The sequence below is a fragment of the Sebastes fasciatus genome, chromosome 9, assembly GCF_043250625.1.
Source record: "Sebastes fasciatus isolate fSebFas1 chromosome 9, fSebFas1.pri, whole genome shotgun sequence".
Taxonomy (NCBI): Eukaryota; Metazoa; Chordata; class Actinopteri; order Perciformes; family Sebastidae; genus Sebastes; species Sebastes fasciatus.
Window position 1 is genome coordinate 29,510,000 of NC_133803.1, and position 53,035 is coordinate 29,563,034.

The following is a 53,035-nucleotide window of genomic DNA, read 5'->3' on the forward strand; positions in this document are numbered from 1 at the left end:
ATAAATGTCCAAGCAGAGCCAACACCCCACTGTTTATAGTGTGTAATCTCATACAGCCCACAAGAGATGCAACATAGGACGACGCGCACGCTGTGGGGCATTTTTAGTGCTTTTCTTGCACGATTAATTTGCATTCAAAGCTGGAGAACATCACATTAAGGAATGGCAAGAAACACAAATAAAAATTGTGTCAATAAATTATTAAAAATATGCACTTTGGTTAAACTTTGCAGGTGTGTGATGTGATGGTTCAGAGTGTTTGGTTGCATATTTCCAAGTGTCACAACACAGCACAGCACTGAAACAGCAGCTGAGTCCTGCAAATGTAATTGGAAAGTGATAATGGCCATCATTTGGGTGGAAAGTGGCTAAATGGAGAGGAGATTTTGGAAGACCGTGTGTGCGCGTGTGTGTGTGTGTGTGTGTGTGTGTGTGCGTGTGTGTGTGTGTGTGTCCTGGCAGGCCGACTCGCTGCAGCAGGTGCCAGAGGAGTGTGTAATAAACACAACTGCTTTGGACAAGCTGGCCTCTCACATCAAATAATGTGTTTTGGCGATGTCCACCTCAGCTGTTCACACGATCAACACTCAGCGGCGAAGGCCCTCAAGAAAACACAACTAATTAATATCACAGTTCCTCACAGCGAGGCAGGGCCACGCGAGGAAATAAAAGTCTGGTTCTGGTTTAGTTGTGGTTCTGTAGAGCGCCTCTAGACAAGGACAATCAACTCAAAGTGAAGACTTTCATTTCAAAATAAAATCTCATTTGATCATCTGCATCTAATTATACAGAGTTCCTCGTGTGTGTTATAACATTTTAAAGTTAATAATGTTTATAAAGTATGGGGGTAAAAATCTTTATACATTAATGTAAATACAGTGTCTTGTCAGATTAATTACATTATTAAAGTTTATACCTGTTCTACATACAGTAACTCCAAATTGTGTTACCTCTGCATTATATGTTGGCTGATTAAACCTTTTTTTTTAAATCACAATGGATAAACACAAATGCACTCTTTAAGCCAGAGTGATTATACTACATCAGGAAGATGCAAATCATGCATTTTGCTTTTTAATACGGAGCAATCAATATAAATGTTGATTAAAAAAAATATACGCAGCATTTTAAAGCTGTATACCCTACATATCTTTCCCCTGCAAACATTAAAGAAAAGCCACAAGACACTGTTGACTAAGCTTTAAGCTTCCTGTTAGATTATGAATCACACCCCCCATCCACTCCTCCTCCTCCTCGCTCGCTCTCCCGCCACCTCCACCAAAAATAATCAGGATAATTTCTATTCATTATTACACCTCCATTTATCTGCGAGACGAGACGTAGGGAGGACGGGGTATAACTCTGAGGAATAACAATACCATTAAAAAGCCTGTGCGGCAAATATCAATCATTGTTGCCGTTAATGTCCCTCCAGCCTATTCAGATGGCCTCTCTCTTTTCCTAATGTCCACCCATCTGTGTGTGTGTGTGTGTGTGTGTGTGTGTGTAAGTGATGTGTGTAAGTGTGCAAGTGTGTGTGGCTGTTATATTCAAAGCCCTTTAATCAACAATCGCTGCATCTGGGCCAGATAATGAATGGCATTGTTTATAACCTCACTCCTGTAGCGGGGTGATAAATGCATTCGCGCCTAATGCCATCCTTTGAATAAGAAATGAGATTGTGCTTTATTTTAATATCGAGGAGAGATTATCTTAATATAAATTTCTTGGTAAAGTTGTGATGATGATAGCGATGATGATGGTGGTGGTGATGATGATGATGACGATGATGATGTTCCATTTTGTCAACCAGCCAAAAGGATTAAACCGTGGCAATAAAAAGGCGAAGATACAAAATGAAGTTATGAAGCAATTGTTTTTGATTCATGGCGTGTGACAATAAGATATAAACAGGAGTGGTTAAAAGCAAAAGGGAATTGCATTCAAGTGGAAAGTAGATTTATTGAGTCACAAATTTACAAAAACAACAAAATGCTCCGTGAGCATTACTCAAAGTGTGGAACAGGTTTCTCGAATTCCTCCATCACCCGAGCGCTGATGTATGTGTTAAAGCTCTCGTCGTGTTTATTTTCCATTCTGACACATTTAACAAAAACTGCCTCGCCGCGTAACACAATGTGATCCTCTGTGTGCTTTACGGTACAGATGTAAAGTGGTGGAGGAGGCAAAGCAAGTCCAGCTCAAACATCATCATCAAAATCATGATGTTATGAAAACAATATCACGCTCGGTTTAGATGAAATATTTCATGTGTTGATTGTTAAATGGACGACAAAAGGTCAATGTCACTCACCTTGAGCTCATTTAAATGAACACAAATAATTTTTTTTCTGTAGAAAACCTTCATAAGAATTGTTTTTCATATTCTGTTACTATTATTCTTAACAAAATGACAACACCAAACGTGTGTGAAGTGTTTGAGAAAATACTAAAATGTATATTTAGAGATGTAAAACAGTCTGGAAGGTAGTAATAGCTAAGGTAAAAACAGTGCAATATGCTTTTCACACTGCAGCAGTGTACTGTATGGTACCCACAAACTTTTCAGTCTATTCATTAGCTTTTGAAAAGTGACAAAAAATATTTTCTTTTGCATACAAAAATCCCCTAACCCTACACAACGGATCCCATACCACGAAGAAAAATAAAAACCCATTGCAGATAATTTCCTGGCACTATTTCCTCCGTGACATTATCCCACTGGAATAGCAGTGGCTCGGTGCTACAACCCTGCGTGTTGCCACGGTGGAATACAGATAGAGAACAGCTTGGCGTTCGCCTCCCGGGGACGTTAGCTGTCCAAATCTTTGACAGTTTCTTAGCAGCTCCCCGGCCCTTAAACTGTGAAAGATTCCAGCGACAGATAGGGAACCCCCACCCCCCCGCACCTCTCAACCCTCCACACCCCACCCTACTCCATATCAGGCAGAATCATTGATAAAGACAGCCATTCAGGGATGACACTGATAGCTGCTCCAAAACCATTCGAAAAGTGATTTGCCTTCCATTTTAGCCGCTGCTGCCCTCTTTATGATGCACACGTGTCCAGGAAGACAACGAGAGGAATTACACAGGAGGAATTAGGTGGGACCTTAGGGGGAGAACCCCCAGGTGAATAGGGTAAACATTTAGAACTGATAGATATCACCATGGAACTTCCACAGAAGATTACTAACATTAAGATGATTCTTTTTTGTATCACAAGTTGTCTAAAAATGTATCCTTAAATATGCAGAATGAGGCATTATCTTATTTAATATGTGCTAATTTGCATACATTTCCAGAATAGAAATCTGAACATTGGATAAAGCCAGGTTGCTTCATTTTGTTGACATGTTGGAGTCAAAGGTTTTTACAGAGGGGAATTTCAGACATCTCTTTTTACCACTCCATAAATCAGAAAATACTGTCAACAGCTATGAAAAAAAAATCAATTTTTGTCATGTTTTGAGGAATAAAATGTTGTATAAATCAGGCTATGAATGATATATGAACAAACCACTCCGTAAATACCATCAGAATATAGAGAGGAATGACACGGGAAAGTTTGGTGTACGTAAGTGTTACTGGAGTGGATATTTCTGGCTCAGAGTATAAATAAAAGTAAATCATTTTGAGAAAAAGCCCTTAAAAGATTATAAATGTCCAGACATTTAGAAGACACTACAAGTGAGTAGGGGCAAAAATAAAAAAAATAATAGCTTTCTCCATGAAACATCCCCAGTTGGTTATTGACATTAAGACAATTATTTTTTGTATCACAAGTTTTCTGAAATTTTTAATTTTGCAATTTAAATATGCAAATGAGGCATTATATAATGCTAACTTTTGGTGAATTTAGGAGAAATCTACAGACGCAAACAGACAAAGTAGTCAAATAAATACCTAAATCTGTATGTTGGATGTTTTATTTAGTCTGAAAGACGACATGTTATGGAAGCAAAATAGCACAAACTCTCGAAAAATTGCCAAGTGCATGAAAAACAATGTTTTTGCCCTGGGTGTTTCTCCCCTTAAATGGCCATAAATAGGTCTTCAAATTTTCCTCACTTGAAATATTAAATGCAATTAATGTTTACATTACTAAACTTTGAATTTGTTTGAGTGGAACAATTTAAAGTAATTGTATTTTCAAAAATCCACTCTGTTGCAATGTCATATCAATTCAGGATTGCATCTGCAATTCTTCTAGTTGGTCCTGTTTGCTGTAACATTTAGATCATTTGACATGGAGGAGCTGCTGCATATTGTTAACCAGTCAGAGCCCAATATTGTGAGGACTCAGTCTGCACATTAATACAATAAATACTCTTTCACTGAGCTTGAATTTATTTGTAAAACATAATGAAAACCATAACTCTCGTCATGTGAAGCACTGAACAACATGGGACCTTTAAAATCTCAGAGAGAGAGAGAGAGAGCTTGGAATTGAAATTGTTAACACACACGTCATGAAGTGATATATATACAATTTACACACATAATTTAAGTAGATGTTGAAGATACAGATACACACTCCGTGGCTATGAAATACCCACTATAGAGCGTCTGATGAAAAGTTGAATTAAAGCAGGAAGTGCATTTTAAGGCTTATAAAGGAAGACCTAAAATAGGAGCAAATCCTGATGGTTTCCTGTAACGTTGACACTCTAACAGGAGCAGTTTGTAGAGAAACTACAGAGCTTTTGAGAGATATTTCTCTTCTAAACTGCAAAGCGTTTCATGATGGCTTTAATTTGCCACATTTGAAGGCCAAGTCAGACATGAGATGGAGACACTGTCTCTACTCCTCTGTCTCCTTCTGCTGCTGCTGCATCCCTTCACCCCCTCCTCTCTCGCCTCCATCCCCACATCTTCGGTCCAAATGAATGACGCCAGCTGGGGTCGGCTGGCTGATGCTGGGCCCTGCTCGGTGGCAGTGACAGCTGAATTATCCCACAGGCCGCGGCGGCTGATTATCAGCGGAGAAGTCATCAGGGCGTCCCAGCCTCCCCCCCAACCCTCAACCCTCAACCCTCCAATCCCCAATCTCTCCACCCCCCCACTCTGTCCTCTTCTCCGTCCCCCTGTCACCCCTTGTCAAGAGAGGGACGCCTTCTCCAAGCTCGCCGCCCCGGCCCTCTTGACAGGTAATCTCAACAGTAACAATTACCGCCATTACTGGTGTCATAAACAAGTGGCCGACCCCAAGCCAGGGCAATAACAAAGGCTTTATAATTCACCATGCAAGGCCATATAAATACATGCCAACAGGTAACAAGTAATCTAGCAGCGAGAGGATGAGGGCTGAATGGGTGCAAGGCTGAGGATGCAGCAGCAGAAGCAGCAGATTGGAGTCGAGGCTGCAGACACACATTTGAATATAATCACAAAAGGGAAAAAGGATTTTAGTGTGTGGAGTCACATTTGCTTGGTGTTTGAATGCAGTGAAGCAGGTTTGTCAGGCTATTGATGACACCATTTTATCTGAGAATGTTATTGATTTTGAGCATGTTATTGATTTAGCAATAGAGGCCATACTTCACAGTAAATCTTTGATTATCAAAGAGATGATAAATATCAGGAGTCTTGAATATTGCAAACTCTCACATCTCTCAACATGTTCAAACAAAAGCTGCAACAAGTCATAGTTGACCAGCCTTCACTTCTCTCTCTTCCATTACAATTTTACAAAGAACATCCAGTAATCCACCTTTTTTTTGTTCATAGTGTTTATTAATTTCTGACCTATTTATTTACCTATGCTGTTTTTAGCCATTTTCTCATGTCTTGTCATGGCATACTGTATGTTTGTCATATCTGTACTGTATCTGTGCTGTTTGTGTCGCTTATGTGGACTGTGTTTTCATACTCTTGCTGCTGCCTCTTGGCCAGGTCATCATTGTAAATGAGAATTGGTTCTCAATTGATTTCACCTGGTTAAATAAAGATCAAATAAAAATAAAATTGAAAGCAAAAAAATCCTAATTTGGGAAAAAAACAGAGGCATTACAAATTATTATTATTATTAATAAAACACATTTATGAAAGAACTGATATATCCTGCAAGTTAATACAAATATGCATATTTTTTTATATCCACCATTGTCAGGCTATTGATGACACCATTTTATCTGAGAATGATATTGATTTTGAGTATGTTATTGATTTAGCAATAGAGGCCATACTTCACTGTAAATCTTTGATTATCAGAGAGAAAGAGAGGACAGTCAAATAAATATCAGGAGTTTTGAATATTGAAAGCAAAAAAATCCTAATTGGCAAAAAAACAGAGGCTTTATAAATTATTATTAATAAAACACATTTATGAAAGAACTAATAATATTTCCCAGCAAATTAATATTATAAATAGGCATATTTCTTATTTAAACCATTTATAAAAAATAAAATTGTGATCAATTTTTTATTGGTATTTAAGCATAAGTATATAGGGTGAGGTTACAAATTGATAGATCACCATTAGAATAAAAGAATATAATCACAAATGTCCATGTACTAATCAATACAAAATTGGCAAGTAGCTACAGAAAAAGAAAAGAAAAAAATAATTTTAATTATTGTTATTAATTTCAGTATATTTGTAATCATATTTATTAATTTTACGCATTTATTTATTTACGCATAAATAAATGTGGCCAAAGGTGTTGTTGAAGTTTGGTCCAGATTGCTTCTCTTCTTCTCCTCAGCAAAGCAAACAAGCGTTGTGGCCTGCAGCGCTAAAATAATTTGAGACTCCCTAATGAGGAGAGCTGAGCAGCAATTAACACGTGTCAAAGTCGACATCATCAGGTGCCACTCTCATTTTCTTCCCAAGACTCAATGGATGTTGTTGTTGTTTCTTCTTCTCCTCCCGTTTCCTCTTGTTTATTTCAACCCGAAGGCGACGGCTAGAAAAAAAAGAGGGTTTCTATTTCTGCTGCGGTTGGACTGAGGAGCGTTTAACGATCACTAGTTAACGCCATCGAAATTGTCACGCGGACGTCTCGCTTCATCCTTTATTCGTTTTTCTTTCTTCCCTTTTTTTTTTTTTGCATCAGACAGGCCGGTTAACGGGGCGTAATTCCTGCAGGAGCGATGTGATGCTCCGAGCAAATAAACAGCAGAGGAGAGGAGAGCTGCAGCCAATTGTGTATTATGCATGTGTGTTTAAAAAAATAAAACATTTTAGACGGATTTAAATTATTATTTCAGACTAGCAACACTAGATTATTTTAGATAAATAAGACAGAAAGATTTTTTTTCTCCCTTTTTTTAAATGTGTGCAACAGGAGTAATATTTATTTAATAATAAAAAAAAATGAGACGGATTAAATTATTATTTCAGACTAGCAACACTAGATTATTTTAGATGAATTAAGACAAAAAAATAGATTTTTTTAATTTTTCTTTTTTTAAATGTGTGCAACAGGAGTAATATTTATTTTCATTATCTAGACAAAGTAGTCAAATAAACACCTAAATGTGTATTTTGGATGTTTTCTTTAGTCTGAAAGAAGACATGTTATGGAAGCAAAATAGCCCAAACTCCCAAAATTGACCAGTGCATGAAAAAACAGTGTTTTTGTTAGGTGTCTCGACTTAAATGGTCACAAATAGGTCTTCACATTTTCCTCACTGGAAATATTAAATGCAATTAATGTTTACATTACTAAACTTTGAATTTGTTTGAGTGGAACAATTTATAGTAAATGTATTTTAAAAAATCCACTCTGTTGCAACTTCATATCAATTCAAGATTGCATCTGGTCCTGTCTGCAGAAATGCATAATTTTGTACAAAAACTGATTAGAAATAGCAAATATGTTTATTAAAAATAAAAGATAATAACTATAAAGTAAATATGAATTGGAAAAAAAATTTGAGTACAAATATTTTTTATTTAGATTACTTTTAAAAACAGGTTATTCTCGAAAAATAAATTATTGCATTTATTAAATTAAGAAATAACATAAGGATACATAAAATGAGAAGCATGTCACATACTTAAAAACAGGACAATATTAGAAGCACACTTGAAAATACTAAAATATAAAAAATAGGCTACATATAGTACTTATTCACAAAAAATAAGTATTGTATTTTATTTATTAAATTAAGAAATAACATAATAAAATGGGAAGCATGTCACATGCTTAAAAAAATAAGTATGTAGAGGACAATATTACAAGCACACTTGAAAATACTAAAATATAAAAAATAGGCTATATATAGCATCAAATGTGTAAATGACTTCCAATAAAAACTGTCTTTTATAATTATTAACAAATGCATTTTATTACAAGAGTAAAACAGGTCATGTCACTTCCATCTCGGCCTATTATATACACTACAACCTCATGATTAAATGGCCATGTTGTGAGTTTAAATTTCCAAATGGAGTGTCAAAAGAAGTTACTGTCAAATTACCAAAAAATGACTTCCATAAGCACAATTAAAGGGCACAATGTGAGTTCTCTGCTGAGCTCAATTTTTTATTTTTAGGGTAATCATTTATGACAATTAAAAGTCTGGAAAGTCAGGATGTAAAACACAGATGTGTTTAATCTCCAGATAATTTACCCCACAAATGTCAGTGAGCTTGCAAAGATGAATAACAGAAAAAAAAAAAAAATCTACCTAGCAACAGCAGTCCAGGAACTAAAAACAGCATCATGTAGCAGCACAACAAAGTCTCAGCTAATGTGTTCAGCAGTTTTCATCTTTCTCTGCTCTCCTAGATGCACGATGAAGGAAAAGAAAGAAGGAGAAAAGGAGGAGGAGGTGTTTTGTTGTCATTCTTCTGACCTGAGCCGCTCATCTTCCTCAGAGCTCAGCAGGAGCTCGGCCGGCGCTCGCCTCGCCTACCCAGGGTCCTTTTTGGTGTGTGCATATCATTTGCATACATTTCTCGCCGGCCGACAAGGCCTCGCACTCATTAAAGCCTCGTCTCACAAATTCCCCCCCAGAATCCTGCTGGTCCTCGCAGCCATGAATCCGTACCTGTGGTGGTGGCGGTGGCCGCTGATGATGGCATGCTGTTGTCCAAAAGCAACCAGACGAGGAGGGCGAGAAGATGGAGGGGGGAGGAAAGACGGAGAGAAAGAGAGGAGATGTATAGGAAGAAAAGGGCAACAGTTTCTGTGCAGTGAAAACAAAAGAGAGGAAGAAAAAAAAAAAAAAACTGCAGTCAAGAGAGAGAGAGGATAAATGAGTCCTCTGTGTGCGGTGGAGCACTGTCTCACTCTCTCTCTCCCCCACTCTGTGCATGTCTCGCTCTCTTTCTGACTCTTGAACCAGGCTCCATTTTGTGTTAAGCAGCTCCCTCTCATGACAGATCTCTGCCGGGGTCAGGGGTCAAAGTTGAGGATAGGGTCAGCTGTAACACAACATGCAGGAGAACTCTGCCAACTCTCTCTCTCCCAAATTTCTCTTCCATCAATCCGTCCCCGTCGGCCAAAAAGTGCTTCACCAGGTCCAGGGTGATGAACTATTGCATCCTTAAAGTATCAGGATAAGCTTCTTGTCAACAAATGCCATGAAAAGACCAGAACCAACAACGCGTTACTGGAAGTTCAGCCTGAAAAGAGGACAGTGTTAAAGATCGGTGAGGCATGTTGCTTCAGATACGATCCAGGAAGTCCTCTTTGATTAATAGATCCACAAGTCAGAATGCTTATCTGACGCCAAAGCACTTTCACAACGATTTATAATATGATTTTACAAGTGTGGAAAGTTATCACAGCGACAATCGCGTCAACGATCGCAAGGTAAACAGTAGAAACACAGCGGTCGCGTTACAAAGGAATACGCCAAGAACGTGTGCCTGCACTTATTTGACAGGCCAAGGCGCCACCTTGCCTGATGATGTTGCATTGCGTCGTGTAATATGTTGAGCCAAGATCTACTTTTTTTCTGCGTTGTCACCCCCGCTGCATCGACACGGTGATCTCATTGAAATGAACGAGCAGACTGCGATTTTCACGGTCTGAACGCAGCCTTATAGTGCAACTATCAATGCTTTCCAACTTCCCTACGCAATTCAGGCTCATGAGCCCATTTGTTCCAACTGAAGACGTACATCTTGATAAATATTTAGTTTCATGAAAGAAAAAAAAAGGCTAAATGATTTCTTAAAACAGCTGGGCACTTTGGCGAACATTACTCAAACAGGACCAAGTAGTACATTTGTTAGTAGGGCTGTCTTCGAACAAAGTAATTCTTAGTCGACTCACTCATGATTTTGTTGACTATTCTATTAGTTTATTTAATCGACAGATCTGTAAAACTGAGTTTCTCCACAAAGAATCACACAAAAATACCTCTTTAAATCTTGTGTTTACAAGAGATGTGCTCATAAGTTTCTTAAAAATAAGTTATTCAGCATGAAAAGAAGCATAAAAAAACTACTAATTAACTAAAGAAATCTTTGTCAACTAAGACCAAAACAAGTTTTCACGGCAGCAGGACCGTGTTTATGGAATTGACTCAAAATAAACTATGGTGGCTGTGTTCATGGTAATGAAGTAAAACATTGCTCAGTGCTTTGGTTTGGCTCATTGGTGTGCTTTCAATAGTTTTTGGACAACAATGGGGGTCTGAGGCACAGAGGAATAAGATATATCAGGCTTTGGCTACACAGACAACTAATAATAAAAAAAAATATCACAAGCTTTATCCTTCGACAGTCTGGTATGCATCCACGAAACAGAGGAGCAGAAGGAAGAGTTGTCAAAAACACGACACACCGAAGGAATTTACTGCACGTATGTAATGCTAGCGCAGGCATGGACTCACACACACCCGCAAAATGAGTCGACACACAGCACAAACATGCGGACAAACCACATCACTCAAGCCTCCACACCGCTGAACACAAGTGGAGGGCGAAAAACAGAGAGAGAGAGCGAGAGAGGGAAAAAATGATGAAGTCGGACTTGAACATCAAACAATAAACAGTCCATTAAGTCTGTGGGTGGAAGGGTTTGGGGGGTGCAGGAGGGGGGTGGGAGGGCAGATATTGGGGAGGAGGGGGTATGGGAGTGATGAGAGTTTATTTAAAGCATGGTGACCCCGTGGCCGAAGGCTGCCTCGGTGCAGGGATGAATAAAACTTTAATGGCTCATAAAACACAGCGACCCCTTCTCCGAGCCCAGCTACACAGCGTTTATTCCTGCTGGGACGACCAATCAGAATGCTTGAAGCTCCAAACATAGAGAGGAAGAGAGAGAGAGAGATGGGAATAAGAGGAGTGTTAAAGGAAGAGTTCTACATTTTAGAAATATATGTTTATTAGCTTTCTTTCCACGAGGGACAACAGAAGATCACAATCAATCTCATGTCTGTGCGTTAAGAACGGCGCTGGAGTCAGGACTAATTAACACATACCTCATTAAACTTAAAATCCACAATTTCGGATTCTTACTGCAGCGCAGTATCTCCGGCTGCAGAGTTAAGTTGCCAAAAATGGTCAGTGAGCACAACTCATGGTTTTGGTGTGTGTACAGGCTCGATGGCAGCAAACCTGGCAACCTCACCGTGAAGACAAGACTTCAGGATGCTGTCCGCTGATGTTCGCCAAGAAAGAGTTCCAGCACTTAACTCTCACCAAAACCACAAATTACTGTATTTTCATGTCTGTTCAGAAACAGCGTGTAAATTAGCGAGCTTATGTGAGCGTTGGTAGGCGTACTTTTTAAACTTTGGACGGAGCCAGGCTTGACGTTTCCCCCTATTTACAGTCTTTATGCTGAGCCAGGCTGCCCACGTCTGACTCCAGCGAGGTAATTACCACATAAACATGAGATTGATAACCTCTGATATCACTCTCGGAAAGCTAATAAGCATTTTTCCGAAAACTATTTAAACTATCAATTATTCTCCCGATTTGACTGTTCTCAGGCCATTAAATAGGCGTTATCAGTCGCTATAAGCACCATAGATGTGGGTCAGCAGGGGCCTACTACACCTACTACGTTGAAGTGAAAGTGAAAGCGAAACTTAAAAGCAACACATTCTAACCTGTAAAACTGAACATCACGTTTCAAACTTTAGGCTTAGGGAACAAAACTACAACTTCTTTAGGTTTAGGCAACAAAATAGTTAGGATTAAGCAATAAAACTACAACTTCTTTAGGTTAGCCAAAAAAACAACAACACTTTGTTAAGTTTAGGCAAAAACATTGTGTTTTGAGTTAAAATAACTACGAACAAAAAGACGACTTCACATTGTTGGTTTCACATAGGATGCGAACTCCGATCTTCTGGGTGAAAACCCTGTTTTGTGCTGCTAGAGGTCGCTGTCGTGTTGTTTTAGTCCTTCTTTCGGTGATCTACATGTGGATAGATGATGAAAACCTACTTGTGGGTGTAGTAGGCCCCTATTGACCCACATCTGTGGGGCTTATAGCGACTGATAACACCTATTTGATAGCCTTACATGATGTGTGAGAGAAAAGGGGTGAGTAAAACTCAGAGGCAGGACCGAAGTAGCGAGAGAAATGGAGGAAGCCAATGACAAACGTGGAGGATTTTTGTTGTGGCAGTGGAGGTAGAAACAGAGCAACAGTGAAAAGTGGAGAGCAGTGTGAGAAACGATAGAGGAGACCACAGATGAGACCGTGCTATTTATCCTGGTAGAGTTTCACACCGATATGTAAATCACACACACAGGTCCCCTCAGCCTTTTTAGCACAACCCTGCAAAGGTACAAACTATCACCAGCGGTTTAATCGAACCCATGTGAACTGTACTTTTTTGCCAAACACCATTTGCCTCTCTGGAAACGGGCCTGTGACAATCTGAAGCTGAGGTGTCAATCCACGCCGCCGTCACCCCGGGGTGCTGGGATCTGTAAACAAGCAGCTGTCACCTTGTTTAACGCTCAGCCATTTTCTAACCCACCCCTTCACTCAACCTGCGATGTTCGCCGAATTCCACCAGTCATTATGTTGATGTGTTGAAGTGTTGCAATTTGCATTTTTAGTAGCCACTCTTCCCAGGATTGCTTGATCTAATTCTACTTCTACAGAATACGCTTTGTCAAATCACAAGAAAGAGGTCCAACTTAATCACAGTAAACAATAATTGTGATCACTTTACATGCTTACCACAACACTAGATGCATTGTAATTTGCTCTAGTTTGAACATGTTACAGATTGTAACTTTAAAGCTGCAGTGGGAAGAAATGGAGCAAATGTGATTAAAAAAAATATTTTTATAAAACGGTCTAACTAGGTAGCGCTGATCAAATATGAATGAATATTCTGTTACTGTAATGCCTATTTCTCTCCTTAAATGTTCTCAGAAACATCTTGTAGTGTAGCTGTTAAATGAGGAAGTTTGTGGTCCCGGAAGCCATGTTGAGATCAGTTGAGGAAATACCAAGCACCGCCCACCAGCTGGAGCACAGCCAATAGGAACGCTCACTCTGAAATGACCTGTGATTGGTCAAAGTCTCCCGTCACAGGCTAGATTTTTTAAAGCCTGAAAACAGAGCTATGAGGAGAGGTAGAAGTTTAGTTTTCTCTCAGAACACTTGAATTACAATATGCTGAAAGGTTATTATGGATTTTTTGCCCAATGATTCCAAAAATATACTGCTACTACACAATCATTTCCTAATGAAGTGAAGTTGGAAACTTTTGTGCACATATTCTTTGTGCATGTGTTTTCTTCTTCTTTTTCTTGGTGTATGGGAAGTAAGAGGAAAAGTCAAATAACTTGCACATAGATGAATAATGCAAAACTGGGCAGAATATCGGGTTTACATGACAAAAAAAGTAGAAAAACTAAACTAAAACAAAAATGCGATTTCATGTTTTTAAACTTGTATCGAATCTTCATTGTCCAAGTGTGTCAGACAAAACATTGAATGTATGTGCATGTAAGTGTGTGTGTGTGTGTGTGTGTTCTGCAGTCCGTGACCCTCTCTACCCCTCTCTCCCCTCCTTGCTCAGCCCAGCGGGTGTCATTCTCAGGTCATGAGACTGTAAATATACACAGTTAGACCCCAGAGCCATAAATCAGAGAGAACAGCCTGAACTCCTACATGGACGGATAACATGAGATGACACGCCTGCTGGAATAGATAATAATAGCACATATTCACAGCTAACAGTAAGATCGTAACAAAGATCATATTAACAAAACTAACACTACAACAACTGTTACACACACAAACGATAAGAATAGAACTATAATAAACAATATTACAGGTTTTGCCATTATTGCGAAAAAGACAATATAATAATCTCATGAGCTATTTACATGGCTAATGAAAATTATGAATCCACTAATATTCCCGTTTACATACAATCATCACAATAGGATTTTCTTTCAAAGTTTTCCACCGATGGTGAACTTGTTCGACCGTGCAAACACAGCCTCCCTCTTTCATTCCTTCAACCACCTTCTTGAAAAGGTAGGCGTTGTGATATTTGCACATATCCAAAAACCTGTTGATATCCGAGTCTTTCATAATGTTTAAAGTGTGTTTCTCCTTCTTTTCTTTGGGCATGCATCTCTGCAAACTGCAAACAAAGCACAGAGCTGGACGTAAACAGGCAAGAGGCCGTGTGTCGCAAACTGCTGTAAAAACCCTAATTGAGACGCAATTTCTCAATGTGCTGTATACATGTCAAAAGAATTCTCCTAAAACCTAAATAATATCGGCATGTCCCACATGTCCTAACTAGAAAATGTTCCATTCAGAATAATTCAGAATATCCAAACATAATATGCTGTTTTACATGACACATATCAGATTCATAATATTGTCATAATCTGAATAATAGTGGAATATTAGTGTAAATGTAGTCAATGTTACTACTAGGATTATAACTTTGAATTTAACAGCCACTTTTCTCAGAATAGGCTCATTAATAGTGGGGAAAAAAACTTATTTAATGTTACTATATACATTATCATAACTATTTTAGTGCCATTGTTATTGCTAATACAATTAAAAACAAACACTTTTATTAATTCAATCCCATATCATTTAAAATAATTCAATACAATGAAATGTGAACACCAGAAACACCATCAGCACTACCATATATTACTACCACTACTACAACAAATGCTATGACCTCCATCAACATTACACCTGTCATCACTGCCTCTACTACTCATAATATTTATGCCACTTATCCTGATATTATGTTTTATATATAAATATATATTTGTATTCCTGGTGTTGTTGCTGGTGTTTTGAACCTGTCAACCAATGCAATAAAATAACTACATAATCAACAGTTCATGCAGGAAGACCGCTCTACAGCTGAACTGCAGTTGTGCTGTTATTCATCAGTTCTTTGGTTATGTTATTACTAGAAATACCCATAAAACATAGTATTTGTGCTGTCAATACTGTGAAGTCAAGTTGCCTTTTTAGTCACCAAGATGAGTTCCAGTACATCACCTCTCTTTGGCACTTCTTAATATCATCTTAGTCATTATATTTATTCAGAGAGGGATGTGATTGAAAACATAGATCATATAAATTGACGGGACATTTCCACAAAGGACAACAAATACACCCGGCGGCTGAATATTGATGACACACAGTGGCTGAATACTGATAATCGTGTTTATGGAAAGCCCTAAAGTAAAGGTTACCTGCCACAGCTCGTCGTTAACGCCAGGTGTCAAGCAACATAAAGAAAACTGTTAAGTTTTAAACATAGCTTTCAAATTACGCATCTCTCATTCTCACACTTTTCAGAGATGTTTTACGACCCAGAAGGTATTCATGCTTCGCTTCGAGGCAACCTGCCTCTTTAAAACTACTGTTTTTTATGCTTCTTGTAAAAAGACAGAGTCGTCACTTTTTCTCTCTGCTTGTCTCTCAAGGGCAAAATGTAGAAACATGAAGAGGTTAAGAATGCTTTGTCATAATCATCAACAGTCTTTTCAATAAAAGACTCTTCAGAATAAGCAAGGGCAAGTCACACATTCAAAACTATTATTAAGTGTTTTGTTGATTTCGGTCTGTGCAGACAAAATGACAAAATTATTTTTGATTTACTGATGTTTATTTAAAATAGAACTTAGTTTAGAAATAGAGGTAGGTTATGTTGAAACAGTAACTTTGAAAGGCAATGGTACGTCACACTTGTAATTCTTTCAACCCTGTCTCCTACAAAATTATGTTCCCATACAACTAAATTGCATTTTCAATTACATTTAGAGGGAAACGTATTTTCTCCGGGATTACGGTCGCAGTTTTGAACACATCAATAACGTTGTAAATTAAAACAAAACAAAACAAAAAGTGCAACAAAACTACTTGGTTAAATTTCGTAAAAAACATCATTGTTTGTCTTAAAATGGCTGTTTCTAAATCCAAGACCTGCCCTTCCTCTCTAGATCCATCACAAAACATAACTTCTTTAACTATCTCACCATTTCAATCATATCACAATCCCACCCCTTACCTATACCCTATCTTACACAAAAAATAAATGAATATAAATTAAAATTAAAATAAATAAATAAATAAACAAATAAATTAAAAAAAAATAAATAAATAAATAAATAAATAAATAAATAAATAAATAAATACATAAATAAATAAATAAATAAATAAATAAATAAATAAATAAATAAAATTGCTGTGTGTTATTTAGCTACGGATGTAAATTACAATAAATGAACGTTGACTTTTAGTATCACACAGGACACGAACAGCAGTCTCCTGGGCGAAAGTCCAGTGTTTGTTTGACCCTTCCACCACCCAGACCTCCATATGTGGACTATCATCACAAACGTATTTGTGATAAGTCAAAAACAAACATAATCCGCGACAAAATATGTTTCCATCGAAACGTAATTCACAATGCCGTTTCGTTGTGTGGGAATTTTGAGGAGAGAAAGCTGAATTCTTTTTGGAAGGTAATCTTTTTCCTGATTAATTCTATCATTGCTTTGTAATCCATATTACACATCCAGAGCTAACATAAGTCATGCATGCGGCCAGGGTAAATCATCGAAAAGTTCAACCAACACATTTAGGGTGTAGTGATCCAAAAACATTATTACTCTTGCAAAATTATCCACAAGTTACCAAGACACAGTTAAATGTCTTGGAAAGCTACGTACGGTGTCAAATGTTTGTTTCATGAGTGCAGAACTTTGTGAGGCATGCACCAGCGTACAGTACCGGCCAGCTGCCTGGTGAGAACATGTGCAGCTGCTGAAAAATAGCATGTGTGCTCCAACACATTTCACCAATGAATCAAAGTTAAATAAATCTCCATGGCTAAAGCCTGGTCAATATAATCTGCTATTACTGTTACATTAATGTCAGCTCCTGTCCAGAAAATCAGCTTTAAGTCTGCAGTCATCCAGCCTTTAATGGTAATGACTGAGTTCTACTTGACCTCATATACGCTGGAGTTCCCATTACTAAATTACACAAAATAATATCATTCATTATGTCATCTCTAATGGCGACTCTCTGGATCAAAGGTGTGAAAGTGGAATACAATATGAATGTGTTTTATATTCAACACCCTGGCAACAGTTGACACAAAATACAACTGAATCTAAACTTTACATCATCTCCTGATATCAGGGGGCAGTTAACTTGAACTGCAGTACATTTACATCATTCCATCTGTGATCTCCGAGGCAGTAAATGTTTTTGCAGGCATTAACGCGTCATCAAAGTGTCCGAAATCCTAGAGGGTTTGATCCTCCGGATCTCTGGAGAGTCCGCGGACACAAAGTCTACAATTATCTCTCTGCTATGTCAAGTGTGCTTGAGCCAAAAATTGCTCGCCTTGGATTGTTCAGAGCTATCAGGTTCCCATGTGAAAACACAAGGACTATGACATCACTGCGTCACTTAGCTAGCTAGCTACCTCACACACACACACCCACACACAACCGCACACACACTAATCCCTAGTCTTAAGCATGCGAGGCCTACACAGACCCCCTGTCTGCCTGTCTCCCCATTGACTCATGTGACTCGTGTCACCATAATGGCACCATAACAGTCAAAATGTGTCATGAAAGAAGGATTTTGATGTTCTTTAATGAAAACAGGGATCCATCATTAGCTTTTGTTTGAGACAAGATTTCATAAGTGATGCAGGCTGTTCTCATACACAGTTCGTAGCTATACCTATGAAAACTAATGCACTGTAATTCATATATATCCCACAAAATATATTTGTAATCCACGTAATCGTGAACCATGAGTATAAAGAGCGATAAACAGTGCGTATAGAGAGGATGTCGGGTGGATGGATGGGTCAAAAAACACCTTTAAACACCATGACTTTCACCCAGGAGGCCGCTGTTTGTGTTCCGTGTGAAACCAGAAGTCAACGTTGACTTATTTGTCACAAAACTTCTGTATTTAAAGCGACAATCTTGAAAATTTTCAGTTTCTATCGTCAAAGGTGGTAACACAGTGGTGATTGAGCCAATGCCCCCCTGCTTAAAGTACTGCAATATTTAAACATTCGCAGTATTACAAACTGGGAGTCTGAGGCAAAATTCCCAGAAAAAAATAAATTTGGTGCAGCTTTTCTCCATTGCATACGTACCAAAAAATGTTACTATGCTCTCAGTATAAAAAAATCTCAAAGTCTCAAGTCTCAAAATACTCCAGACTGCTAAACTCTAAGCAGAAGTCCATTGTTTTCACTCAAATTAGAAATTCAAAATCAAGAAGTTGAAGTTGTCAATAAGTGATCTTTAACATTTTAATAATTTCAAGCCCAAAATATTTCATCTGCTCAATGAATTGTATCCTTTGCAGGGTACGCATGCCTGTAGACCACCAGGCCTACACGGCTACTAACATTAACTTGCTTTAAATCAAACAGTAAAAGAACTCAAGGTGAAACGGAGCAGACAGTTTAAAAAATGGATTTTCACTGAAATTTAATGTCCTCATACACCCAAAAGTTGTTGCATTTCTGGAGAGCACTGTTAAAACCATCCATGCATTCATCTATTATCTACACCTGCCTGTCCAGCTGACACTGGGAGACCAGCTGGTAAAACCAGTTTACAATAAGTGTCCTCTTGTGGTGAGAATAGCTCAACATGCTTCAATCAATAGCACGTAAATGCAAAAAAATAATGTAGAGAAACATAAGCTGCTGATCATTTAAGATGTTTATGGTGATAAGATATATACTACTTTAAAAATCTGACTTTCATCTGGATTTTTGTACAATAAAATGTTTTCTTAATTTTTTTATTACAAAAAAAATACATTTGCATTTTTTAAATGACAATAAGGAGCTCTAAAACATATTAGTAGTATATACAGCTTCAATTAAGAGATACACCCAAAATCACACATTTCATAACCACAGCAAACCAACAAAATGACTAAACGACCAGACAAAATGAATCAAAGAAGACATATTTTGCCAAAATCATTTAACTTCCATGGCATCCTGAATGAAACACAATGTTTTTTTTTCTTCTATTTTTTAATCATTAAATTATAATTGGGCTGATTTTATCACCAAACAGCTCACCTGTTTCAGTGCAGGTCTCACTTATCAGCCTGCTGTTACATCTCATACTACTGATGCAATTAACAAGGCTGCCACTTATGAAACGAACACAGGAGAAACACAGGAAAGAGTCAGAGAGGTGAGAATGAGACAGAGCGATAAACAAAGTCATCATATCAGGAAACCTGACTGCAAGTGTAAATGAGAGGAAATGGATGATTTTGGCTGCATTATCTGGAGTCAGCTGACATTTATTTTATGTAAACAGTTCAATAACACTTTTCTCATGCACAAAGTGAAATAATAATAATGTCTTAGTTCAGTTTTTATCACTTGGTTATAACCATTAATGTTTCTTAATTCTGATGCAAATTGAGTCCTTGTAATCTGTGTAATCTCTAAAAGTGAAAAAAAAGAAAACATGGATCAATGTTTAGCTCATCCCAATAAATTTAGCTTCTAATTTCCCCACATCTCAACCACAGTGGTCCATTTCTAGGGCCGTCATAAATTCAAAATAATGCTGACATGACCTTGTGTAAAACTAAAGAGGAAGTTAAACCAATGTTGTATCAAACCATAATTCATAATCTCACAGAGGTCATTATTCATTGCCTCTCCATCTTAACACTGACAGTTTCCTATACTGTTTAACTGCCACCATCAACCGCAGTGTAATAACACACACTTTCATAAAAAGCACACAGTAATAAATTACTAAGCAAATGCAAATATCACATCAAACTATACAGCATGAACTTAACCGCTATCATTGGAAATGTGTCCGGTCACTGCTGTGGAAACACAGATACTGCAGGGAGGAGACAAGCCAGCGTTTCTATCCAACCTGACGCCAACCTGCTCATCGTCAGTCTCGTGGATAGATACTGTACATTAATGTGAAATGTCCATAAAACTTAACCTCCAAATGTGATGATGGGACTCCACCCTGATGCATGTGTGTGTATCTTGGTGGATAAAACTTTATCTGATGTCTGATTTCATGATCAGCTTGAGAAAAGAGTCACTGACCTACAGTATATGCTGGTCTAAATGGGAGAGATAAAGACGAAACCGTAAAAGTCACCATAGTTAATCGCGATTAATTGCAAATTAATCACAAATTAATTGTAAATTTTGTATCTGTTCAAAATGTGCCTTAAAAGGAGAAAGGCCTACTTCATTTAGCGTGAAAAAATATGCTCAAATCATAACATGGCAAACTGCAGCCCAACAGGCAACAACAGCTGTCAGTGTGTCAGTGTGCTGACTTGACTGTGACTTGTCCCAAAGTGCATGTGATTATCATAAAGTGGGCATGTCTGTAAAGGGGAGACTTGTGGGTACCCATAGAACCCATTTACATTCACATATCTGGAGGTCAGAGGTCAAGGGACCCCTTTGAAAATGGCTATGCCTGTTTTTTCTCGCCAAAATTTAGCATAAGTTTGGAGCATTATTTAGCCTCCTTCCCGACAAGCTTGGTTGGTACCAATGGATGGATGGTTCCTTAGGGTTTCTAGTTTCATATGATGCCAGTATCTTCACCCTAGCTTTAAAACTAGGCCCGCTACAACCTAAAAATCGCAAGTGGTGTTAAAACCAATTTGCGTTAATGTGTTATTATCGTGTTAACTTTGACAGCCCTAATCTGAACTCTTTATACGTTGTTTTATGATACAACTTTATATGGACGATAAAACTCGCTGTTTCAGTGCTTGTGCACATACATTTGGGTATCTGGAGTGCCTACCAACTCACAAACTGTGAAATAAGACGACCCAGTCAGTTTTTCGTTGGTTGTCTAGATCAGAAAACATGTGATTCAACAAGCCATTCAGATTCGGCTCCCCTTCCTATGTCACATGCAGGCTCATTAGAATATACCGCCCACAGCTTGAGAACTACCTTTGTAAAGGTGCACCATATTTTTCTCTCAAGCCAATCAGAGCAGACCGGGCTTTTCCTGGAGGGGGACTTCACTCAGGGAGTGAATACAAGTATATGGGTGAATACCATATACTTGTAGGGTGAATACAAGTATATTCAGACAGACAGAAAAATAATGTGTTTTTTGAACATTAAAGCATGTAAACATGTTCTAGTAGAAACCCAAAATACAAGTATAAACCTGAAAATGAGCATGATGAACTCAACATTAGAGTGCAGGTACATAGCTGTATTGGTCATGAGGCCGAACAGTCATGGCTTATTGCAATACATTACCACGTCACTCTCCTTAAGGAAAAAGGTTCCACCTATGGTACTATTATTTCTTTTTGACTGTGTAATATCAATGCTGTTGTTTTTAAGATAAAACTCAGAAGTCAATTATGGCTTGTTGTTAATAATTTGGTTTCGTTTTACATGGAAACCAATTTGATATTAAGAAAAAGCAGCTGTGATGTAACTAGACACGATTTTGTTGATAAGATCAAAGAAACAGGACAATTTCTCAAATGATGTACCTTGACTGATGAGAACACGCACACAAGTTCACACAAAACAATGCTTTATACCGTGCTATTTTAAAGTGACAGATACTTAAATGAAGTACTCTGAGTTGAGTTGAGAGGTACTATAACTAACTGAATGTTGGCTATGGTCTATGATCACAGTGGAGATTCAGCAGTAGGCACGGGGCTGGTCACTTTCCCTCCTCGTGGTTCAGCAACTTGAAACTCTGAATGTGATCTTTGAATGGCTTGCACTCGCTCACACACACACACACACACACACACGCTCCTTGTCTTTGTATTGGCTTTGATAAAAGGGCTGGGAGGTTGGGAAGGGTGTAGCGGAGTGTGTCAGCTCCTGGAGTATAGGCTTACTGTGCTGGGAGATGCACTGGGCCATTACACACAACCTCTGACCCCAGCAGGCACCCTGAGGTGAAATGACGCGGGCCTGGTCTTACTCAGCTGGAACAAGGGGATAGGAGGGAGGCGCAGGGTGACTTAGTGTGTGTTGTTAGTAGATGCATATATGCATATCCGTGTGCTCATACATGCACTGACGTGTGAGTAGTGTTCACGCATCCCACCCTTCATAATAACAGACACGCCACCAGCCCGGTCCCAGACACGCCGGGAGCTGCAGGCCTGTCCCGTGGCTATGCAGATGTGACGGCGGGTGTAAAATATGAATTTTAATCACAGCCACCTTCCTCCAATTACCAGCCAGCGACCCTGACGGGGATCCGTCTGCAGTTGGGACGAGGGAATGACAATGCACACATATAGAAAGTATGTCAGCTTTCTCTTATGCATGACATAAATGCACACAATGGAAAAGAAGTCTGGTGGATGCTTTTGTGCACGGTGATTCACAGAATCATGCATGCTGTGTGCAATTTATAATAATCTAAGAAAATTTGAAGACTGTCAGCACTAAGCTATTGGCAGTGTTGTTGTTCATTTTGATCTTCAGTGGACGGGGATTTCCTATGTTGCCGTGGATAATTTGCAAATTGCAAAATCACACTGAAATATTTCCAGCAGCGACACTACAAAGGAATTTAATAGCAGCTAAGTAAAACAGTAGGCTTTTGCTTTTGCTGTCAGTCTCTCAGAATGAAAGAAGCCTCTCAGGTTCGTCATTTTTAACCAAAGTTCAGTTACAAAAGATGAGAGAAGTGTTCTCCACTTACAGCCTCGAGGCTACTGTTTACTGGAGGACTCTCACTTTTTTGACTGAAAGAATTCATGTTTATCTATTAATATTGTTTGTACCTACATAAAAAGATGTTCTTTGTACTAACATATAATCTGAATGAACAAATTTTGTACCATCCTCATGACAAGTTTCACCAATTAAATGCTTTAAAGTTAAAAGAGATGCAGGCTAAGGCCGTGGTAGAGTTACACCAGGAGCTCAGAACCCGACCTTGTGGGGAAATATGTTTTTTATTATAATTATATAATTATACTCTATATCCCCTCCTCTCCATTACTGTCTCACAATCAGCTTTCGTCCACTTTTATAATTTGTAAGTACTTATTTTATTATATAAGTATGTATTTCCTTTCTTTTAGATCATTATTTTAATGAATTTCAATTTATTTTCAACTCATTTATTTACTTATTATTATTATTATTATTATTATTATTATTATTATACATATTTTTGGGCTGTTTCTTCTTATCCTTGTGTGTGTACCTTTATTTTATTTTTATTTATATTTTTCATCTTCCTTATTTTTTCTTTTCTTTTTTCTTTTCCCCTCACATAGAAATACTGCTTTTTGATTTACATTTGCATATGATCATTATGTTTTTTGGCTTACTCATTTATATTGTATGATGAAATGAGTTTGTTTCTTGGAGAACAAAGTAACTGTGTTAATAAATAAAAAGTAAAAGAAGAAGAAGAACATGACCGTTTGTTATAACTCATGCTGATATTTGTGTTTGCAGTGTTGTTGTGAGAACAGACAAACATTCTGACTGAATAATGTCCTCTGATGAAAACAATGTAGAGTCTGCCAAAAGAAAGCAAGATCGACCCTAAGAGGAAGTCTGAGACTCGTTGCAAAAGAATCGCCTTGGGGCATCGATAAAAGTTACACAATGCAGTTAAGAATCAGAAAAAAATCAAACAAAGAAAACACCAGGACTCCTGGACTCCAGACTGATTATATCTCACCGATTAAGAAGATGCAATGATGAAGTCTCACTGCATGTAAACCACAGCACACACACACACACACAACACTTAATATTAGGGATTGTTAATTAGCGAGGAGTGTCTCCATCCTCTGGGTCCACATGCCAGTCATCCACGGCTGTGACGAGTCTGTCCTCATTAGCATGACCCTCCTCCTCACTGTCCACTCCACTGCTCAACACACAACCACTCAAGCATGGACACCCTGCTAATTATGGCTTAATGTATGTGTGTGTGTGTGTGTGTGTGTGTGTGTGTGTGTGTGTGTGTGTGTGTGTGTGTGTGTGTGTGTCCATGCACACCAATCAAAGGTACATGACTTGATGGTTGACGCTAACAGTCTGCTAAGAAAAGAGAAAAAAAAAACTGCCATGTGCAAATGTTCTCAATTTATTATCATTTGGCGTTACGTTCTTGGCAGCAATTAAGGACAAAGGATTATAAAGTACTGACTGTGCCGTCTATTTAATTGGTTATTTCGTTTTATTTATAACTAGATAAAGTCAAGATTTCAGACTTTTTGTTGCTTTTTGTTCATCAAATAATTCATTTTTAAAATCATTTTAAATTTTCCTCTATTTGATTGTGCATTTTTTATTGTAATAATGCATTATGTTTTGACATAACTGTATTGTAAATAGAATATATAGTGTACCTAATGTTTTTACTTGATCATGTTAAGTTATTGTATAAGTTTGTAGTGAGATATTTAACTCAATAAATCTGAAAATGTTTCAGCAAGTTACCAGACGAGTTAATCATTTCATTTAATTCAAGTAGAATATATTAGTCTTAACATCATCATATATTTTGAACTCAATTTTAATTCCTTAAACTTTAAATGGTATATTTAAGGGGAATTTAAGTGAATATTTTTGTATCTGAATTTTAGGAGGTAAAAACTTAATTAATATTTAAAACAACAATGCTCAATTAGTTAGAAACCACTACTGATTATTGTAAGCACCAACATAATACAGCAGATCTGGCAGGTTTTGCGCAATTTGTGCTGCAAAGAGGTCATAAACTTATTGCCTTGTTTACAGCGGGCACACAAGATGGAAAGAAAATACAGTTAATGGTGGAAAACACGAGCCTATTAATTATCAATAACTTGTATTTACTGAATTTACAAAAACACATTCATCAACACAGGCTCAAAAAACACATTTGGACCACTTCTGTGCACATTAATGAGGCCATAAAGTTCGCCCACCAACTCTCATTAAACCGCTCAAACACACACATGCAAATGAACACACATTTATAAATCTACACACTCATCATATCACTGCTGAAAGCTGAATATAGGAGACAAGTTACAAAGTAGGTGTTGACATTCATATGTAAATACGAAGCCAGGGCGAGCCCGCGTCCTCGGGCGCCCACACGCTCCTTTGTTCGTCTCCAGTCAGATACACTCACCCAGAAACAATGAGGGGGAGAGGGGAGAGAGAGGGAGAGGGGTGGGGAGTATGTGACCAATGCCAGCCCACCCTCCTGCCAATGGAGGGGGTCACACCGGGAGGGTCAGAAGACAGTGAAGAGGGTCAAAGGTCAGCAGCACAAGAGTGTGTATGTGGCTCCAACTATTGTTTCCCACCAGTGTGTGTGTGTGTGCGTTTTATTTCCCAGTGCTTACATCACTCAGTAAGAGATCCCATTAGTGCTCCGTTAACCAAAATGCCAATAAAATTACCAACAATCAAAACTAAATTAAATAGTTATGCCCCAACTAAACTCTTAAATTCGTATACTGAGGGAATTATACACTCAGGGAAATCCGAGGGGGGAAACGGCGAGAGGATTACGGATTTGAAACTAAACGCAACATACAATAGCTTTTCTGTCGAACTCAATCGACGTAAAAGCGGGTTTAAGTGAGTAGGAATTTTCTCACATGGCGTAAATGGCCGCGTTACCGCACGATTATGAAAGCCGTTTGGAGGGGCTCTAAACATCTCCGAGCAATTTAGAAAATACTCAAGGACACATGAGGTAATCGCTTCGGGGGTGCCAACTGGCTTCAACATGACAGTTACGATTAAAAAAAGATTTCCACATACCGCACGTCCTCGCGCACACACACAGAAAATATACACTTCCTGCACATGTACACAATATAGATTCATGCAAATAAACACACACGTGCATGTGACACGTATATACACACAACTTCCCTCACATCACAGATCTGATCTGACCTCCCCTCCGCACACACACTCACACACCCACTCAGCCATTATAACCAGCATAAACAAGAATGACAAGTTGAGATTAATGAAGGGCCCAGCAGTGACAGACCAATTTAATTGTCAACCATGATGGCCATTGAACTCCACCAGTGTATTTATACAAGGTTACGGTAGTGCCTTAAAATGTTGCTAATTGATCATGAGCAATAAGTAATTAGAAAAACTGATAGTGTGTCCTTCCTGCACACGTGTCAAAGGCACACGGCGTCTCAGGGGCGGCGAGGAGGGGGGACGAGCGAGCCTGAGAATAGCGACTGAGAAGAGAGAGAGTTGAGATAATGTGTGACATTTTATTGCTGGAGTCACGTCAGTAGTGAGGCTTTATACTGTAGTTGCACAGGCAGCAGATAACACGGTGGTGGCTAATTTGCTCCGCCAAGGCCGAAGGCCTAGGAAGGAGGTTATGTTTTCACCGGCGTTGGTTTGTTGGTTTGTTTGTTGGTTGGTTGGTTTGTTGGTTAGCAGGATTACTCCAAAAGTTTGGGATGGATTTGAATGACATTTTTTGGAGGGGTGGGGTGTGGCACAATGAACAATCCATTACATTTTGGTGGCGATCCGAATCATGATCCGGATTCAGGAATTTTTTTACGGATATGAAATACGAATGAAATAATGCAAATCCAACAGCTGAATTTGACTTCCTCAGCAACAATCGTGGACTGACGGACGGTTGAATAATGTAACGTAATGTGAAATGCCACAACGTTCTCATCTGATTTATATTCAAATACTACAAACCTACAAAATTCTACCTCATAAAATCTAATTTTATGAAATAAAAGTACTACTAAATGTTGCAAGAATGCAAAAATGAAGATATTAATTTAACAGGACCAGGAACTGTAAAACAATTCTGCCCGTCATCAATGTAGGTTCAGCTACTTCTTTGAAAAAAAACCTCCTTCATCTCCTACCTCTCGCCTGGTCTCCCTGCCAGCACTGGTCTGATCCAAGCCCAGGTTCCCAGGAGGTTTTTTCTAGGTTATTCTAACCACTGAGAGCTGACAGTGGCCTTGGCTCCCTGGCCTGACTTCACGTCCTCCGCTGGCAGCCCAAGGCCTGGCTCACTGGGAAGGAATGTGTGAGAGAAAGACAGTGTAAATAAATACTGTAGGGTCGAACAGTGACACCGCAGCCAGAGGAGACCCCGGTGTTAGAGAGGGAATTAAAATAAAAAAAATCTTAGCGGCTGGAGAGCATATTGAAAACCATCGTAGCCACCTGTTTTATTTGACAAATGTGTATTACGTATCATTTCAACCAGATATGAAAGTTAAAGCTACTACAAGGAACTTTCATTTTGTGTCTATTTTGGCGGGCCCTGTGGACAAAAGCGGTGGTGTCCCTTTAGAAAACCTCTAATTTTACTGCAGCAGGGTCTGACAGTCCGCCCCGCTCAGTCCTGGTTTGGGTTCTCCCATGCCTCCCTTCCCTCCAGCGGGCCCAGCAATACAGCCTGGGCCTCCGGCAGTGAAGGAGTTCTCCATCTCCCGCCGGAGCTGCAGGTCGAAGGAGGCAGCGAAGCCGGATCTGTGTCTCTCCGTGGTGGGCTGAATGCTGCATGAGGCCCCGCTGGAGTTTCTGAGCTGAGCTGAAGGGGTTTCAGGTGAACCTGCATGATTTCGTCTGATTTTGCGCGAAATCTGACCCGTCGGCACCGATGACGAGCATTAAGAATAACTATATAGAAATAGCCAATCTTCTCTCTGATGGTCTTGTTTACTTATGTAGGTCATATAGAGGCATCAACATTAAGTTGAGACTGTTTCACAACCAGTTAAAAGTTCCTCATTGTAGCTTTAAATATACACCTGCAGATGTGACATTTACAGAAAATAATATCAAACACATGCTGGTAATCAGAGCCGGCCTTCCGTCAAACTGACTTGTCAAACTGAAAGTCAGTTTTCTGACTGATACGCTACACGGACGGGCAGACACATACAGTATGGGCCTTTTTCCAACAGAAAGTATGGGACTTTTTATGGGAACCATAATACCACGTACTAAACTCAGGAATTAAATAAGGAAGTTATTTGCGCATTTGATTTTTTCATTTCCAACACATCTCCAGAGCTGTGAAAATTAGACGAATTAGACCGATAACAGGTTAAAAAGCGATGGCTCGGTTTGAGATGTAATTTCCACACGCCACAACACAACAAGCTGTTGTGTGAATGTGGCGTTTGAATGTTGGCAAGGAGACGTGCAGAGGTGGAAAGTGAGACAGGCAACACCAGAGTGGCAAGACGCCTGTTTCCAAATGATATGTTTTTTTTTTTTCAGGTTTCTATTTTAGTATATACAGTATAGAACAAATTGAGACAATTTACAAAGTTGAGTTTCATTTTCTGTTGCCCATTCTCTGTCTATATCTCAGTCATTTTGAGTTGGTAAAGCTGGAAAGTTGGCTACATCACGAACACTTAAATTCCCATCCCAAGACCTAATATCTATAATAGCAACAACTAGTGTCTTCCTGCACTCTGACTGAATGTTGTTCACAAGTTGGAGCAGCCACAGGGCTTTTAGTGACGTCCAGGCAAAGCAAGGCACAACAGAAATATAAACAGTTTGCAAAATGGTTCAAATCCACTAAAAAAAGAAAGCAAACTCTGACTGCCAATAAGGCGTCCAGTGTAATCACCTCCGTACTTAGTCACCCAGTTTGAGCTGACACAAGTCAACAACATAAGTGAAATAGAATAATCTACTTGAAGAGGTACTATGTCATTAATGGGGAAATTGTAACAGAACTCGCAGCATTTCCACATCACATGCAAGCAAATACAGCCAATCAAATCCAATCAAAATGTACATTAAGAAGTGATAAAATACATTGTGAGCCTGAGAGTTGAGAAGAAACAGGATCTCTGGTAGCTTTTAAATTTACAGACTGTGTAACTTGTGGTGTGCAAAGATATTTTTTCGAGTATTTGGAATTTTTCAGTGTCCCTGTAGCACCATCCTGCTCAGTCTTTGAGAAGCAAAACAGTTGGAAAAAGGCCACTTCAAAAATAAGGAAAAAAGAAAACAATGAATAAAAAGTGTTTTTGCTTGTAAAGTAAGAAAAATCTGCCAATGGAACAAATGAGAATTGGTAAAATTTCTTGAAAAGATAAAACGAGATGTTGAAATTAGCTGGGAAAACTCATTTTGAGCTATATTTCACTAGTATGAGGACGTGTTGTCATAATAAGCCTGTAATGCTTAAAGGTAGTATTTTTTCACTTAAAGGTACAGTGTGTAGGATTTGGCTGAGTACCCCTCCGCTCACTCTTCCCTTTCCAAGACTGCGGTAATGTGTGAAAAAACTTAGTAACGCCGTACGCCTCGCTCAGAGGCCATCCATAATAACACTTATTCACAATTGTGACGGAGAACTACGGTGGCCTTAAGGTAACATAAACACGTGAAAAGCTCTCACTAGAGCCGGTGTTTGGTTTGTTTCTGGGCTACTGTAGAAACATGGCGGAGCATCATGGTGGACTGCGTGAAGAGGACGCGCTCCCTATGTAGATGCAAAGGGCTCATTCTAAGCTAAAGAAAACACAACGATTCTTAGTTTCAGGTGATTATACACTAATGAAAACATAATATTTTATTCCATTTCTGCTAATAGATCCCAATGTTACACGCTGGCCCTTTAAAAAGAGATATTCAAGACGCTTTGTCGAAAAAAAAGTCCCTACATCTCACTGAAATGCTAGGTGATTGCGTCTTATATTAAGTGTTATGAGATATTTTGACTAGTAATTAGACAAATATAATAGGTAAGAATTTGTGTTTTTGCAGTTTGTGACAGTAAAATCTTACTTAAAGCATCTGTACGTTCAGAGAATATAATAAACGTATAGTCTCGCTCTAATATTGAGCAGGTTACACGGGTCAAATCTTTATTGCTCTACCTTCAGACAGGGTGTTTCTGTCATGGCAGCAGGGCTACTCAGTCACAGGGTATCAGTGGTGTGTGTGTGTGTGTATAAAAGCTTAAACTGTGCGAGACCTAAATCAGGATATTTGGACGTGACAGGTTGAATGCCTGCCCCTTATGTCCATATTAGGTCATGAATGATGCAGCAGCCATGTGCATTGAGTTCAATGGGAACTCATTCAAAAGGCCTCTCTCTCTCTCTCTCTCTGACTGTTTATAATGTAAATGACAACTTTTACTGTAAATCATATGTCGTACTCGGCTTTAAACGTCACTGCCAAAGCCGGTGTTTTGTTTGGGTTTCTCCCATATCACCGCTCAGTGAAGCTGCCGCTGAGTTTATATTAAGAAAAGAGAGAAGGTGTTACGGCAGGATGAGTACAGATGAGTAAAAAAAATACCTAATGTAGCACCTTTTTGGGACATTAGAAAAGAAACAGGGTCAAATATGAGAACCAGACATTCAGATGTTGATTTTAAGCATCCATAGAGGAGCAGAAGTGAATAATGTGATTCGAGCCAAGTAACTCCGATACATCATGATGTACGGTTGTTCTCTTCCAAGTGAACTGTGATGAGGTCTGCTTGAGGCTTTATGGCTGTATAGATGTGGGTTTAACCATCTGACATCCAGCAGCTCCTCACATTTCTTCATGTTTTCTGAGTGTGAAATAATAAATGACTTTTTAATAACTGTAAATCAAAAGTACACTCCAGTTTTCCTCCTTCTTTACATCAAAATGTTTTAAATAAAAGGTATCCTACTTCTGAGTTCATATCACTATTTGTTCTCCTAGTGAGGTAAATTAAAACTTTGCTACTAGCTCATATCCAAAAAACACTAAAGGTGTGATTGCACCTTTAGATGTTATGAATGTGGATTAATTAAAGTGGCGACACATTTAATTCTAAGCTGCTGACACACATCGCCTCTGTAAACATCTTTGCCAATAAGAGTCCTCTCTGAAACCTCTGTGACATTGATGCTATTCCAGCAGGAAATGCACAGCGCAGACATTTGCATGCATTGCTAAAAACACGCGCTCAAGAGCTGCTCATGACCCTCCCCGTTTTCCCAAGTTACCTCGGGGCCTGCTGTTAGCGTAAAGGCTAATGATATCTAGGGGGCTGGGTGTGTGCACGCCTATTGGGTGCGTGTCGGGGGGTAAAAGGTGTTCACCCTACTTGCTGAGTTGATACGAACCTCTGCAGACACCTACGGCGAGGAGGTAGGGTGTGACCTCGCCCCTGACATATGAGTCGGCACCTGTCACACACATTAACGCTCGCAGATGCAAACACACAAAGACTTGCATGTATAAATTGCACAACGGCGCCGTCCAAAACGCTTCCATCTACACACTTGCACATCCCGACTCCGTCTGCCACCTCCAGCTCTCCCGTTGGCAGCCGGCTGGCGAGCACAGTGGGCAGCGTCAGATAAGAGGATATACACGGGCTATGTTTCAAGGTAAGGTGTGCAACAACAGAGGGAATCAAGGTGCTGATTAAAGTCTCGCCAAGTAAATAAAACATTAGGACATCTATTATGAGAGACCTGGTTAATTAGTGCATGTCTAAGGTTTAAGTAGAGGAATGTACAGTAACAAGAGCCGCAAAAAGGAATTCTTTAAAGCCTCAAGGAAAGTGTAAGTAATGGAGAGAGACGCTGAATTGAAAAATGAAAAAAAAAAAGATGAATTAAGAATCATCAATCAAACCTCTGCAAGTCTCGATCATCCAAAGTAAACAGATCATTCATCAAGATCGATGTTCGTCTAAGATTTGCGCAACTGAACGAGACTTTAACAGCAAAGACGGTAAGAAGCTGCCCAGAATTATGGCGTAGCAACGTTTTGCACCGAGGACACATCTTAATAGATTCTGAAAAATAATCTGTTTCACATTGTTGCTCGTTGTGCTATTCGTGTTTCCTTTCTGTGTTGCCAACACAAATCGGTTGCATCAACAGCTTCATACAGCCGAGGAAAAGTAACAGAGACTGAGAGGTGAAACGAGAAAAAGATAGATGAGCCAAAACTAATTCAGTCTCTGTGCCGTAGCTCTCCGAATGATCCAAAATAAGCACTTGACCAAAGCTAACATCATAGACTGGAGCTATATTAATGGTGCAGATAAAATATTTATATAGTGAGTCATAACGTCTGGTCCTGGAAAACAGCTGCAGGGGTATTAGACGCTGCAAGATTTTGGCAATTAAAAGACTTAATTTCTCTAGCAGGATATGCCATTACACATGGTTTAATATTTAGGTATACAGAATGAAATAAAGTGATTCATGCAACATCCAAGTTATCATTTCTCCAGCTGGCATATTATGTTTTATCTATTTATTTATTTTTTTTGTGTAAAATCCTCCTATCATATAATTTGAGTGTATTTGTGCTTCCTTAGTTTTTTTACTTTTTGGTGATCAATTATCTATCAAGGTGATAAGAGGGGGAAAAAAGGGTGAGTAAGTGTTCAGCGTCACACATAAACAACGTCAAGAGCAAATATAAACTCCAAAAAAAAAAAAGCAAAAAGAATGACGAACAACTATTTTTGTTGTATATGTAAGGAAAAATGTAGTACAGGTATACATTACAGCAAGAAACGAGAGAAAGAGAGTGGTACATACTGTAAATAAATAATGGTAGTGGTCCTTAAAAAGGTGACGAGAGAGCAAAATGTTATTTCATACATATTGTGAGACAATTCTAATGAATGTAACAAGTTTGATGTCACATGAGGAGAGCTTGTCAGATATAACCACTGTTGCCAGATTTCAGCGGGTTGGAAGAGCAGCCGAGGCTCGAAATGAACTTTTCCTCAGTGTGCCGCAACTATCCTGAATTCTACTTCCAACTGTCCCAGACTTAACAACCAATGTCCCAAGTTATTTTTTCAATCTACATAATAAATATAGTTTTATTATATTTCTACTGTCCTAGAATTGTCCTAGACACTGTATCGTTGTGTCCCAGGTGCTATTTTTATTGTCCCCGGGACAACAGGACATTCTTAAGTTGGAGGGCTGACAGCCAGGCCTGCGTGAGCATGCTGAGTATAAGCTAGAAGAAGAAATTAATATGGCTTCTTTATCACCTAACATTTTACATCCCACTATGGGAATTTGAAAAGCATAGACCAAGACTAAACTGAAATACTATATTCTAATAATCAAACCTGTGTCCTGGTTGGAAAGGATGAAGCTCATTGTAAAGAATACCATGCTCCATCCAAGGAACCACCTGTGATTACCATCTTAGTTGAGGCAAACTGAGAAAAAAGTTGATTCTGAGATATACAGATCAAACCCGTTAAAACCATTTGTCAGGGTTGAAAGAGAAAGCATCAATAAATCTCTGATGGGGAAATCGTTGTCTTCCCCGGCTCGCTAAAACGGCACAACAGCCCTGCTTTAAAACTTGATCTTTAGTGAATAATGGATCGTGGTCCTATCAGATACAGAGGGGAGGATCGACCTCGGCATCCCAGACTAAACACTGGCCTAGATGCAGGGATGAGTTATGTCTATTCCAGTCTCTTGATTTTGAATGAAAAGCAGCTAATTAGAGATAAATAAATCATGCCAGGCTATCGGTGGCTGTAGGGCCGGTGTTTGGTGTCGGATGGTGGATCTACGACACAGCGAGGTCCAGATTACAGTTAATAATGGAAAACTCCCTGATTCAAGTGCTCATGGTACACACAGCAGATACACTGCTAACAATATGTCCAATCTTTGTTAGAGCTCGCTAGCAAGACAGTATTTCATGAATCTATTCATTCTGTCAGAGAGTTTGCTGATATACTTTGCTTACACTATATGGCCAACAGTATGTGGAACCCTGTTCACATATTTTTACTTTTTTGTGGTTGGCTAGGTCCCTTACTTCCAATAAATAGTAATCTTAAAGGGGACAAATCATGAAATACTTTCAGTGCTTGTGCACATACATTTGGGTATGTAGGGTGAAAACACGTTCTCATCCCAACTCGTCACATAATGACACTTTGTCAGGACCCATTGGCGTCACTTTTTGGTCACAGTAAACACGTGGTTGACACTGTGAATTCAAACAGGACTGGACACAAACAGCTGATTGTAAAGTGAAAGTGAAAGTTAATGTTTCCGACAGAGGGTGAATACAGGTAGCCTATATTCAGACAGACAGTATGAGAAAAAAATATGTTTTTCTGGAAATTAAAGCATATAAACATGTTCTAGTAGAAATAGGGCTGTCAATCAATTAAAATATTTAATCGTGATTAATCGCAAATTAATCGCAAATTTTGTATCTGTCCAAAATGTACCTTAAAGGGAGATTTGTCAAGTATTTAATACTCTTATCAACATGGTAGTGGGCAAATCTGCTGCTTTATGCAAATGTATGTATATATTTATTATTGTAAATCAATTAAAACACAAAACAATGACAAATATTGTCCAGAAACCCTCACAGGTACTGCATTTAGCATAACAAATATGCTCAAATCATATCATGGCAAACTGCAGCCCAACAGGCAACAACAGCTGTCAGTGTGTCAGTGTGCTGACTTGACTATGACTTGCTCTAAACTGCATGTGATTATCATAAAGTGGGCATGTCTGTAAAGGGGAGACTCGCGGGTACCAATAGAACCCATTTACATTCACATATCTTGAGGTCAAGGGGCCCCTTTGAAAATGGCCATGACAGTTTTTCCTCGTCAAAATTTAAGCTAAGTTTGGAGCGTTATTTAACCTCCTTCGCAACAAGCTGGTATGACATGGTTGGTACCAATGAATTCTTTAGTTTTTTTTAGTTTCTTATGATGCCAGTATCTTCACTCTAGCTTTACAACTGAGCCCGCTACAACCTCCGAAAGATTGATGGCATTAAAGAAATTAGTGGCGTTAAAACGATTTTGCGTCAACGTGTTATTGTAGCATTAACTTTGACAGCCCTAAGTAGAAACTCAAAATACAAGTATGAACCTGAAAATGAGCATGACATGTCCCCTTTAATGGTCTGCATCCAACTTTGTGACAACAGCTTGGGGAAAGCCCTTTCCGGTTTCAACATTTTTATGCCACTATACACAAAGCCAGTCTTGACCTCAACGCCACACGACAATGTTGGCATGAACTGGAACGCCGACTGTGAGCCAGGCCTCATCACCCAACCGTGGCCAACCTCACTAACGCTCCTGTGGCTAAAAATAGGAGCAAATCCCTGCGACCACGTTCCAAAATCAAGTGTCCAGATATATTTGGCCATGTAGTTTATTCAGACACGCAGTATAAAAGCTGGCAGAAGTATTATTATCATAATTTTAAACATCACGGTAGAAGAAAAAACAACATTTAGACTGGGTTTGCCAAGCACGAAAAAATGGATGGAAATTAACACGTCTTAGCTGTGGACAACATCTCAAATGTATTTACATTACTTATGCCTTGGAAGGCTTATTAAAGCTGCAGAAATGGAGCTGATTAAAAAAAGTTATTTTTATAAAACGGTCACTATATCCTGACGATATTGCATGAGTATTGCATGAAAAATATCATGTGTCTCGGTGTCCTTCGGTGCTCCTAACGGCATCTGCAAGGTTTCACAGACCGGAGGAAAACAACCAATCAGAGCTGATCTGGAGTCTGCCATCCAGCTGCCATCTCTGAGCAGCTGTCAATCACTCGCGAACTCCGATCAAACGGTCAAACTAGGCAGCGCTGATCAAATATGAATCAATATTCTGTTACTGTAATGACTATTTTTCGCCTCAAATGTGTTCAGAAACATCTTGTAGTGTACCGTTTAGCTGTAAAATGAGAAAGTTTGTTGCCAGACAGCCATGTTGAGATCAGTTGAAGAAATACCAAGCACCGCCCACCAGCTGGAGCACAGCCAATAGGAACGCTCTCTCTCTCTGAAATGACCTGTGATTGGCCAAAGTCTTCTATCACCGGCTTGAATTTTTAAAGCCTGAAAACAGAGCCATAAGGAGGTGCAGAAGTCTAGTTTTCTCTCAGTTACAATATTATATTATAATATTACAATATGCTGAAAGGTTATTATGGGATTTTTGCCCACTGATGCCGAAAAATTGTTGCCTACTGAAGCTTTAAGTCTGTGTTAAAACCATCTTCGAAGGACATCTCTGCATTTTATCCCTCGTTTTCTGTAGCAATCATTCACAGACAGACCTCATTTGATTTCTGCTTTCAAATGCAGCACAAAATGAGACAAAATACCACCAAGATCCAGAGGGGCGTTATGGAAATGGAGGAAGAATCAGGTCATGTTTGATATTATGCACAATATGTGCAGAGGGACGGGGGGACAAAAAGGAGCATTAGTGCAACTATTAAGAGCCTCTTTCCCCAGTCTAATTCATTAAACATAGAAAGTTCTCACACTCGCAGTGAATTCCCCCCTTGAGATGAAATTCTAATGTGATATTAAGAGAAGTGGGACAATGGCAGCTTATTACCATGAAGCCGAGGCAGGCAGGCGGCCATGTCCTCCGTATGTAAACACGAACGGAGCAGAAGACATTACAAGATGCAAACTCTGACGGCTCTCAAGAGTGCAGCACATTTTTTTTTTTGGATCTGTATTCACACAGCTTGTAAGTTTGTTTGTACGAGCGGAGGCTGAAATTGCAGCTTTAGTCCTGAGCGAGGATCCGCTCTCAAGAAGCACTCACGCTACAATAAGCAGAGACAGAGAGGTGAGGGCATCCAGCTGGTTACACACTTCACCTCACCTGACATTGTGTGCCTATGAATGTAAATTATATACATCAAAATTTAGTTTTTTATGCAGGTAAGAAGCTGTTCAACCAGCACATAGGCTGCAGTAGCAAAGTGGTTCTATTTTTTTTTTTAAAATCTCTCTCATTTAGGTCGAGTGTAAATTACTCTGTCTCAATGTGCTTACACAAAGTGAGAGTGAAAAGTTTATCACCTTGGAAACACATCCACAAGCAACACGTCTCACGCTCGTACTATCTCCCAGCTCTAGTAAAAAAAGAAAAGAAAAGCCAATTAGATGAAGACAAACACATGCTATTTGTGAGTTCAAAACAGCATCTCACCAATGCTGGTTTAAAAGAACAGTGTGTAGTATTTTGGGTGATCTATTAGCAGGAAATGGAATATAATATTTATAATGTTTACATTAGTGTATAATCACCTGAAACTAAGAATTGTTGCGTTTTTGTCAGCTTAGAATGAGCCCTTCATATCTACATAAAGAAGTGTGATGTGAAAGGTGTTATCACCCGACCCCGCAGTTCCCCTCAGCTCTACGAAGCGTTTTAGACTCTTTTAAAGCTTCGGTAGGCAGAACGTTTTTGATATCTTTGGGCAAAAATTATATAATAACCTTTCAGCATATTGTAATTCAAGTGTTCTGAGAGAAAACGAGACTTCTGCTCCTCCTCATGGCTCTGTTTTCAGGCTTTAAAAAAATCTAGACTGACGGGAAACTTTGACCAATCACAGGTCATTTCAGAGAGAGAGAGCGTTCCTATTGGCTGTGCTCCGGATGGTGGGCGGTGCTTGGTATTTCTTTAACTGTTCTCAACATGGCTGCCGAGTCACAAACGTCCTCATTTCACAGCTAAACAGTATACTACAAGATGTTTCTGAAAACATTTGAGGAGAGAAATAGGCATTACAGTAACAGAATATTGATTCATATTTGATCAGCGCTGCCTATTTTGACCGTTTGGTCGGAGATCGTGAGTGATTGACAGCTGGCTATCATAGACGGCAGCTGGACGGCAGACTCCAGATCAGGTCTGATTGCTTGTTTTCCTCCGGTCTGTGAAATCTTGATGATTTTTTCCCCTGATTACCTGTCTCATGCACTACCGTCAGGATATAGTGACCATCTAAATCTAAAATGCGTCCTCATGACATGCGGAATGTCCTTGTAATATCATGCTATTTATACGCCTTTCCATGAGATCGGGTTAAACATTTAGTTCCCTCAATAAGTACTGAATTAAATTAAATTAAATTAAATTAAATTAAACAATTAAATTTATTGTGCCTCTGAGACATGTTTCTACAATAAACAACAACTCTATATGTGATTTGTTCTCATCCAACTCTCATGATGGAGCCTTCCTGAAATCCAAACTCCTCCATTGATAGTTTCTGTGTCCTCACCTGCGCTACACCTCATGTCCTGTTTACAAGTTGGTGTCTTGGAAAAACCTCAACAGCAGTTAGACCATGTGACACACACACTAAACATCTAATTGCTCATTTATTGAATTATTTTAGTTGTTGCACTAGTCTGCCCTGGCAGGGTAGCTCAACCTCACCTCTCCAACCATACTTTAGACTAAACGCTGACCCAGATACAGATATAAGCACCAGACATCACCTTCCTGCTTCTCTTTTCTACAAGTCTGCATCTTGGAGGCTGGTAGTGGAATCAATGACCATCTCCAAGTGTGATACAGACAGCCAAATGTCAGCTTGCTCCACTGCAAACCCTTCTACCACTGCTTAATTTATTACGTTTAAATTAAATCCAGTGAAATTCAATATTTTAATTGAATGTTTAGAGCCTGAGTGTTCAGTGATAAATTTCCATTGGCGCCCTGCGCTCCACTATCATGTTTCTCGGCCTAATTACATTTGCATAAATGATGTTCGTCATTATTATCGCGGGTTGGGTAGGCACTAGAGGGGTGAAAGACGGAGCCACGCAGTGTGAAGGGGCAAAAGGTGTGCTGAAAGGATACTGGCATTAATGATCTTGTTTTTCTTTCCTTGTGATGACCCAGAAAAGTGCTGAGGATACATGTCTGTCTGTCCAGTGTGGAGAGAGTGAGAGTGGTAGGTTTCCATCCAAATGAGGTTTCCAAGAAGCAAGCATTGGCAATATCAAGTCTCAGTCGCTGAACAACCGCTGACGTGAACGACTAAACGACCGCGGTTCACCTCAGACAGAACAGAACAGAGCCAGCTGAGGCAAACTATCAGTCTGTGACCTACTGTCTGAGATCGATGAAAAATAAATTTATCTCATCTTGATAATGTCAGCCAAACCTAACGTAAAGACAGTGCAGTTATTATGTGTTGACCTTTAACTGTTGTTCATTTATCATCGTTACAGACAGGAGAGCTCAACGAATGCTACACGTTATTAATCGGAGGGTGAGGCGCCAAAAGGACGTTTATTCAAGTGTGCTATTAGTATACTTCTTTTAAACCTAAAATAAGAGAGTATACTTTCAGTTTACTTTTTATGTACTTATCAGAGATATACTTAACAAAAGCATACTTAAGTATACTTGGCTCATACTGACAAGAATACAGAAAAGTCTAAGTATACTTGGCTTAAACTTGTACTTAATCTTTTGATCATGATATACTTAAGAAAGTTATAAGTTAGTATAATTGTAGTAGAAAAACCATTTAACTAGTAGTTCACTGAATATACTTTAAAGTGTACTTTCATAAACTATAAAGTGGGCTACAAGTATATACAAGTATACTAGCAGTATAAAAACTATTAAACTAGTAGTTTAAACTAAAAAGTGGGCTACCAGTTTAAAACTAGTAAACTATCAGTACAATACTTACACTTAAAGTATACTTTTATAAACTAAATTAGTCCCAAGAAGTATTGAAGTAGTACAAGTATAAAACTAGGAATCTGTATACTTATAGTTTAATTGCAGTACATAATAAGACTTAAATGTACTAGTTGTGTGTTCAAAGTTTACTATTCTTACACTTACTAAAAAGTGGGCCAAGTTAGTTCCAAGAAGTATTAAAGTAGTATACTTATAAGTATACTAGCACATTGATATTAGTATACTTGAACTTTACTCAAGTGTACTTCATAAAATAAACTTGAAGTACAGTGCTTTTTTGAAAGGGAAACTTAAACCTGCATTAATCAATACTTTTGGCTGCAGGCTCATGGTGCCGGATTACCACCCGACTCTGCAGCTGTACTGGCTTCTTAACCTCTTTAAACTCATTATTTTAGTTTTACAGTCTGCAGATTCACTGTGTAGTTGAGTTTCATCAATGAAGCCATTTCCAGCAAAGAAATTCAGATAAACATACTGTGCACACTATTCAGCAACAAAGGCAGACAGACACAGTTAGCAGCTAGCTGCAGTGAACACAGTCAAGCAGTTAGCAACTAAAGATTCAGATATGTTTGCCAGGAGTTGGTGGAGACAGAAAGAGGGCTACAAAGTGAAGAAGTGTTGGACTTACAGTGGTCTGGTGGGCAGAAACACGACTCCAAATAAATGCTAATGTTAATCCATGTCTGCTTGATGTGTTGATAGGGAAATGTTTGCTAACACATGGTCTTCTCAGGGCCTTTTTTTGTATGACTGTGGTTAACAACAGAACAGAACAGAAGAGCAGCAACAAGGAGCAGCTCACACAACACACCATTATATAGGCTCCTAGCTAAAGAATTTAAATTGGACTAAACCACAAGCGGGGGAGCTCAAAATATACATATCTACAGAAAAACCTTATCCAAATAATTATTTAGATATAGATATTTAAAAATACAACGTCCATCACAAATGCACATCTAATAATAGAACCAAGTATCCATGTAAACACCAACAAAACACATTTAATAAAAAACACACACATATCCCAACCCCTCTCCTTCCTCAAACATGGTGCAACCAGGAAGTACAAACAGACAAGATCCTCAGCTGATCATTTGTCACAAACTGTTTTTTTTAGTTTAGTTTATTACTTCATTTGACAGGGACAGTGCATATTGATAACATTTCTGAAAATATGCCAGAGTTAGCCAGAAAGTGGTGATGGTGAGATGACCCTTACAAAAACTTCTTTAAACTTAAAATAAGAGAGTATGCTTTCAGTTTACTTTTTATGTACTTAACATAGATACACTTAACAATTATACTTAAGTATACTTGGCTTATACCGACAAGTATACAGAAAAGCCCAAGTGCACTTGGTAAGTATAGGTCAAGTGTACTTGGCTTATAGCCTACTGAAAAGTTTACGGAAAAGTATGAGATTATTTGGCTAAGTTCACTTAAAGAACACTTAAAAGTATACTTGCAGTAAAAACTATTAAACTAGTAGTTGGCTAAAAGTATATAACCAGTAAACTAAAAGTATACCTAGAACTTCACTTGTAGTATAGTTAATTTTATAGTTGCAGTACAAAATACAACTTGGATGTAAACTAGTTGTGTACTCAAAGTTTACTACTCTTACATTTATAGTATGCTTAGAAGTATGCTTTTGTAAACTAAGAAGTGGGCCAATTTAGTCCCAAGAAGTATTCAACTAGTACACTTGCAAGTGTACTACTAGAACATTGATATTAGTATACTTATTACATAAAGTATACTTGGGATTATACTTGAAGTATATTTCTTTTTTGTAAGGGGAAGCTTCGTGAAGCACTGAAGCTCTCCAGCAAATTTATTCGCAAAAGGTTATTTTCATGAGGCTTCATCTGAGCTTCATCTGCACACAAAACTACCTGTTGGTCAAATAGTGCAAAACAGGCAGATACTGTATATTACAGATGTTAGGCAGTGGTTTAACCGGGCATAGGGCAGTGAATGTGCTTGTGTAACTAGGAAATGATAGAGGGGAGACTTTATTCGTTTTTATCCAACACTAATTTCTCAACTGTGTTTTTGGCTTCGGGGCGTCTTCAATTACGTCACAGGCACACGCTCCGAAGCCTCGGCACAGCACGTAACATCACTATTAAAACACAGACCTTAAGAATAAGAGCATTGAAAAGAAGATCAACGATAAAAGCGATGAAAAATAAAATATGCAGATACGAACAGAGCCTGCACTACATAGAGACTATAGAGACAGTTCTTATAACACACAGAATCAAGCATGACAACAATCAGCAGACAGCATGACAGTACACAAATAACAAATAGCATGAAAACACTGTCAGCACTAGTGAAGAGTGGATATTATGTAGCAACACGCTAAGCAGGAGCAGCTCTTACACTAAATATAATAATGGCAAGTAAGACGATAAACAACATCTCACTGTTCTTTGAGTTTGACTTCCAGTAAACCAGCTTCTTAATGTTGTGGAGAAGTAATGGTAGTTTTCACAGTTTGTGTTGTGTTGTGGCTCAAGGAATGCAAATGTAGACTTAAAACAAGAGTAATTTATTAAAACTGAAGTTAACTCAAATTAATAGTGTGTAGATCAGTAATGAAAGCTTTGTATGGATTTGTGGAAGGTGCGAACCAAAAGGGAAGTATAGCAGGGTGGATGTCAGCTGTGCCAGCTTTAATAGCCGAAAGGGCCTGGGTGAGCTTGATCAGCTGACGACCCTCTCATGTCAGCCAGTTGATTGCTGAGGTCGACCAGGACAGCCTCCATGACAGCGGTCACACTGACGGCCACAAACTGCAGACGGATGAATCCTCCCATGTTGCACAAAGACACAAATGGCAGAAGATCCAACACACACAATCCAAAACAACTTCATAAACTACTGATATAGTGGTGTTTCTGTCAGCGTGTTTTGATGTTTCTCTGCCCCCTGACAGTCAAAACGTATTAATACATCTTTAAATAAAGCTGTGACAAAGTACAGTAAAGATACAGTAAAGATAGAAAGACAATGTGGGTACAAACATTTGCTTTCACGCATGTTTGCTTTCTTGGAAACTTATCAACATGCAACAAAAATACAAAACAGAGCACACAATTGTGAGGATGATGTATATAGCACAGCATCCCAGCGCAGCTTTGTACTTAAAAAAAGACGATGCATTATGTTTGATGTGATGAAAAAAGTTTGCTAAATTTGTATCCAGAATAGCAGAGTTTGAATGTAAAAGTATACATAAATATAAAGATTTACCTTAAATTTACAAAGAAAAATAAATTGTTAGTATGGACATAAACCTTTATATAATGAACTATAAATAATATAGTATTTCTACAGTACAAAAATGACAAATAAATGTAATTTTCATGATTGGCATTTGCCTTAAGATAACAGTTGCGTTGTTAATTTACGGAATATGTCTGTAATTTTACAGATAATTTGAAAAAACAGTGTTATTTTCTGTAGAATTAAGTTATAGAGTTACACATAAATATAAAACCAGTAAGACTCACCTTAAAATTACAAAGAAATGCATTTAATTGTTAGTATAGACATACAGCTTTATATAATGAGCTACATATTTAATGACAGATAATTATTGTCATTTTACATACATTTGTATGTAATCTAAAAAAGCAGAAACAATACTGTATAAATAATATAGTATTTTACTTTACAAAAATTAGAAATAAATATATTTTTTAATTACTGGCATAATATTTCAAATAACAGTTGGGTTGTTAATTAACAGATAATATTTATAATTTTACAGAGTTTACACACAATTTAAAAAAAAAAAAATTACTGTAAAAATATTATTTTGCGTAAAATTTATGTTTTTTTTTACAGTGCACCATTAGCCCACACTGGGTGTCTGTCAGACTCGTGACTGATGGCAGTGGGTAAGGTGATCCCTGGTAACAGTAACACCACTTGTGGTCGTATGTACACAGTGCTTCAGAGCTCTAAAGTGGGTGTCAACCGCTGATGCAGGCAGCGTGTGGGAACAATATGTTCCTAAGGAGGAGAGTGGGAAGATGGGAAGAGATGGGTAGAGATTAGAGACATGGGTGTTGTCATGGGGTGGCAGCTGCTGATCTAACCTTTTAAGCAGACTGAAGTTACTTGATGGTTGTTCACAGCAGGCCTGAAGCAGGGTGATCTACTCTATTCTATACTCCGCTCCTTCTCATCCCTCTGGCCGACCTCATCTCGTAACATTTTCTTAAATACTTTTGTTTGTTATAAAATGTTACTCATAAACAAAACAAGTTCCCACCATGAACAGAGTTAATGTGGTTGTGGTCGGTTTATAGTGGATGAGGCTGGCAGAGAACTGAAGAAAACAAGCGACTCGTGAAGTATAAAATCAGGGAAACCAATAAAAAGCCAGATATTTTCCCCAAGAGATGGAAAACCAAACCCAGAAATTACTTTTATGAACTACTAATTTGCAACAATAAATATATTTTTGATAGAAACTTGCAGGAAATGCTGTTATTGGTTGTTATGTTTCTGCCAGGTTACAAAATGTTGAATGTATCTGTAAACATTCAGTGAGATTGTTTCCTCTGTAATATCTGTTTGTAGCTATTAAAGTGTGATTCAACTTTTTTACGGGTATGTTAACGCACTCACAGCACTTGGGTAAGATTGTGGTCTTGGTTAAATATTGAAAAAGTCAAAAGTGACTTGAAGCAGGACACCGGACTGTGTTTACTTTATTATCATTTAGCCAAAACCACAATCTTTCCCTGACCTTTACCAAAGTGCATGACTCAGGATACAAACCCTCGTCCTCAGTCTCAATGTCCTGTGCTTTGGAAAAAAAAACATTGTCAGTTAATATAATCCAGGCAGCAATTATACGTTTACTCTCAAAATGTAATTGGTTAAATAAATGTGATTTCTAGGCCACAGGGTTGACCATACCAGAAACAAAAAGCATGAATATGCGATTTATATTTCAGATGGTGGGAAAGACAACTCCTATGCAAACAATCCTGTATCTGGTGAATGTGTAAATAGACTGTTTCCTAACACATTAGGCTGAAGCATAACTTGATATGGAAGCGCTGGCTTACTTTGGCGTCGCTACATGCAAAAAAAGCTAAGAGAGAGAGGTGTCTTTTTCTTGCCTGGTTATAGTTATTATGGATTCTAGCAGCCATCATGATGGTTGGGAGATTTGTGATGCAACTGTAAGGCCTCAGCATGCTCTATGATGATACAGTACAATGAAAGTAAAAATTCTCTAACCTCTTATGCCCCATAGGGTGCTGGAAGGTGTGGTTCTCCTAGACAGACATACCCAAAATAAATCAAGAATAGCTCCACAACTACCAGGTCTATATGCATGATCTTGGTCTCTATGGATACGTAAGACCTCAGACAATTCATCCCAAGTGTCAGTAACATTGTGACTGTTACTATGACCGAGTAAGTGTGCCAAATGGGTTTTCTACCTCTTGAAAGGGAATATGGCGATAAAATACTACTGATATCCTCTACAGGAGGCTATGTGCACACAATGGAGCCTTTGACCATGGCATTTACCCTGTGCATCATCAGATGCTACCATTGTGCACAGTATAAAATCAATAAAAAACAACTAAATTGTGTAATTTTGACTCCAAATGGAGTAGTTTTATTATAATAATGAAATATGATCAAGTGAAACTTAGATAATAACAAATAAGATCAATAACAATGTAAATAAAATAACAAAAAATAATCCAAAGTCAAGTATGTTCATTCAATATAAAAACGGCCAAAAGTATTATAAAGTGAGATTATAATTTATTGTGCGTTGTAACTAAAATATTGAAATCATTGCCAAACTAACATTGTTTGGACAAAATACACTTGAAGTGTTGTTTTAGTAGCGTTAAGGCCTCGTCTTTTAGAGACAATTCAGAAAAAAAGACCACGACGGCATTTTATGAAGTTTTTAAAGGCAGTGTTTTAACACACAGCTCAGCTGAACCCGGTACCGGGTTTGTTGAGTAAAAGAGGTTAACAGCACAAATGGTTAAATTCAGATTTGTAGGCCATATTTTGTCTGAGATATGATCTGTGATTTAAACTGAAGAAAAAACAAAACACTGAAAGTAAATAACGGAGCAGAGGAGTCGAGTTTAAAGGGACAGATTCTCAGGATGACGTCAGTACAGGCTCTTGTTTGTACAACGTCCGCTGCCTCTTGATTAAAAGCCTGCTCAGATTTTCACCCGGAGGACTTCTCAAGAGGAGTAGCCTGGCTTCAGCTTCGGTGACCAGATCCTATTAAGAACTGCAAAGAGCTTTTTCTCCTCTTCGCTGCGGAAATAACTGCCGTAATGTCTCCCCTTCTTCACCACTTTGGAATGCTTTTCTCGGCCTCCCCCCCAGTCCCTCTCACTTTCCCTCTCTTTCTTTCTTTTTGCTCCCATGCTGGGAAGAGTAAGTGAGAAAAATGATTAAATCATATTTTGTGGGGGGTGGGGGCTGGGCAGGACAGACGGGGGCTCTTAAAACAACACTAGGTACATCGTCAAAAAGCAATTTTGGCGCTTAGGTTACAGCCACTGACGGGCCGTTACACAGCGCCCCATGGCGTGGGGCTGGTGGTTAAAATATGAGTGGGGCTGAGAGGACCTCCTTATAGTGATTGAGGAGGATTCCCCACTGTTCGAGGCAAGCTGGAGGTTAAAGCCCAGAAAGATTCACTGCACACTGCTCTGCTGGACAGGATAAACCTGTCCTCCAGATTCGCCCCCAAAACAATGGTGTATTATGTGCTTGGATTAAAACTGACTACCTTCCATTAAACACAATGGATCAAAGTTCCTTTAAATACTCACGAGAGAACAAATGTGCTCACAAATTCAGGTCAACTTTGATTGACTCCAAACACATTTCCAGATGGAGAACTTCTCTTCCAGTTTCGGGGAAGCCAGACGTTCTCATTCCCCCAACAAGAGCGAGGAAACCGATAGCATAATTTGTCCGCTTAGGGAAGCTCCTGTCGCCACTAAACCTTTGTTGGAATTAAAGCCAATAGAGGGTGGAGATGCCCAGGGGAGCCTGGTGTTGTCTGAAAAGTCGGGAGTAGAGTTACTAGAAAATCCCATCCCTTGAGTCCGACCCCCACCGTGACCTCTTCCCCACCCCAGGGATGGTCCAATGTACAGGTAAGGAATGAACACAGCGCTTCATGACAGTGAGTTGGTAAGTGGTGCCATTGTCAAAAGGGCCATCCAGAAGGGTATCAGGGGGTTAAGTGTCCTGCAAAAAGATCCTATTCTTCCAGTTCTATCTAAACTGCCATCCCACCACTCAATACCACTACACACAGAAACCATACCACCTTCTCAAAGTCTGTCAGATGCTGCTTTGACATGACCTCTTAATTTGACTTTTTTCTTCCTTTTTTGTGTTTGATTTCATCACTGCAGACTTCAAAGCGGGGGCTCGTGACAGGCGGTTACAGTGAGAGGCTGTCGCTGGCCGACTTCAAACGATGCCATATAATGCCACATTGTCATAACTAGCTACCTGGGCCCCCCGTTATGATGTGAAGATGATATGCCCTCTCTGACCTCAAAGTGCCCCATTATTTTTTGCTTTCCAGTCCTTCTATGCAGGTTGAATGCTCGCTTGAATTAGCTGGATATCTATAGAGCATTCTACAATAGCTGTATGTTTGGTGGAGATCACATCAAATATTTTTTCTTTAATAATAAAAAAGGAGTTGAATTCATGTGTTCTTTAACTTTATCCTGAATTAGTGGTAAACTCCAGTGCTCCAGATAGGTGCTTGAGAAGTTATCACTCTCTAAGAAATATCTGTGTATTAACACTTGTATGACTTGTCCATAGATTGTGAATCACGGGTGTATTTCTGTTTATTTACATTTCGAATTGCATTATGGGACCTTGATTTTTCATCCGACAGCTTCTGGCGGTCATTAGAGGCAGCCACCTCCAGGCACGTCATAACATTTTATGCAAGTCTGCATTTCAGCAATAAGTATTTTTTGGAAAAATGAACTAAATGAGTATTTTATTAGCAGTATCCATAGTTTGAAATGTTATATTGTCCGGTTTGGTCATGTGTAACATAACGTTACGATTGTGAATTTCATGGATATAGATAATATTGCTAATGTTAGCTAAGGTAATGTTAAGTGATAGTGTTTACGACGCCATTATCATAACTAACCAGCACTTGGTTTGGGAGATAAAATAACTCATTTTAGTTACCAGCTTTTCGTAAAATTATCTTTGTAACGTCAATGAAAATGAGCACCCGTTATTTGGTTATGCCCCCTGTCCCCCATTCTTTGTGGTTAATAATAAAAAATATTTTTTTTACTATAGATACACCATTAAATAACAGAAAATATCTTGTTTTTTTTACTATGTGCACACTGTTAATTAATTAAAGATTTCTACAAAAAGTCAGAGTAATGAGCTACCAGTACTTTTTCTGTTATTTTACGGATTTCTTTGCTTAGAGTACAGCTAAATATAGTGTTGGTATGTGATATTTGGCTAAAGCGGCTCCTCTGGTAATCAAATGAAGATGTTTTGGGATGTACTGCTCTCTCTTCTTTCAACAATAAGAACAATTTAAGACTGTATTTTGCAGGTCATTCACCAGGAAGTCAGTCAGGGCCCGATGAAGATGCACATGTGGACGTTTCTCACAACTGCTCCTTCCATATTTGTCACCATCTTTGCCGTTCCCTCACCCTCTCTCTCTATCTCCTTCCGCCTCAACACAACTTTCCCCTGTCACGGCATATTAAAAGTGGTTTACATGTGCATGTCCAATGCGATGAATATGGATGTGACCTCTTTCTTTGGCGCCTGGCCGCCCGCCTGCCCTCTCGCCGGCACCCCCACCCCCCAAGGCACAAGACACCACTTCTCAATGAGCACAGCGTGCACAGGAGACACAGCTTCACCCCCGCTGAAAACACACACACACACACACCAAGGAATTACACTCATAATCATAGGCACACATATATATACACATGCATGCACAGAAACCCACGGCCCGACTCTCTCATGCTCTCGCCTTTTCACTGCTGCCTCTCTCCGCTGACCTTTCACAATGTGTTTTACATAAAAATAAAAGAAGAAGGGGGTAGTAAAAGCCTGAAGACTGAGGTGAAGGAGGATGCTGATTTATAATTCATGTTTGTGACACCTCTAATGAAACAGTGGCCTCTGGTCTGTGTCTTTATTTGTGGCAGTTCAGGGCTTACAGGCATGTAGATACATGTATTTGTACACGTTAGCGGGTGTCTGTGAAACTGAGGATTTCTGTCTGTGTGCTCCCATGTCTTATATTTAAAAATAAAATGAACATTTTGACATCTTTAAACATAAAGTGTTCAATTTCTATCATGGAATTTTCTTCTTTAATTGTTTTTTCTCTCTAAATATGTATTGTCTTTATCTATTTTATTTATATATATATATATATTTAAATTTATATTGTTTTATATTTGTTTTATATATTTCTGCTGTGTTATTAGTAGGTTGTCGGGCACATTTAATAATAAATTTAAAAAAATAAAGTTGTACTGATTGATTGATATTCTCATTTCTTTATATTACAGTTTGCATGTGCATTATTCACGACTTCGAGGAAACAAACACATTTTTACAAGAAAGCAATAAATTTGATTCTTCTTATTGTGGGTCATTTTGTAGAAAAACAGATCTGTGTATCGGCGACAACACTAACAAAGTTTCCTCTTTGCTATTTTAACCACAAGGCAAAGAACTATCTTTGCACATGCTTGTTTTTTTTTTTTTTAACAAAGCCCTGGTTCGGTCACTTTAATCATTATCTTGTTAGGACTAATTAGACAATAGCGAAGGTGATGCTGGGCTTGGCAATTAGCGCACAGGAGACGAGCTCAGGCTAATCATCTCAGGCTCCTCGGTGGCACGTAAGATGTGATGCTGGCACATAGTAACACACCCAACTCACTGCAGAGGGGAGGGGGGTTAAACATTTGTTTTATGATCAGAGACAAACCTTGTCTGTTGAACTGAGACCAACGTGGGAGTATATACTTAGAAGGGAATGTCTGTTAGTAAAGGTCTTGCTCCTCTGTGCTGTATCTTAGAATATAAAGCTCTATCTCTGTTCTGTCTTAATTTAACTCACATGACACACACTGATACCACACCAGCAAAGCTTTTTTTGGAAATGAACAAGTATCATCTGTTTCTTCTGTGGCACACAGAGAAGGAGACTTTAAAGGTCGCAAACAAACTTCAAATTTGGAGGTTAGAAGTTTGCCAAAGTGACAAACAAGAAATCCAATCCCATTCTCATTCCCAGGGCGACAAATACCGACGCTTTGTCACGGCCGTCGGTGTTCGATACCGACGTACAAGGCACCCCTTGAGCGTCGGTATGAGACGCACCAAGCTTTCCGTTAACTACAATGTAAACCCAATATTAAACACTAAGGGAAAGTGCGGCGGGAGTATGGTGACGTAGCTTTAAGAGCGAAAAGACACATACTGGGTGGGCGGGAGAGGACGTGGATGAGTCCAACAAACACAAGGCTTTCATCCAGGAAACCGCTGTTGGTGTCCCGACGTGCGTTACGTTACAATCAGCTGTTCGTTCATGTCCCCTGTTCACAACATGTCATTTTCACTGTACAAACATAGTAGCCCAACCATGCTGTTTTTTCCTAAACCTAAATATAGCAGTTTTATTGCCTGAACCTAAGCAAGTGTTTACTTGACAACTTTAAGCATTGATGTTATGAAGCGACCGAAAAGAGTGATGCCGAGGGGCGTGACAAAGCGTCAGTATATGACGACCTGGGATGAGAACGCGTTGCAAACCCAGGTGAGGAACATTTCATATGAAATATACAAAGTAGTAAAATGCAAAATGTTTATTTAAGCTTAACTTACATGTTAATTATTTAATATAGAAACATTCTACGTGAAAACAACATGTAAAAATCACCATAAGGAGTGTTTTATCTTTATTATTTTAGGCCTATTCATTTCACATTTAAAGTGCACATATCATGCTCATTTTCAGGTTCATACTAGTATTTGGGGTTTCTACTAGAACATGTTTACATGATTTAATGTTCAAAAAACACATTATTTTTCTCATACTGTCTGTCTGAACATACCTGTATTCACCCTCTGTCTGAAACGCTCCATTTTATCACCTGTCTCTTTAAGACCCCCTCCTGAAAAAGCCCAGATTGGCTTGCGATAAAAATATGGTGCATGTTTGGAAAGGTATTTCTCAAGCTGTGGGCGATATATTCTAATAAGCCTGCATGTGAAACAGGAAGGGGAGCCAAATTTAAATGGCTTGTTGAATCACATGTTTTCTGATCCAGGCAGCCCACAAAAAAATGACTGGGTTGTCTGATTTCACAGTTTGTGGGTTGGTAGACATTCCAGATACCCAAGATGCAGAAATACAAACCAGCATTTTAATAATTTAGAGTTGCTTTTCAACAGTACAGTCAAGTTTTGTCAATGGTACTTTCCCAGATAAAACATCCCCATATCCAAAACCCATATTTCCTAAAAGCTGAATGAGTAGGATGTGGAGCAGGAGGGAGGAAGAGGGATTACACATTATAGCTATTAATGTCCTTGAACTCTGGTCTTTCCCAAGCCTGACGAACAATATACCCTCTATGCGGGTTCGTGACACGGCGGGGACAGAGCGAGGACGCTCCGAGTACTGTGGCACCACTAGAACAACACAGTGGCGTTGGCGAGCGTCTGGGGTTGAGTCATGAGTCAAGCACGTCTAGCCGATCTATGAATGTGTGTATACATAGCAGAGGGGGTGTACTACTGTATGATTACTCATGTGAGCATGGAGGGGGGGTGATTTGGGGGCAGGATGTGGTTCAAATGGATAAGGGCAAACGAGGCCCTCCTCACAACTCCTTTCTGTCTCTCTCTGATACAAATACGCACACACACTGTATAAAAATAGACACACAGTTCTATATCTAGTAGGGTTGCAGAAGAATAACAATGCAACAGATAGATTGATGATGAAAATGACAACACATACAAACGCAGTAATATATTGCATGTATATACACACACACACACAACCATCTATATCAACTGTCATTTGTCAGATGCTGGTTTCCCTCCCTGGCACCGTCTCTGAGTTATGAACAGAGTGGGGAAAGTTCAAAACCCAAATTCCTTTGGCCACGATTTGTTTTCTTTCCCATTGATCACCAAGCAGCTGCTGACTGATTCTCAGCATAGCCAACATAGCCACAATGTTTTCTTAGCATTTCAGACATGCAGACAGACAGGGTGAGAAAAGAGAGGAGGTGAGAAGTGGGAAAGAGAAGGCAAAATGGAAAGGAAAGGGGCAGGGGAAGAGAGTGTGTGTGTGTGGGAGAGAGGGAGAGTTTCTCTCCGTTGTTTGCTATCCAGAAACATGATGGGGGCAGCTGGAATTGGATAGTTCTGGGGTGAATATTTTTTAACCAAAAGGTCAGAAATCCATGAACCAAATAGGAAAATTGTGCTTTGCAATGGCATCACAAGTGTCCAAGCAGCCATTATGGCCTTCAACAGAAAATGGGTCACTTTGCAGCTCCTTCCAGATGAATATATTCCAGGTCTGTGGTTGAGGTCTGGTAAGGACTTGGTTAAAGCTTCAGTAGGCAGAACGTTTTGGGCATCATTGGGCTAAAATTCCATAATAATCTTTCAGCATATTGTAATTCAAGTGTTCTGAGAGAAAACTAGACTTCTGCACCTCCTCATGGCTGTTTACAGGCTTTAAATGGGAGACTTTGGCCAATCACAGGTCATTACAAAGAGAGCGTTCCTATTGGCTGTGTTCTGGCTGGTGGGCGGTGCTTGGTATTTCCTCAACTGATCTCAACATGGCTGCAGAGTCACAAACTTTCTCATTTTACAGCTAAACAGTACACTACAAGATGCTTCTGAAAACATTTGAGGTGAGAAATAGGCATTACAGTAACATGAATATTGATTCATATTTGATATTTAATGCATATTTGCTAATAAATT

At 38.9% G+C, this 53,035-nt stretch overlaps 1 long non-coding RNA gene across 2 annotated transcripts; it reads right to left on the reverse strand.

Moving 5' to 3' along the window:
- Positions 1-7,957: 7,957 nt before the first annotated feature.
- Positions 7,958-40,746, reverse strand: LOC141774451 (uncharacterized). Of its 2 annotated transcripts, none has more exons than XR_012595348.1 (3): positions 40,587-40,746; positions 27,324-27,476; positions 7,958-9,138 (listed from the first exon to the last, which is right to left on the reverse strand). It is a non-coding gene; the product is annotated as an uncharacterized LOC141774451 (long non-coding RNA). The 2 variants fall into 2 exon arrangements; XR_012595347.1 differs by having other exon boundaries at positions 7,958-9,577.
- Between the last annotated feature and the right edge of the window lie 12,289 nt (positions 40,747-53,035).